This window comes from Lactuca serriola, chromosome 1 (assembly GCF_051521515.1).
Source record: "Lactuca serriola cultivar US96UC23 chromosome 1, Lser_US96UC23_V15, whole genome shotgun sequence".
NCBI lineage: Eukaryota > Viridiplantae > Streptophyta > Magnoliopsida > Asterales > Asteraceae > Lactuca > Lactuca serriola.
In genome coordinates this window covers 228,690,284-228,762,372 of record NC_136408.1, presented here as the reverse complement: position 1 = coordinate 228,762,372, position 72,089 = coordinate 228,690,284, and the positions used below count along the sequence as shown (strand labels likewise).

Below are 72,089 nucleotides of genomic sequence, written 5' to 3'. Positions count from 1 at the left end.
AAGGAAAGATACGACAGTTTTCTTTTATCTTATTGGCTCAAAAGAAGCATATACGCCACTTATCCCCCCCCCCCTTTTATCATACGTTTCTTTTTTACATATCATTTTTTTACAGAACCCTCTTTTTATCTTCTTTTTTCCTTTTTGTTGGTTCTAAACAACATATCTCAACATCTTCCTATCCCATTTTTTTTTATTGAGCAGTAAATTTTTGGGAAGATAGGGTAAATCTTTAAAAGGTAAAAATGCTATTTGTTTTGAAATGTACAAGTATGACAACTATGCTTACAAGCAGCTGTTAAAGTTGGTATGAAAAGATATAAATAGCCTTAACTAAAAGATGGATTTCCTTCTCAATTTGAACAAAAAGAACGGTTTATGAACTTTAAAAACCTCTTTTCTTCTCAGTTTTCTGAAGAAATCCCATGGTATAAACAAAAAACGGAAAATCTAAACTATAAACAATTTTCTGGTAATGTATAAACTAAAACTAAGATAAAAACTTCTTTTCTTCTCATACTTGCTGAACAAACCCCATATCATAAACAAAAACCGGATCTAAGAAGGTTTACTTCTAATAAAATTCTCTTTTACTTCGGTTTGTTCAATAAGACATAAGAACATGAACAAGAAACATATCTGAAATTTTTTCGTTTTCCTTCTCTAAGTTTTTGAAGAAAACAATAAGTAAACAACTTCAAAGAAGTCTTGCAAAGAAAATCACAAACTAAAGGTGATTTCTTCATAACATAAACTAAAAATGAAGTAAATATTTACCAAAAAGCTCTTCAACTCTCAAGTTGCTTCCATAAAACACCACAATATGAACAAAAATGGAGGAAAGCTCGTAAAATCCTCCATTATCCCCGAAAATATAAATAAAAAAGGTTTTGAACTGGTGTTTTTAAACTTGAGAGGTGATTAAGTGAACAAAAACATAGAGATCTGGAGATCTAAGCTAAAAACGTTGATAGCTCTAAAATGTCTTTGCAAGCTTTTTAAATGTTCAAATGAGTTAAGAACTCAACAGATCTATAGATATGAAGTTAAGAACGAAAATAGATCTACATATCTAAACGATGGTTAGACAGATCTGAAGAGATCTTGTCAAGAACCAAATTGATCTGAACAGATCTTGGCAAAAGCCAAACGGGTCTGAACCAAAAGATGTTAAACATGCACAGATCTGAGAAAACTTGAGTTGAAGCACAACATATCTGAACAGATTTAGGAGAAAACAAGCTTGAAACCAACTGAAGCTTTTGCTACTTGCTCGAATCCGAGATGACGCCAAATGATGCGACATCGGCTCCGATTCTACGCCGGAGACGGATCTGTGAGGTCACAACAGACAAGTCCGTTAGAGCCGCCCTAGGGACTGTGCGCCGGGAGCGAACTTCAACGGTCAAGTTAGATCATCTGGAAGATTTGAGACGGTTCCCTTTAGCTAAAGAGAACCATCTTGGTGCTGCTGGTGGTGTATGGCGGCTGATGGCGGAGGGTGGTGGCTGAGCCACTCGGCCGGAGTATAAGGTGGTGGTTGCGCCATAAGGAAGATCCCCCTCCATGGAGGAGACACTATTCATGATATATGGGACAATTAGGTCAAGGGGGATTAGGTCAAGCCTTGGGCCAGCCAAATTCAGGCCAAGCTAGCAAAGAGCTGGGTGAGGCCGCCTGGAGGCGCTGGGCGGGGCTGGCGAGCGCGCACCAGGAAAGGCTGGAAAGGGAGTGCCAGGCCAGGGAGCGCCAAGTCGGGCAGGCGGGGGAGCCCCAGCAAGGCTGGCAAGGGAGAGCCAGACAGGGATGGCGAGAGCGTACCGGGAAAGGCTGGCACGCTAGAGAGGTCTAGGCCATGCTAATGGACCATATATCAACAAGTCCCCCCAGTCCGATGTTATTGGTATGCAGCTAATGACATTGGACTGGACTTAGTGATATAAACCAGCAGGAGGGTCCCCAACGAGGCTGGAAAGGGGGCGCCAGGCGAGGCTGGCACGCAAGAGTTGTCTAGGCCATGCTAATGAACCATATATCAACACCCTTCACATTGAGTTCACCCGAAAGAGTTAATCACCTCGAAGCATAGCAGGAGATTCATCACAATAACTCGGAGCTTCTTCTTCTTTACCCGGAAAAGAAAAATAAAAATTTGATTGCTTAAACTTCAAGAACTAGTTAGGAAGCAAAACACAACCCACAGTGACGTGCGGTGGCGATTGAGTGAGTACTGACAACAAAGACCGTCGTCGACGGTGGTGGTGGCTCTCGGTAAGGAATCAAGAGGAAAAAAGAGATAGATTGAAAGAGAAGAGGTTTCTTACCTAAACTAAACTTCCAAGCAACAACACCCACCTTGTCCAATGCCACTCCATGTTTTCCAACGACTACATTCCTCTGACGGGACTTCGATGACGCCGATTGGCGGCTTCTGGCGACTTCCAGCGAGATTTCGACGGTGATAGCCTCCCTTCACCTTCCCCCTTTCTCTCTCAGACTCAAATCCCCCCCCCCCTCTAACTTACCAGCCGCACACAATGCACACAAACATAACAAAACTAGGGTTTGCTCTCACAGAAAATTCTATGTAGCTTCAAAGAAAATGGGAGGAGGTCCCTCTGCACACGATGTTACATATCAGGACAAGAGGATTAAGTTTCTGAAGTTAGCATGAAAGGTCCCTAAGGTTTGGTCTTTTGATATATTTTGCTCTAACCTAATTCCTTGAACATAAATGACTTAATTATTGTTGGACCTTTTATATTTAATTATTTGTAATAAATTGATTTAGTTTAATTATTATGATTATTATTGTTTAACCCCTTTACATCTATATTGCCTTTTAATTAATTAAATCATTCGTCAAACCTTCAAAATTTAGTCTTTAATTATATAAATATTCGTTATTATTCATTAACCTCATTTCGAAATAAGTAAACGAAAATGGGTGTTACATATCCTTTTCTTCCCTTTCTACTGTTGTAGGATATTGGTCATCGAATTCCCAAATGTTGGGTTGTTGATCGGGTTATCCTTAGTGTTGGTGCAGATGACGATGTGGTTGCATTATATGTTAGTAGCCTCTTCTAAGGGTGAGACTGTGTTGTTTGTTCCCTAGGGTTTTCATACGAAGTACATCTCCAATAGTTCTCAACCGGATTTCTCCAGATCAAGATTTGTGCAGAGTTGTTCGATCTTCTGATTATCACATCGGGTTCATCGTTAGTTGTTGGATTTCTTTTAGAATCATCTTAGTTTTGGTAGTGTTAGTAATCTGTAAGGCGTCCGCGTGCTTTAGACTCTAGGGTGTTAGGAGCCTGGGTTGAGGGTTATGTGAAGGGCTTCCTTGTATGTTAGTGTTTGATTGGGGCTTGGAAGTCTGAGACCCCCAAAAGCATTGCAGGGTTAGTTAAGTGTTGTAGTTTCGGGATGCGTTCTGTTACGAGTGCAATTATTGGTTAGCAGGTTGGGGGTAAGCCCGAGTGCAATTGCTAGTTTGCGGATCGGGGGATAACCCGAGTGTTTTCAGTGGATAGCAGAGCAGTGTTGTTAGAGCCAAGTAGGAGCATGTTCTATTTTAGTATGTGATCGCTGATTTTTCTTGCGTTGGTGCATTATATGCAGGGTTAGCATGACGTAAGTCGGCCATGATTTTAGTGCTCTATCTTTCGTAGGACAACGGCTGGTCGAGAAAGTCTTAGACCGATCAAATCTGCGGATTTCGTCACATTGTATGTATGTTGCTGTCGTTGCACCAATGTACACATTATGAATTTATTGTTGCTATTAAATATTTCAACAGCTTATATTTACCAACTTTGATTTTTAAAAAAATGTTTTTAATAAAAAAATTAAAAAAAGTATTCAACTATTATTCAACTAATATAAATTAAACCACGCTCTTAACAATTTACACACACAAAATACCATATCTTTCTCATAAACTCTCTCAATTCAAGAAAAAATGTCTTCATCTCAAACAAAAAAACCCCAAGAACCAACAAAAAGAAATCTTCAAACCTTCCATCACTACCGCTCCCACCTCCAAACACTAAATCACAAACTTTCCATCCCCAAACCTTCCATCACCACCATGTTATCGACCATCATTTGATCAACCAATTCACTCACCTGCTAGCTTCTACTTTCCTATGATGGCTCCGCAAATGTTTCCATTTAATTTGTTCTCTTCTCAACCAATGGGATTACCACAACCAATCTCAACCAACACCTCGCCCGAATGTGGATCTTGATCTGTTTGAAAAGGTTCAAGAAACTCAATTCTTTTCTCAACCTCAACTGCAAACTAACTTTCAATCCCAACCACGTCGCCTACTCGACGAGTCAACCGATTCTTCCGATGAAGGCCTCGTTGAAGATCCCATTCAAGAATCATTTCAAGAGCTCGAAGTGGAACCACAAGCACGAAAAAGGAAAAAGGAGAGCACCATGTAGAGGGTGGACGGATGATGAATATAGGGCACTAACTCACTCATGACTAGATGTGTCGGAGGACCAAATCCACGGTAACGACCAAGACTCAACAACCTTCATAGAAAAAGTTTGGAATAACTTTTGCCACCGCTTGAATAAGAAGTATCGCAACCCCGAGTCACTTTACTAGAAGTGGAGGACCGCCAACCGAGCCGCAATGGAGTTCAACGACATATACATGGACGCGATGAAAACCCATTAAAGCGGTGCAACTGAGGTGGATTTCATGGCTAAAGTTCGAAATATTTACAAGACAAAAGTCGAATAAGCTTTTGTCAATGAGTCGTTTTGGGGAGTTGTGAAGGGCAATCGAAAATGGCTAGGTCTAAAAAGTATTGGCGATTACGCAGGGATGTCCAAACGAACCAAAACTTCAGAGTCACCCCACATTCAGTATTTTGATACGCGTATCGGAGGTATTGACCTCAACAACGATGATCCTTATGAAGTTCCAACTCGTCCTATGGGACGAGACAAAGCAAAAAGAAAGTTGAAAGGAGCACAAAGTTTGTCGACTGACGTGGAAGGTATAAGGAGAGACATCAAAGGGTTGGTCGATAAGCTTGAGGGTTTTTTTGGAATTAGGAAATATGAAAGAAAGGAACCGTGCGATAAAAGAAAATAATTGTTCATTAAAGCTTTTCTTAACCCCGGGAGACAACTTGTCCTAGGAAGATTTTCGGATTTTTAACAATGCAAAGAAGGATCTTGCTAAAGAATACAAATGGGATTAGCCGTAGTATTTTTATTTATTACATGCAGTATTAAGTCGTGTTTTAGTGTAGTATTTAGGAAGTAAGTAATGTTTTAAAATTTTAATCATATTTTATATTAGAAATTAATGTAACCTTTTTTTATTTAATTTTAAATGTACTTTTTAGGTAGACTTTGATTTTAATTTTAATCGTATTTTATATTAGAAATTAATATATGTCATCACATGCGTTTATGTAAAGGGAATCTTGGTAGGCAAAAAAGACCTCAATAATTGCAACCACTATATATATTATATATGACCACATTCTCAACTTTTCAAACACACAAAGTATCATTCCTTCAATTTTATTGTGTCTTTCCTTTAAAAAAGAATTTTGTATTCGTCTTCGTCATCTTCACCGAGCGATGTTTTTGATAGCGTAGTACAGTCGGTCTTCTCCATACGTAATAGGCTAGAACAACATCTTAACAACATTAAATCAAACAATGCACAACGTAAACAAAGAAGACATATCCAAAAATGGCTTGAAGCGGCCCACCAATGTCTCATGCACGATTATTTTGACGAGAATGCTTTGTTTAAAGGATATTATTTCCGTCAACGGTTCAAGATGCATGAAGATTTGTTTATGCATATTGTAGAAGGTGCGACTTCAGTGTCTGAGTATATGAGGCAACGCCCGGACGCAAGAGGTACGTTAGGCTTTGATCCAATTCAAAAATGTATTGTTGTATTTTTTATGTTAGAATATACCACCCCCTGATGCACTAGACGGGAGTTTTAGGATGTTCACACGTACCACCTGAAAAAGTCTTCATGAATTTTGCATACTTGTCATGTCTTTGTATGGTCCACGATATTTGTGTCGTCCTACTGCTAGTGACATACAAAAGTTGTATGCTTATCATGGAAATGTGCATGGTTTACCTAGAATGTTAGGAAGTTTAGATTGCATGCGTTGGAAATGGAATATGTGTCCTAACGCATATCATGGACAATACATAAAGGGCTATCATTATCCTACGGTCGTGCTTGAAGTTGTAGCCTCACAGGATTTAAGGATCTGGGATGCCTTTTTCTAAAGTGTCAGTTCGCTTAATGATATTAATATTCTCAATAACTCACCAATATTCAATAAGGTGTATGACGGTACTATCTCTGATTCGTCATTTGTACTCCGAGAAACAAAATATAATTTTGGGTACTATCTTGTGGATATCTATCCTGAGCTTTCTATTTTCATTAAAAATTTGTCATGTCCATATGACCCTTAGAGGTCCAGATTTAAGAGAGTCCAAGAAAAATCAAGAAAAGATATCGAACAAGCGTTTGGAGCACTTAAAAAGCATTGGCAGATAGTGTAACACCCACAAAATTCATGCCAATTTTAAACTTTTCCAAAAACATTTGAAACCAACAGTTCTTACAATTTCGTTTTCAAAATAGTTTATATCAGAGTTTTTCCCATAAACAATAACAGAACATGAGGAGCTGTACGACCACGCCTTCGCCTTGCCGCAATCCCCTGATGTACCTGAAACAATAAACTAAAACTGTAAGCCCGAAAGCTTAGTGAGTTCCCCCAAAATTTCCATATCCGTTAACAATATACATATAATTATAAACAACATATTATGGGTCCAGTCAACCATCGGGTTGGAATACCTTAGGCCCTCAACCAATAGGTTGGAATTCCCACATACTATGAGTCAAATCATCCTCGTGATGGAATACTCACGGCCCACAACCAACAGGTTGGAATGCCCAGGTCTATTGGCTAATAAGACTTAACCGCCAAACAAACATGTGCACATATAATAGATTATCACATAACAGTCTATAGACAACAGCCGATCTAACGGATCATACCACATAACACATAATACCATCCTATCTACCAGGATACCGATCTAACATATCATACCACATATCACATAATATTATCCTACCCTCTAGGACACCGATCTAACAGATGATACTACCATAACATAACCAAATAACAATCCAAAGGGCCGGCCTCGATGCCTTAGACCCTTGAGTATAGTGAGGAAAACTCACCTCGCAACTGTCGACTCAAAATAGTAAGATCAAACTCTCGGATCACCGCCACAAACTCCACCACCTATATCTGACACACCACAATGTTCATAAATTCCCAAAATACCCCCAGAAGTCAACTAGTCAATCCTAGGTCATAGCCAAAGTCAATGGTCAAGGTCATTAGTCCATGTTGACCTGACTCGTCGAGTGCAACCAGCCACTCGCCGAGTTCCTGCATAACTCATCAACTCGCCGACTCACTTGAGCGACTCGACGAGTTCACAGTGTTTGCGGCCGAAAACTCTTTGGCCAACTCGTCGAGTTTCCTTGCAACTCACCGAGTTCATGCATGTCCAAAGGTCGGGAAGACCCTAGCTGACTCGCCGAGCCCACGACAATCTTCATCGGACTCGCCGAGTCGACCATGCAACTCGTCGAGACCCTTCAGTCCTCTATCCATTCAGATGCTTTTTAAGCCATGAAAAGGTTCCATATTGCAGATCCAACTCCCCAAGGCATGTTTATCATGTAAAGTTGCAAACTTTACATGCATGCAAGGCGCTAAAGACTCTAAATGACAAATCCAAGCTTGCGATGGAGTTTTACACTCAATGGGCGGATCATGCTTGCTAAAGCTGAAAGCTTTATGAGCTTAGAGGTCAAAGAGAGTTTAGATCTGAAGTTACAACTTCAGATCTTAGCTCATACCCAAGAATGGCTCCTTATTATACTAGAAAAGCCTAATCTTTAACCAAATGAAATCTAGAATGAAATGAGGTCAAGGTAACGACTTGATACCTTCCAAAAGATGATTACCGAAGTAGATTTCAGATCTCCCACATGTTACTTGCTTCTAGCCTCTTGCTCTCTAAGTTCTTCTTACAAAGATCCACCTTCCAAAGCTTAAAACACACAAGGATGAAGCACACACATGGATTGGGGTTTTCTGGACTCTCAAGAGGCTACAATGGGGCTAAAGGAGGTTTATGATCCTTTAAATAGGGTGCAAAACCCCATAAACTAGGGTTTCATCCTCCAGCTCCTACTCGTCGAGTCCCTTCTTGGACTTGGCGAGTAGGTCACTTAAACTCGTGGCCCAACCCGCTGCTACTCGATGAGTCAGGGCATCCAACTCGTCGAGTAGACCTTGAAATCATGAAAACTATAACCATAATAAATACCTAAGAATCGGGGCGTTACAATTCTCCCCCACTTGAACTAGACTTCGTCCTCAAAGTCTGCCATAGTAAACAACTCTGGATAGTGCTCCCGTAACTCGGCCTCTGGCTCCCACATCCACTCGGACCCCCTTCAGTACTCCCATTGTACCTTTACCAAAGGTATCTCCTTGTTTCGTAGAACCTTCACCTTCTTCTTCAAGATGGCCACGAGCCTCTCAACATAATTCAGGCGCTCATCAACCCGAATGTCATCCAATGGTACCACCGCCTCCTGATCGACAATGCACTTCCGCAATTGTGAAACATGAAAAGTGTTGTGGATTTGACTGAGCTCCTCCGGTAGCTCTAGCATGTAAGCTACCTTGCCAACCCTAGCGATAATCCTGAACGGCCCAACATACCGGGGACCCAATTTCCTCCTCTTGCTGAAGTGGATCACACCCTTCCAAGGCGATACCTTCAGGAGTACCATGTCCCCAACCTGGAACTCTAACTCGGATGGACGTCTGTCGGCGTAACTCTTTTGTCGACTCTAAGCAGTCTGCAGTCGCTGCCTAATCTATTGAATCTTCTCGGTAGTCTACATGACTACCTCCGTCAGCCCCATCACCCTATGTCTGACCTCACCTCAACAAACCGGGGTGCGACATCTCCGCCCATACAACAGGTCGAAAGGCGGGGCGTCAATGTTGGAATGATAGTTGTTGTTGTAGGCGAACTCTGCAAGGGGTAGGTGGGAATCCCAAATCCCTCCGAAATTAATAAAACACACCCTCAACATGTCCTTGAGGGTCTGAATGGTACGCTTGCTCTGACTGTCGGTCTGCGGATGAAAAGTTGTACTAAAATGCAGTCGCATGCCCAGTTCCTCGTGGAACTTCTGCCAGAAACGGGAGGTAAATCTAACATTGCAGTCGGCAACAATGGAGACTGGAACCCCATGGCGAGCGACAATCTCACGAACATACACGTCGGCCAACTTCTCGGCCGACGAACTCTCCCGTATAGCCAAGAAATGGACATCCTTGGTCAATCGATCCACAATGACCCATATAGCATCAAACCCCTTCGACGTCCTCGACAGCTTGGTAATGAAATCCATTGTGATCTGTTCTTATTTCCACATGGGTTTCAGTAGGGACTGCAGCATACCATGCAGCCTCTGATGCTCGACCTTGACCATCCTACAGGTCAAGCACCTCTCGACGTACCAAGCGATTTTTCGCTTCATACATGGCCACCAGTAACTCAAACTCAGGTCTCAGTACATCTTGGTGGCCCCTGGTTGAATAGAGAAGCGAGACTTATGAGCCTCCTCCAGACTGTCTGTCTGACCTCACCAGACATCGGAACCCATACACGGCCGCATCAGGTCGATAATCCCAGACCATCCTGCACAAATTGGGTGTTCTCGCCCTTAGTCCTCTCCAACTTCCAGTTCTCCGATCGCATGCCCTCAACCTGAGCATCTCTGATCAAACTCACAAGTGGAGAATCCACTGCTATCCTCATACATATTGTTGGGGTAAAAGACCTAGCTGACTTGCGGCTCAAAGCATCCACCACCACATTCGCTTTACCGGGGTGGTAAAGGATCTCGCAATCGTAGCACTTGACTACATCCAGCCACCTACGTTGCCTCACGTTCAGGTTCAGCTGGTCCATGATGTGTCTCAAGCTCTTGTGATCTGTGTAGATGGTACAACGGACTCCATATAGGTAATGCATCCAACTCTTGAGAGCGAACCCCATCCCCAACTCCAGATCATGCGTAGGGTATCTCGTCTCATGCGGCTTCAGCTGCCGCGATACATAGGCTATCACTTGTCCTCTCTGCATGAGGACCGCCCCCAAACCTGTGATACAGAACACCACAAAATCCTCAACTCCCTCTGGGAGAGTTAAAACTGGAGCCTCGAACAAACGCTGACGGAGGGTCTCAAACGCCCTCTGTTGATCAGGGCCCCACCAGAAATCCACCCCCTTCCTCATCAGATGAGTGAGGGGTACTGCAATCTTGGAGAAGTCCCGAATGAATCTTTTCTAGTACCCTGCTAATCTTAGAAAACTCCTGAGGGGGATCTCGGCACCTACCACTGGATGAATGCATTGATTTTGGCCGGTTTGACCAAAATCTCATCCTTGTTAACCAGATGCCCAAGGAACTGGACCTCTCGTAACCAAAACTCACACTTCAAGAACTTGGCATACAGTCGTTCCCGCCTCAGAACTCCTAATAACTGCTTGAGGTGCTCTTCGTGCTGCTCTAGGGTCTTGTAATACACCAAGATATCATCAATAAACACTATGACAGAGCAATCAAGCATCGGTCTACATACTCGATTCATCAGGTCCATGAATTCTGTTGGTGCATTGGTGAGCCCAAACGGCATCACCACGAACTCGTAATGACAGTAACGAGTCTGAAACGCGGTCTTCTCCACATCCTCCTCTCTAACCGGACATGATGATATCCTGACCTCAAATCGATCTTGGAGAACCAAGATGCACCCTGCAACTGATCAAAGAGATCATCTATCCTTAAGAGTGGATAACGGTTCTACATCGTCAACTTGTTCAACTCCCTATAATCAATGCACATCCGGTACGAACCGTCCTTCTTCCTGACGAAGAGGATCGGTGCTCCCCATGGAGAACTGCTAGGTCAAATGAATTGCTTGCCTAACAACTCCTGCAGGTGTGATGACAGCTCCTGCATCTCGGGTGGCTCTAACCGGTACGACGCCTTGGCGATAGGAGCCGCACCCAGCACTAGGTCGATCCGGAACTCGACCTGCCTCTCCAAAGGTACTCCTGGTAACTCCTCTGGAAACACGTCGGCAAACTCTCTAACCACTGGAACCTCTGAAAGTGGATTTTGATCTCCAACTCGCGTATCCACCACATAGGCAAGATAACCCGCATATATGTGCTGAATATAATGCCAAGCCTTGGCAGCTGAACTAAACCCTGATCCCACTATGGTGCCCTCACCGTATACAATCAGTTCTCCCCCACTTGGGGTTCGAACTACCACCCGTTGGCCCTCGCAATCTATCATGACACCAAATCGACTAAGCCAATCCATCCCCACAATCACGCACACATCTCTCATGGGAATCATAATCTAATTTATCGAAAAGGATACTCCGAAGATCTCCAACTCGCATCCTCAGTAGACCGAATAAGCATAAACTTTGTGTTCGTTGGCGATAGAGACTCGCAACAGACACTCTAGCTCACTAACTAGCACACTGAACTCCCTACTAAAAATCTGAGATACGAAAGACCGACTCGCCCCCCGAGTTAAATAAAACTAATGCATGCAAGGAGTTCACCAAAAATGTACCTAACCACAGGCACAACAAATAAGCATAATACATATATAATAAATGAGATAAAGGGTAGAAACATACCAGCAACCACATCCGGTGCTGCCTTGGCCTCCTCGGTTGTAAGCTGGAAGGCACACCCCTGAGCCTTCGGAGGCTCTGCCTTAACTGGCCTCCCATCCCCAATCCTCAAAGTAGTTGGCGCTGGAGCCGGCGCCGGCTTGGCGGATAGTAGAGGACATTGGGCCTTTATATGGCCCACCTGCTCACAATGGTAGCAAAGTCTGACTCAGGAAGTCAAATTTTGTTGCCTGTAATCCCTGGCTAGATGGCCCTACTTGCCACATCGGTGGCACCCACTCCCTGATCGGCACGCCCCTGAATGAGCCTTCCTGCACTTTCCACAAGTGCAGCCTGGCTGTCCCCCAGTTCTGGTATTAGCAGTCTTAGGCCGCTTCGGCGCCGACTGCGACTGTGCCGGGGCCTGCCACTGCTCCCTCAACTGCAGCTCGATCTCTAACTCACGCCGCCTCGCGACCCCTACAGCTCCAGAAAAGTATCATATCGTTAGGTAGACACAAACTGTCGGATGTCTGTTGTGAGCGTGCTCAGATAGCATGCCATCTGAGCCTGATCAGAAGCAAACTCTGGACAAAACATTGCCCTCTCTGTGAACATGCGGGTTCTCTCCGTCACCGACTCCCCATCCCGCCTCAAACTCAAAAAACTCCTGAGCCAATCGTTTCCGCTTAACCCTTGGAACGTAATGAGCGTGGAACATGTCCCTGAACTGCTCCCAAGTAACAACAACTCTCTGATCATCAATGTACGACCCAGTCGTCAATCTCCACCAATCCTTGGCCCCAGACCTCAGCAGGTTCTGGGCACACCTAACCTTCTGGTCAGTAGGGCACAAGCAAGTAAAGTAACACCCCCTCCACATCAGAAACCCACCTCATGGCCCTGATGGGGTCCTCAGCCCCATCAAAAGTAGGGGGCTTCATGTTATCAAAGTCCCTGTACTAAAAGCCCCGATTGGCTCCCGCTCCTCCTCCTGCCGCTGATCCAGCCGATGCAGCTGCAGCGGTAGCCATCTCTACAAGGGATGCGTATCTGTCATTGAAGTACTCCATCATAGTGGACATGATAGTCCCACACAACCCCGGGATATGACCCGAACAATCTCGACCAACTCCTCGTGGATGATCTCCCTGAAACGCTCCTCTGTCAACACTGCCCCTCCTGGCCGATAACCTCGGGCGCTACCGGGGCCTCCTGATCGCCCTGTCCTGATGTCAATCTGGATCCAGTCACAAAACTCCTCGTAACCACCATACTAAAAATATAATACATTAAGATATCAGACAATCCGCATAATAATTGGGAACCAACTCCCGACTAAACCCTAGGGGTTGTGACTTCCTTGCTACGCGTATGGGTCCTGTGCTTTCAGTAGTACGGGCCCATACTATCTTCCACACCTACCCATATTTGTCTCAAATATCACCACAACACCCTAACAATACACATACACATGGTGGTCGCTCAACCTCACTCCTAGAGGAGGGCTAACTGTCTCACAACCGACCTACCGGCCTCACACAATCCACGCACTCATGAAACTTCCACCAACCCTACAGCACTAGTGTATGCTAGCTACATATAACGCTGGACCCTATAGACTTTCGAATATCCGATCCTACCCTAAGCCCCAAACAAGAACAGAACATAAGGCCAAATCAACATTCTCAGGCTATAAGATCTTAATTATATACAACTGTAATGCATACACAAAGTAACTACAGTAATGATGTTAATCTCATATAAGGAAAGCCCTAGGCTAGCAGGAATCAAGTAATCAAGTAATTTTATCATGCAGTTCCTAAAGATCCCTAGCCTAGTACTAGCATGTTATTCTAACATATCACATAATCAAATAACTGTATGGTATTTTGGGGTCTACTTATTGGCTCAGGCTGATCGTACACTCTGCATCCTCCTTTACTTATTTTGAAAATCATTTAGAAAATCTTTCCTTGATTTGAGACTGGATTCACATGAATGTTCCTCCAATTCACTCAAACCAAGGCTCTGATACCAACTTGTAACACCCACAAAATTCAAGTCAATTTTAAACTTTTCCAAAAACATTTGAAACCAACAGTTATTACAATTTCGTTTTCAAAATAGTTTGTATCAGAGTTTTTCCCAGAAACAATAACAAAACATGAGGAGTTGTGCGATCACGCCTTCGCCTTGCTGCGATCCCTTGATGTACCTGAAACAATAAACTGAAACTGTAATCCCGAAAGCTTAGTGAGTTCCCCCAAAATACCCATACCCGTCAACAATACACATATAATTATAAACATCATATTATGGGTCCAGTCAACCATCGGGTTGGAATACCCCAGGCCCTCAACCAACAGGTTGGAATGCCCACATACTATGAGTCCAATCATCCTCGGGATGGAATACTCACGGCCCACAACCAACAGGTTGGAATGCCCAGGTCTATTGGCTAATAAGCCTCAACCGCCAAACAAATATGTGCACATATAATAGATTATCACATAATAGTCTATAGACAACAGATGATCTAACGGATCATACCACATAGCACATAATACCATCCTGTCTATCAGGATACCGATCTAACAGATCATACCACATATCACATAATATTATCCTACCCTCTAGGACACCAATCTAACAGATGATACTAGCATAACATAACCAGATAACAATCCAAAGGGCCGGCCTCGATGCCTTAGACCCTTGAGTATAGTGAGGAAAACTCACCTCGCAACTGTCGACTCAAAATAGTAAGCTCAAACTCTCGGATAACCGCCACATACTCCACCACCTATATCCAACACACCACAATTTTCATAAATTCCCAAAATACCCCCAGAAGTCAAATAGTCAATCCTAGGTCATAGCCAAAGTCAATGGTCAAGGTCAACAATCCATGTTTGTCACACCCCCGAACCAAAACGACGAAAACGTTCGGGGGTGGAGGACATCATGTGTGACATCATAACAATTGCATCATAGTAATCAAAGTAAACACAACCATTACATTGAAAATATAAATATTTAGATTGCTTTGTTTACATAGTTTGAGTATATCAAAAGTATAGCAAAATGTAAAAGACGCGACATCTGAGCTCCATCTTCAAAAGCTGCGGGAGTACATGTCTAATGATTTCCTAAGAATACAAGCGGTTTGAAAAGAGTATCAGCATAAAGCTGGTGAGTTCATAAGCTTTTAGTTTTAAAAGAAACCGTCCTTTAATCCTTTTGAAAAGTGTTTCTCAAGAAAATCCATTAGTTTCTTATGAAAAGTATGAATAATTCTTTCCTTCTATGGGGTAAATTTGAATATCCGTTTTAAACTCAAAAGTACAAGTATTCACCATACTTATTTCGTTTATGCGTTATTCCTTTGGAAACCCTGATTACTATCAGTAGATAAAAGTAGTTTTAATACTTAAATTAAAACCAATGAAGAATGAAAATCTTGTAAACAATGATTAGTTTAGGCTGGGAAAATCCCTTATTTTCCCTGGTATACACGAGTTGGTTGCTTTAATGATTCCGAAACTATAGAACATAAGTATAATACTTATTTTATTAAAGCAGTAGTTCTTTGAGAAGTATATTATTACGTAAAAGGTATCGTACGATTGGCGAGTTTTATGACCATACTTAAACTTGATACGACAGGAAACAGGCGTCGATATCCTTTATGACATTTGTCACCCGTAGACCTGTTGGTCCGACTGTAGCTAGCAGCAGGTGCGGGATAGTCAGTCCCGTATAGATCTATACACAAAATTCACGCTTTGCGTCTAGGAAATTCTAGTTCATAAGGGTAGTCCTCCACTTAGTTAACGTTGTAAGCGCCCAAGGACGTGTCTCCCAATTAGGTTAACGACTTTACCGGTAATAATATATGAATGAAATATCGTTTCTTATGTACCCCTGAGGTAGGTTTAGTAGAGTAAAAATAATTATACTTAAATAATTATTTTGTATAATACTCCTGAGAAAATGTATACCATAACGTAAATCTGTCATAGTTTTAATATAATCACTCATGAATGAAATCTGAATTGGTAAAAGCTGTATATTGAGTTATCCCAAACTATACCCATTATAGTTTACTTGAAATAATACAAAATTTGTTTTGTAAAACTATTCTGAAAATTATAAGGTTATGATTTCAGAAATAACGGCGTCCTTTATGCTCAACATAGTACAAAAGGGATAAGATACGTAAACATGTTAATAAACGTGGAAATCGTTGGACTGTATCATTTAGTTTATAATTTAATAAAAACTTTTGTATTTGGCTTGTATTCCCCCCCTCCCCCCCCCCTGAAAACATTGAAAACCTTAAAAGAGTAGGGGTATGAACTCACCTTAAGTGAGTGGTTTGAATGAAGGATCGATATGGGATGCTGAGTATCAAGCGAAGCCTTGAACACGATTGGATTCTGTATAACATGTAATAACACATATATGTTTTAGATTAGGGTATTTCATGACTAAACATGATAGGAAACCACTCTAAGGGTCTGAAAACACTTGAACTAAGTGTCAAAACCATATATGATTGAGTGAGGGGGGGTGTATGGCCACTCTATTGGTGTGTATGACCCTGAGTGTGCGGCCCATGAGTGTACGTCCGTACACTCATGATGAGATGTGCTTTTGAGGCATTTCCAAGGTTCTAACTAGCATTCAACAAGTGTTCTAGGCCCCATTCTTAGTTATAATGCAAGTTTGAGGCCTAAAATGATCATTACGATGGGTTTGCGGCCCTAAGAGGTGTGTGTGGTCGTACAAAGGGGTGTGCGGACGTACACTCTCCATGTTCATGCCCAAAATGTCTATTTTGAGGTGCATCAAGGCTAATACCAAGTCCAACTGGAAGATAGGGGCCAAACTCTCACTTTGGAGAGTCTTTAAGGACCTTATGAAGGTGTGCGGCCGTACACCTTCAAAGGATGAAGAATCAAGGGATCTTTCAAGTATAACAAGCTAAGGAATGAATCACTTACGTTTTTTAGGCCTTTGGAATGCTCTTGGTTGAAGATTCTAGAGAGAAAGTAGTAGTGTGCAGCCAAATGAAAAAAAGAATGAAAGAAAGGGGTTTCCTCATATATATATAGAGGTGGGTGACCCACCACCCCGAGTGTGCGGTCATGGGGTGGGTGTGCGGCGACACACCCATGTGTACGGCCGTACACTCCTCCCAAGAGGGTATATGGCCCGATTCTACTACTTTATGACTTGATAGCTCATCCCTAATCTCAACCTTAATTGTACTTAAGCTTACAACACTTAAACGAATCCTCAAATGACGCTAGAAGGTGATGGAATTGATTTTAACATTGATAGTAGTTCCGTGTTGTCACAATGTTGACCTGACTCGTCGAGTGCAACCATCCCCTCGCCGAGTTCCTGCATAACTCGTCTACTCGCCGAGTCACTTGAGCGACTCGCAAGTTCCCAGTGTTTGCAGCCGAAAACTCTTTGGCCAACTCGCCGAGTTTCCTTGCAACTCACCGAGTTCATGCATGTCCAAAGGTCCAGAAGACCTTAGCTGACTCGCCAAGTCATTCGACTGACTCGCCTAGCCCACAACAATCTTCATTGGACTCGCCGAGTCAACCATGAAACTCGTCGAGTCCCTTCAGTCCTCTATCCATTCAGATGCTTTTTAAGCCTTGAAAAGGTTCCATATTGCAGATCCAACTCCCCAGGGCATGTTTATGCAACTTTACGTGCATGCAAGGCTCTAAAGACTCTAAATGACAAATCCAAGCTTGCAATGGAGTTTTACACTCAAGGAGAGGCTCATGCTTGCTAAAGCTGAAAGCTTTATGAGCTTAGAGGTCAAAGAGAGTTCAGATCTAAAGTTACAACTTCAGATCTTTGCTCATACCCAAGAATGGCTCTTTATTATACTAGAAAAGCCCTAATCTTTAACCAAATGAAATCTAGAATGAAATGAGGTCAAGGTAACGACTTGCTACCTTCCAAAAGATGATAATTGAAGTAGATTTCAGATCTCCCGCACGTTCCTTGCTTCTAGCCTCTTGCTCTCCAAGTTCTTCTGACAAAGTCCGAAATGCTTTATTCTTACTATTTATTTTAATCTGAGTAGGGTAAAAAAAAGTGGAACGTTTTTCGTGTATATTCATAATTTTAAAGCAAGTGATTTTGCAGTCGATTTCTGCAAAATATGTACATTCCCAATGTAGAATTTAGCTACGTTTTAATGTATGTTTTTACTCGTAGTTATAGTAAATGTCTTCTTTTGAAAGTTAAATCTCTTCAGTCAAATGATTAGCAAAAGCACCTTGAACACCAATCTATATATGATCCTCGATCCATAAACTTCATTAAAAATTCAAAATGTCAAATTGATTACATAAATATAATTAGAGTAGAAAAGGGTTGGATCCATAGTTTGGTTTTATCTCAGACTTGATAATTTTATATTTGATTAAACTGTGCATTCATTTGAGTGTTGTTTAAATGCAGGGTGCTAATTCAAATCTCTGAAGCTATCTAACTGTCCACTGTGAGTGTTGTATGTGGCATATGTTATGTATGTGCGTGTCATATGGTGCTAATGTTTCATCTATCATGATTCATGATTTAACTCTTTTTTTTCATGTCTGGTTTTAATGTAACTATGCAGATTAATAAGCTACTTTTATAACATTTATCAAGGATTTAATTTAAAATTGAATGGCAAATACATGTTCATGATTAAGGGGAATATCTTTTGGTTTCCATGAATGTCTTGTGATAATATTAGGATGAAGGTAATGTGAGTTGTAACATCTGCAATAGCATTGAAAAACTCGGAGTTAGAATGAATAATCATGCATTATACTTTGTTGCTGAATGTTTGGGACAACAAACTTTAAACTTAAAAAATAATGACATTAATGTGTGTGAAATAACGATGCTATAGTAATCACTAAAATTGTTGAAATATTTTGGCTTAATCTCGAAAATTGAAATTCTGATTTTGGTTTTCCGCCAAATTCAAATAGATAACTATATCCCATCATAATCTAACTACAATTTGTTATCCAATTTTTAAATAAAATTTTAAAAAAGAAACAAACCTTCTGTTCCAACTCTTGCATCCCAAGGTATCAAGCAAGCAAGAATCATGTCCAACACTAAAGAATTCTTTTGTGCTTTATAGACATACAAACAAAATCAAATCATTAGATAGTAATTTACATAAAACTTTAAAATGTTACTATTTAATCAACTAATGAAAAATACCAAGAGGGACAAAAGTGGACATCTTCAACTAGACATAACTGGACATCTTCAACTATATCTGTGTCACCCTACCACATTTTGAAATTTATAGCTTATAATTATCAAACAATTAGCCCAAAAATGATATAGCTTATAATTTTCTTGGTTATCAATTTCCCAGAAGTTGTAAAAAGAATTATTGTGAACTGTCACATGGAAGCTTCATTTTGGAATTCATGTATGAAGTCCAAATTGAAGGTTACCTTCGATAGAGGAAGAAATGCAATTGAAAGCAATACATTCATTTGAGATAGGGAAGAGGCAAAGGGTGCCTGATGGTTACAGCTTCTATTATTCTCCCTGCTTTAATTTTCTTTACAAACACTGACCTAAAAACCCTAGACTAGGGGATATACAAGAAAAGGGAGGCAAGATAAAGCGGGATTAGACCAACAGCATAACCAAGTCTTGATATATACTCTTTTTCTGCGGATTTATCTCTTTGCTTCATACTACTCCTTCGTTTTTGTCTGTCTTTCGGTTACTCGTATACCATTTGTCAAGAACAAAGTGATGATAAAAACAATTCTTCTAGGTAAATTAGTTTATAGCTAAAAACAACAATGTTTTGATGTACCAATATAAAGTTATTGAAACCATTTAACAAATAGGAATGACTTAAACAAAATCGAAGTCAATTACCATGATGATGATATACAAGAGGCATGGTGAACGTTTCCGAAATACAAAATTCTTTCATATATGTAAGTACCATAATATAATATATAAATACAAGCAGGTGTTGTATGTTGCATCAAACTAGGCAACGAAAAGTTCTATTGCATATAAGCTTGAAAAAGCTTACCATGGAAACATGGTATATCAAGACTTCTTTTAGAGATTGCACTATCATACTCTATCGGTTGACCATATTTCAAGCTTAATGATATTAATATTCTCAATAACTCACCAATATTTAATAAGGTGTATGACGGTACTGCCTCCGATTCGTCATTTGTACTCCGAGGAACGAAATATAAATTTGGGTACTATCTTGTGGATGGGATCTATACTGAGCTTTCTGTTTTCATTAAAAGTTTGTGATGTCCAGATGACCCTTATAGGTCCAAATTTAAGAGAGTCCAAGAAAAAGCAAGAAAAGATATCGAACGAGCGTTTGGAGCACTTAAAAAGCTTTGGCAGATATTTGCAAAAGCATCCATCTTTCATGATATTTCTACTATGACAGAAGTGGTGTATACATGTATCATATTGCATAATATGATAATAGAACATGAGGGAAACGCAATATGTGTGTATGACGAGAATGAAGTCATCCAAGAGACACAACCCCTAGAATATTGTGGTCAAGAATGGATACAAAGAATGAGGATAATTCACAGAGCAGTAATCCATACCAATCTTCGCTGCCATTTGAACGATCATCTTTGGACGATGGACAATCTTGATCTAAATATGTCACCGGAAGACGAATTGGAAGGCATGTATTCGGAGGAAGACCCGTTGCTTTAGTGTGTTTTTTTATGAAATGTGTTTTAATTAATGAAGTGTGTTTTTTATGTATTAAGTCGTGTTTTTAGGTATTAAGTCGTGCCTCTCGGTGTTAAGCCATGTTTGTAGTGGTTTGAATTATTAAATCGTGTTTTTAGGTATTTTAAGTTTTAATTTATTGTAACTTTTTTAATTTAATATGAAATGTTTATGTTTTAAAAAATATAATTGATATTATATTATTTGTTTGTGGTTTAAAAAAATAAAATTTGTTTAATATTATAATAAAATAAAGTATTTTTGTTAAAGATGTTTCGGTTCTTAAAAAGCCAAAGGCCACCTAGGAACCACTTTTTTTTTCATCTTTTACCACTTGTTGAAGCTGGTTCTAAAACTGAAACTCATATGGTCCTTTTTAACCCTAAAAACTCGCTTAAAATTTTCAATACACGCGTACAATTTAACACTAAAAACCGAAGGGCTTCTTCCCCAACGGGGTATCAGATAATGCTCTCCCTCCTTAAAGTCTAGTGCTTAGGTTTCATCGTGGACATAGGTGGAACTAGAAGTAGGTTAGGAATATATCATTCCAAAAAAAGGTTAAATATGTTATTTACTTAGAGGGTAGTTCACCATTTCTAACTCCCACCTTCCCGTTTTTGATGGAGTTGCTAATGTGGAGTTGGGTTACATGACATGACATACATTCTATCAACCTTGACCGAAATTCAACCAGCTTGACCGAAATCATGTAAATTCAACCAGCTTGACCGAAATTCAACATCTCAATGTGTTTCCAATCTTTCTTTCTTCTTTTTTTTTTGCAAAAGTGGCGCTTGTGCCCAAATGGACTTGGGTTACAATGACACGGCATACATTTTATCATATTTTTACTACAATGGATCGATTTCCCATGTTCATGTGTCCTTCAAACCTGTTTAAACTTCTGTTACATGGTTGTACACAAGATTAGTAATGTAAATAACCAAGCAAACAATTAAACAAAATCCATATATCATTTCCATGTTAGCAAGTCACCATAACATCGGTTTCTCTTCAGGTCTTGCCGGATGAAAAACCAAAACTTATTTCACTTGGGAGAAAGAGAGTTCTAGGGTATGCAAACATCAAAAATCTATGAACTTGCAAAAATGGTCAATGATTTGAGATTGACTTTTAATTGTGTGGGAGTTTCAATTCCAATGTGGATTGAACTCCATATGGGTACATCATATCAGATGTACATGATTTTCATCTCACATGATGCTTTTGGTCAATATAGGCCTGCTAGCTGGCTAGCAGGCTGTTGTGTACTAGATTTACACTGTGAGCTATGGTTGTTAGGAGAATAACCTTTTTGCAGAAATGTCAGACAACAAACTATTTTTTTATTGTTTTATAAAACAAAAACATATCTCAAAGAAAATTTTAGATGTGATGCTGCCACCCCTCAAACGTCTACGAACAAACCAATCATTGGAGATAGAAGTCAATGAAGATGATATTCAACCAATTAGAAAGAAAATAGAAAAAAACACACAAAAAATATAGATCTTGATATGGAAAGAGAAGATGAGTGGTATTTGCTTAGAGCCCTGCACCAAGATGGTCATGCCCAACTGTTGTCATGCAATGTTCATCAATTGCTTCCATGACCGGTAACTTTTATTACAAACATGTTTCACATTTCTTGTTTTCAGGCTAAATTTTTACATTTTTACAGGAATCCTGCCCTTTGTGTCATGGTAGCTTGAAGAGAGTCAACTCAGAGGACTTACGGGTTCTTCCATGTACAACAAATGTGGTTGACCAAAAAATCATGTCAAAGGAGGATAAGAAATGGTTTTATGAGTATATTAAAAAGCTGCCTAAAGATGTCCGAAATGCTTTATTCTTACTATTTATTTTAATCTAAGTAGGGTAAAAAGTGGAACGTTTTTCGTGTATATTCGCAATTTTAATGCAAGTGATTTTGCAGTCGATTTCTACAAAATATGTACATTCCCAATGTAGAATTTAGCTACGTTTTAATGTATGTTTTTACTCGTAGTTATAGTAAATGTCTTCTTTTGAAAGTTAAATCTCTTCAGTCAAATGATTAGCAAAAGCACCTTGAACACCAATCTATATATGATCCTCGATCCATAAACTTCATTAAAAATTCAAAATGTCAAATTGATTACATAAATATAATTAGAGTAGAAAAGGGTTGGATCCATAGTTTGGTTTTATCTCAGACTTGATAATTTTATATTTGATTAAACTGTGCATTCATTTGAGTGTTGTTTAAATGCAGGGTGCTAATTCAAATCCCAGAAGCTATCTAACTGTCAACTGTGAGTGTTGTATGTGTCATATGTTATGTATGTGTGTGTCATATGGTGCTAATGTTTCATCTATCATGGTTCATGATTTAACTCTTTTTTTTTCATGTCTGTTTTTAATGTAACTATGCAGATTAATAAGCTACATTTATAACATTTATCAAGGATTTAATTTAAAATTGAATGGCAAATACATGTTCGTCATTAAGGGGAATATCTTTTGGTTTCCATGAATGTCTTGTGATAATATTAGGATGAAGGTAATGTGAGTTGTAACATCTGCAATAGCATTGAAAAACTCGGAGTTAGAATGAATAATCATGCATTATACTTTGTTGCTGAATGTTTGGGACAACAAACTTTAAACTTAAAAAATAATGACATTAATGTGTGAAATAACGATGCTATAGTAATCACTAAAATTGTTGAAATATTTTGGCTTAATCTCGAAAATTGAAATTCTGATTTTGGTTTTCCGCCAAATTCAAATAGATAACTATATCCCATCATAATCTAACTACAATTTGTTATCCAATTTTTAAATAAAATTTTAAAAAAGAAACAAACCTTCTGTTCCAACTCTTGCATCCCAAGGTATCAAGCAAGCAAGAATCATGTCCAACACTAAAGAATTCTTTTGTGCTTTATAGACATACAAACAAAATCAAATCATTAGATAGTAATTTACATAAAACTTTAAAATGTTACTATTTAATCAACTAATGAAAAATACCAAGAGGGACAAAAGTGGACATCTTCAACTAGACATAACTGGACATCTTCAACTATATCTGTGTCACCCTACCACATTTTGAAATTTATAGCTTATAATTATCAAACAATTAGCCCAAAAATGATATAGCTTATAATTTTCTTGGTTATCAATTTCCCAGAAGTTGTAAAAAAATTATTGTGAACTGTCACATGGAAGCTTCATTTTGGAATTCATGTATGAAGTCAAAATTGAAGGTTACCTTCGATAGAGGAAGAAATGTAATTGAAATTAATATATTCATTTGAGATAAGGAAGACGCAAAGGGTACCTGATGGATGCAGCTAGTATTATTCTCCCTCCCTTCTTTAATTTTCTTTACAAACGATGACCTAAAAACCCTAGACTAGGGGATATACAAGGAAAGGGAGGTGAGATAAAGCAGGATTAGACCAACAGCACACCGAGTAATGTGCCCCCTTATATCCCATTAGGCAGCATAACCAAGTCTTGATATATACTCTTCTTCTGCGGATTTATCTCTTTGCTTCATGCTACTCCTTCGTTTTTGTCTGTCTTTCGGTTACTCGTATACCATTTGTCAAGAACAAAGTGATGATGAAAACAATTCTTCTAGGTAAATTAGTTTATAGCTAAAAACAACAATGTTTTGATGTACCAATATAAAGTTATTGAAACCATTTAACAAATAGAAATGAGTTAAACAAAATCGAAGTCAATTACCAAGATGATGATATACAAGAGGCATGGTGAATGTTTCCGAAATACAAAAGTCTTTCATATATGTAAGTACCATAATATAATATATAAATACAAGCAGGTGTTGTATGTTGCATCAAACTAGGCAACGAAAAGTTCTATTGCATATAAGCTTGAAAAAGCTTACCATGGAAACATGGTATATCAAGACTTCTTTTAGAGATTGCACTATCATACTCTATCGGTTGACCATATTTCATACACGATAGAAAATGTGGACCAACCGGTTAATTGAGAAACATGTAGGAGGTTTGTATTAGTTTTTATAACGATCTCACCACCCATGTTATTTGCAATCAACAATGGCCTAAGCATACCAAGACATCGGATTTAGTACTAACATATCATATATGATAGACTTAATGGCAAAAGCCAATGGTCCACATGCCTTATCATGTGTGGTACAATATTGAGATTTGCTTAATGAGTTACATTGGTATGAGTTAATGTGGGATCAAAACATACATAACTAACTTTAAAAAAAATTACTTAACTATTGTTCCAATGTTTTTATTTTATTACAATATCATTGTTATGTAAGAAATTAAAAATCAACCGTTACTTTTCATGTTCTCAAATTTCACACTTTCGGAACTTGTTTAGCCACATCTTTTCCAATTCCCACAATAACAATAAAGGTATTTCAAAACCAGCTGTCAAATTTTATAGTTTATATCCAAGTCCATACTGTTTCTTGAATATACATGCATATATTAATTTATTTAAACACTTCAAAAACTAATATAAATTATATTAATCTATCATTAAATGAAATACTTGTTGGTACTAATTGCTTTATGTACTCTTAGTTTATAAATTTTCACTACTTGTAAACTTATATTTTTATAACATTTATACAGGAATCCTGCCCTTTGTGTCATGGTTGCTATAAAATACAATTCTGCAAAAGTTTTGAAAACCACTTCTGATAAAATAACCTCCTAAATGATTTGCAAGTTACAATCATAATAAATATTACAATAATCAATAATTGTAATTGGTTATAAATATTATAAAACAGTCATTAAAAAAATATTTTCTTTTCATTTCTCCACGTACTACCACCATGCCCCTACATCTCCTATCTAAAAAACAAACAAAAAAAAAAAACAAACAAACAAACAAATGTAAATTTTCTTATTTATTAACAAACTTGGCATAATAAAAATAATTTAATTAGAAAAAATTATACTTACCCAACTTTAAACACAATCGAAATCCTACAGCTTTTTCGGTAGGTAGAGTTCAGTTAAATACTTCATCCCAAGAAATGTCACAGTCTGAATTTTTATCTTCTCCTTAGTCTCCAACATTGTACTCAACTCTTCAACCCACTTAAGCTTACTATTCACACATTCCTCTTCTAACATATTTACAGCCTCTTAATCACGCAGTATCATTTAGATTCAAACATCTTCAGAAAAATTGAACTTTCTTATATGCGAGGGTTGATTGCCTAACCATTTAACATTTGGTATGATTAGGTAACCATTTTCATAAGACAAATTCCTTGACCCTGAAGACAATATCTGAATTTCATATGAATCACAGTCTATTAAAGCCAAAACAGGTAACCCAAATTCCATTTTCAACTTTCGTAGAAAAAGTCGGGTGGCAACATCCGGTTGCCTTCTAGCGGTTAAAATTATACATGGAAAACCGTTATATAATTTTTCCGTGGCAAAAAAGAGAAAAGATTTACATCATTTTCAACAAAAAGTATGAAAGATGCCTTAAAATTCACAATTTCAACATTTTTAATGTCATTTGGGATTGTTTTCCCCCATTTACGTTTTTTTGTACAATCAAAAGTATTGATCATTTGCCTTAAAAATAAGATTTCCAATGACAACTCCTTTATCCACAGCAAATATATTCAAGAAAGTTTTTGTGCAATTGAGCATACAAGCGCAATATTTTCAATGACAGCATCGAAAATGGCCTTAAACAGTTTGGATTAATATAGAGAACATCTCTTTTAGTCATTGAAACATTTTATGATAAAGTCACCTCTATGATTGATAGTATGCAAGATGTAATTATAGTCATCCAAAATGTTTTTGGGTTATCAAAACGTTGTTGATAGACGTTCTCCTTAATAAAGATCTGATCGTACTCTTTAATATTGATTTGGTTAACTGACCTGCGAGAGAGTATGCTAAAGTAGTAGTTATGCCCATTGACATTCCCCTCATATTTGAGTGCTTTTATGACTCTTATGACGGCTTCAAGTTTTAACGCAGTAGCTTGACGAAAGTTATAATTATGACCAAGATCCGAGAGAGAACGCTTTGTTAGTTCTCTTCTTAGGGTTCTTTTAATCTTTTAGGGTTTTCCTTGGTACTATAATATACAAAAACCTACACTTTACAGACAAAGTCTAAATTTTTACAAATATGGTTACATATATTAATATCCCTTGATGTTTTTCACCAAAAAAAAAATCACATCAACGTATCCTAGCAGTAGCTTTTCTCATTGTCATGAGACTCGATATCATCATACTCTTGCATCCTCAACTTTTTTGTCCTTTGCTTCCGTCTAATATTTATTCAACTCATCCATTGCCACATGTCTATCTTTCAGCTCCCACCTCCCCCCATCATGGGGCAATACACCAACGGCGGCAGATCCCGACATCGTAGATTAAAAATCCAACTTCACAAAACCTCGAATCCCGAGCCGAAGTTACTAGGTTCGCTCTCGGATGTTGGTTATAATTACAACTTTTGTCAAGCTGCTACGTTAAAGTCGGAAGTCGTCATAAGAGTCATAAAGTGATAAAAGCACTCAACTATGAAGCATAATGTCAAGGGGCACAACTATTACTTTACTATACCCTCTCACAAATTAGTTACCAGATCTATATTAAGGAGTACGATCAGATCCTTCTTAAGGAGAACATCTATCAGCAACGCTTTGATAACCAAAAACGTCTCAAAGGGCTATAATGACATCCTGAATACTGTCAATCATCATAATGGTTTTATCACAAAATGTTTCAATAACCATAAGAGATGTTTTCTATATGAATGTCAAGTTGTTTAAGGCCATTTCCGATGCCGTCATTGAAGATAATGTTTGTATCCTCAATTGCACGAGAACCTTTTTGAATATATTTACGGGTGATAAAGGAGTTGTAATTGGAAATCTTATTTTTAAAGATGATCATACTTTTGATTATACAAAACAATGTAAATCGGAAAAAAAAAAAGCAATCTCTCACAACGTGGAAAATGTTGAAATTATGCATTTTAAAGCATCTTTCATACTTTACTTGAAAAAGATGCAATCTTTTCTTTTTTGGCCACGAAAAATTCTATAATCGTTTTCCATGCATAATTTTAACAGCTAGAAGGCAACCGAATGTTGTCACCCGGCTTTTTCTACGAAAGTTGAAAATGAAACTAAAGTTACCTATTTTGGCCTTAATTGACTGTGATCCATATAGAATTCAGATAATGTCTATTATATATATGTTTCAGGGTCAATGAATTTATCTTATGAGAATAGTCATCTAACGACACCAAATGTCAAGTGGTTAGGTATTAAATCTTCTCAAATAAACAAGTTTAATCTCCCCAAAGATGTTCGAATCCAAATGACACTGCGTGATATTATGATGGCTAAAAATTTGTTAAAATAGGAATGTGTGAATAGTACTACTAAATGAGCTGAAGAACTAAGGACGATGTTGGAGACAATGAGAAAGCAAAAAATTCAAGTTGCAACTTGTTTTAGGATTTGTTTTAGGATTAACTATTTAACTAAAGTCTTTCTACCAAAAAAAACTATACGATTTCAATTGTATTAAAGATTAGGTAAGTTTCCTATTTTCTAATTAGTTTTTTTTATTGTGTCGAGTTTGTTAACTAATAAAAAAAATTTACATTATATGTATATGTATGCTTTTTTTTGTTTAAGATGAGAGGTAGGGGCATGGTGTCGATACGTGGAGAAATGAAAAGAAAATAATTTTTTTAGTGATTTTTTTATTTGAATAGAGATAACTATTTTAATGACCGTTTTTAATTATTTTTAATCAATTATAATTGTTGATTATTATAAATATTTATGATGACTGTAACATGCAAATGACCTAAAAACTTATTTTATCATGGTGGTTTTCAAAACTTTTGCAAAATTATAATTTATATCAACCACGTTTACAAATGTTATAAAAATGTAAGTTTACAAATGATGTAGAAATGTTATGAACAAAGAATAAATGAAAGAATTAGTACCAACAAATATTGTATTCAATGATAGGTTAATATCAATTACATTAGCTTTTGAAGTGTTTAAATTAATATCTTGTGTGGATATTCAAAAAAACATTATGGAGTGATATGTTTACTATATATTTAAGTAAGGGACATGAAAAGAGTCATGTTAAGCCCAACTGAGCCCATGGAGCTTTCTCTCGGAAATTCTACCAATCGTGTAGGTCCTCTGTTATTGAAAAGGGTTATCGACTTAAATATTCCCTATAAAATTTGACATTTGGTTTTGAAATACATTATTGTTATTTTGGACTTGTTATGGGTAGAAATTGGAAAATATATGGCTAAATTGGTTTGAAAGTGTGAAATTTACCAACATAAAAAGTAACAGTTGACTTTGAATCTGCAATTGACGTTTTATTTCTTGCATAACAATGATATTGTAATAAAATAAAAACATTATGAGAGTAACAAGATAAAAAAATAAAAAAAAAAAAAATAAAAAAAATAAAAAAAAAAACTCAAAGTTATGTATGTTTTGTAAACAATATTTTGATTCCAACTTGACTCATACTAATATAACATGACATTAAGCAAATCTCAATATCATATCACACATGATAAGGCATGTGGACCATTAGCTTCTGCCAAAAAGTCCATCACACATTATATATTTATAACTAAATATGATGTCTTGATATTCTTAGGCCATGGTTGATTACATATCAACAAGATTCTAATTTATGAGAGTAGATAACTATGACGAATATTCTTAATACTCAGGAATGAAAAAATATGAATTGAAAAACGGGTGTCCTTGATATACTTAGAGCACTAAAATAGCCATTTTTAATACATGGTTGATGAAGTTATTATGAGTGTATTTTAGATATGGATTGGTTTTTACCTTTTTGCAATATATGTTGCAACCATGTTCCGCTGCAGCGCCTTTTATATATATATTCTCTCCAAATTAGTCCTCTCCTAAAGGTGCAAGACATTAGAAAGAAGCATTAAGTTATTTTTATGAGTTTAATGGTAGGCTCTTACATAGATATATGTTTAAAGGAGGAAACAGTATCATACATTACCACTAGATCATCATCTTTATATGTTAATAAATGTAACATGACAATGTTACAGACAGAAACGTTAACTACAACTTATTTATGGGGATATATATTTAATAACTAAACCTCGTCCAAACATATTGAGGATAACATCATGGGGCATTCCTTTTCAATTATCCTATATACGAATTTCAAAATGTATAATAATTTATGGGAGTAAAAGATGAAACAAATACACTAATACAAGGTTTGAAATGGAAAATATTATGTTATGTTCACACCTTACAAGTCACCTGTAAGGGACCTTTCATGGGTTTTGCAGCAGTCAGTTCTTCTACTTTCTTCCTAAGTACTGAATTTTTCTGATAAGATAATAACAAGAAAATTGATTTATGTGAAAATTTCAATAGAATTTATGGTATGACAGCTTTCAGTTGTGAAAAAGCTTATGGATTTTAGTGTTTCAAATCAGTGTATACAAACCTCAATATCCTTTAGTGTCTAAAAATCTACATCAATTATGGAATTGAACTTGCTTCTATTAAACTCCTCGCTGTAATAAAAAAAAAAAAAAAAAAAAACAATATGATAAATATACAACTATAGTGGATTAGCTATAGTGGTGCCGGTGGGTTTCCTGCCCTATATAGCGCAAACAACATCAAAAACACCTTAAAAGCATAAATATACTTGAGCATCTAACATCCAACATCCGGCCGCCTTCTATATGGCTGGCGTCGCCGGAAATGACGACCACAGCAGCCCAAAAGCCACCGGCGGCCACAATAACGTCCACAACGTCAAACAGAGAGAGAGACGACGGAGAGGAGAAGAAGCCAATCTTACCGAGTGTTTCCGGTTGTTCAAGACGCCACGCAAGGACGAACGCTGCCCAATCCTCGGTCTTCGGCGGTCTTCTCAGCTGCCCATGATAGTTACCGCTTCACCTTGACTTCGCCGGAGACATGTGCGACAGTGGTGGTGTTCGACGACAATGCGACGAGGAGATGACGATGGGTGGAGTGCGAGGGCACAGTGGTGGCGGCTGGACTTCACGCATGGCGGCTGTATCACAATGTTAGGGTTAGGGTTGTTTAAAAAAAAAAGGACGTGGCGAAGGGATACGGGTTAGTCCCGTGTCTCATTTCTAACGTGTGCCGATTTACCAAGTTTCGTCCCTCCTTCTTATACCACTTTCAATTTAAGTCCCAACAACTACCAACTAGCCCTCGCCTCTATAAATATTTACAAAGTGGCCCGAGAATTACACTTTGACCCCCGAATAATCCAATTATAACATTTGGCTCCTTAAAGCAACACCCCACTAAATATTATGGATTTTAGAGCTACTATTCATTCATCAAATTTATCTATTTATTTATTTAACAAACGGGATGTTACAACTCTCCCCACTTAAATTAGATTTCGTCCTCGAAATCATTCCTTACATGCTAGGAAACTTGAACGACATGGCCACAAGCCCAAGTATATCCCCAGCCGTTCAATCCAACAGAGTTATCTCAACTAACCACATTATACATGCAACCACTAAGCTCGCTTTACTCCAAGCAATATTACAACCGATCTGTAGTCACACATCACTTTCGACCTCTGTCGTCTAACACTCACTAACTTCATGCGTGCTACGGTCCTTCTCATGCCAAACGGACTGACCCTCCCAGGTCTAGAACATCATATGGAAACCTTAACCACTCAAAAAGAAATTCATCAAGAATCCAAAATCTCAACTCATATATCCTTTACACAGATAGGGCCAAACTCAAACTCGAGAGTCAGTGTTATAACACTCACTTACTGACTAATGAGTGCTACGGCTCCCCGTAGACTTACGACACCCTCACACTGACTCGTGAATGTTACGGCTCCCCGCAAGCTTACTTCACCCACTCACTCGCCATGGGCTCTCCCATGGTTTTTCCTTGATATTACAAAGTGATTACTCCCACTTGGATTGTCCCACTCTTTTACCACCCCACAATCTCATCACCAAGCCATCACCATATCGCATTCACTAAACTCATGCTCCGCGATCCATCACAGGTAGGTGCACCCACCCACCCATACTTAGCATCACTACTCCTGACGACAATTGTCGCAACAACGCAATTTCCCTCGATATAATTCACATTCTTGGACTATCCCCGTCTAATGACAATTAGCTGATGGGTTCCCACTGGAACAATAGTTACTCGATACTCCACTTTCCATCTTATGAACTCGAGTCTCAAAATAATCCAACAACTTAGGGTATCATACTTGGACACCCCGATACATCATCACAGAATCTCATGCTCGCTTGCCTCAACTACTGATCTCCCACCCACGACATCATACTCGGATACCGCAATGCACCCTTACAGAATCTCACAATGTCTTGCCTCCACCACTGATCTTCCACTCGCACAGTTCGTAACTTCGAAATACTCCATCCCTCAATTTGAAACACAGAGAAATTGTCAATGACTCAAAATACGTTGACGAAAATCCGAAACTCATACTCTTTTGATCAAAAACCATGCGAGAATACTCATCTCGATTCTATAGTTGGTTGCCAAAACAACTTCTGCCCTTCCCGGAATGAAGATAACCATCCATACATCAAATTGGTACTTCGATAATTGAATCCATACCTTAATAGATTTCCCTTACCAATGGCCACCTGTTGTGGATACACTCGTCCTTTTAGGAGCACGCACCCATGCATCATTTCGCTCTGTATCTGGCCTTGCCCGCCACTACCCGAGTCTCATATATCTGTATCGCGGATCCTTATAACTCAATCCTCTAAATCCTAACTCAAATAAATCGCTGATCTACCCAAAGGAACACCCAGTTCTCCCCCACTTAGGGTTTGAACCACCGCCAATTGGCATACCAACATACTACTCCACACACTATTTTACGAGGTACATCACACCCGACTCTTGGGACGTACTACGTGACACCACTACTAGAAAACAACCCTTTAATGACGCGCAAACAATGACACTCGCTGATACAGGACGCGCATTTGTGTGTGCCCTAAAATATACTGTTAGTTTTGCAAAATTTGAAGGATAAAAGACACGCGTTTGTGCGCGCCCTAAAATTAGTGTCTAATAAAAAAAAATTAAAAACACGGAGGGCACCTATCCTAAAAAGCGTGTCGTGTTACCCTGTCGCTTTATAATTTTAGTCTATGAACGCGCGTTTTCGTTTTTTAATAGCAAGGGGAAATGAAATCAAAAAAATTAAAAACCCCGCCTGTTGCGTCTCCTCCTTCCACAGGAACGCTCACCTCGATCAGACTCACCACCACCTCTCTCTCTCTCTCTCCCCCTTCATGGTACAGACCACCACTATCTTGTATATGGAATGTAATAAACCGGTCCAAGAAGAAATGGAAAGGGCGATTTCTTGGTTGACAAGCCTCCGCAAAGTGATTCCCCTCAATCTTCATCCTCTCCATCTTGTTTATCCCCATTCTTGCTTCTAATGAATCAAATATCGCCGAATAATAATGTAACGATTCAAGAAATCGCGCAAGAAAAAACGTCTCGTTGTGGTTCGCGTCTTGCTCCGCCACCGTTAGCAGCGTCGGCCCTAACTTCTTGATCGCCTGAAGTATCGTTTTCAGGTAACGTCTTCTCTCCTTCACATACGTATTCAAATGGAGTATGTTGTTTACAAACAACGATTCACCTTCTTTTATTCCTAGATTTTCTCTCGTTAGCATCGCCAGAGTGGCTGGCCCTAGAATCAGTCGGAATTGTACTTCAATTCCGACGGAGTGGCCCGGTTTATTACATTCCATATACATTTCCATTCCTTCGATTCTAACCCTAGTTCGTTTTCCCCCCCTTTTCCTTCACAAACACACATGGATTATGAGTTCCTTATCTGTTCCTATGGGGTTCACGAAGCGTGGTTTATACATCTAGGGTTTTTGAATTTCGAGTATTATGCATACAAATGTCAAAAGAAATATGGTCAACCAGCTCAAATATGGTCCGATTCCAGTTCTCAAAGCCCTCATAGATGTATATAGTGCAAAATCAAATTACAGATGAAACCCTAATAGCATTGTGCGACAACAGAAGAAGATGATGATGTTGGAGAAAAAACGTTCTTGCTTGTTCTCTTTCTCATGCTTTGCATTCTTTTTCTTCAGGGATTTGAATCATTCTTTAAAATTGTGTAGTCTGCAATCTATCGACAAGATTCAACATCCTGTGGTTCTAAACGTTCTTCCCCAAGTATAAATCAGGTAATATAAGTACTTTCAAATTGCTATTTTTTTCTATATATCCATTTTACTTCTATTAACCTCTCACTTTTCATGTTCAGAGAATTTCTTGTGCTACAGATGACCATGAAATCGTGTATCAGAATTATCTTACAGAAGAAAACAAACCTGTAACTACTCACTTCATTCCACTAACAAAAAGTTGAAAAATATGTCATTATAATTATAAGTTGTTGTCTCTTGTGTAATAGCTACTTGTTTTGTCTGGACATGATCATGATCAGTGTAGTGTTACTCATTTAGCTGAACATGGGCCTGTATTAAAGGTGTATATATATATATATATATATATATATATATATATATATATATATATATATATATCATATATGGCCCTAATCATAAAGGGTACGTGTCTTTAATCTTTATGATTTCGTGAATTAAAAAAAGAAATGTGTTGTAATTTGTATAGGAAACTCTAGGGACAATTAGCTGGCAACAAGGAAACTTGTATCCATCTTTCATGCTACTAACAACAAGTAAAGTTACAGTTTCTAATGAATGGGATTACGTGTCAACTCATCTGTGTTTTCTTCCTACACAGCTCTTCATTTACATATGGTAACCATATATAATTTTTTGTTTGTTTTTGTGATTTTCTCATGTATTAATAATTAATTAGTTTAGTTTGCTTAAAATCTCAGGTATATCGTGTTATCTGTAGTTACTCTTGTTGTGGTTCTGTTATGGCCTACAAATGGGTTGAACATTCAACTACATATTGGTGAGTTGATGAACTTGACAGGAGTTTTACCTGAAGAATTTGCAAATCTCCATTCTCTACAAGAAATGTAATTAAGTGAACCACTATTGTAACGACCCAAATTTCACGTCCAAAAATTTCGTTTTAAAACGTTACTTTAGAAAACATTAATAATTAAAACATTGTTTGATCAAACCATAACACAACGTAAACCATGTCTAAAAGCCAAATCATACAACCAATCAAACATCAGAGTATAAATCCCAGAGAATATCGTAAATGCGGAAACCAGAGAGTGTGTGTGTGTGACATGCTGCTACCGCGCCGGCTCCTTTCCCCTAGCTGAGGAGGTACCTGAAACCAAAACTGAAAACCGTAAGCACAAAGCTTAGTGAGTTCCCCCACCGTACCCCATACCACATAATCCCATATCATACATATATTGTCAGGCATATCTGGGTGCCCGACCTACCCCTTCGGCCCTCTTGACCGGACATTGCCTAGCATATCTGGGTGCTAGCCTCCCCTTCGGTCCTCTCGACCGGATACTGCCTAGCATATCTGGGTGCTGGCCTCCCCTTCGGTCCTCTCGACCGGATACTGGGGAACTATTCCTCCCCTCTACTACTACCACTTAACAAGTATCATAAAATCAGGATCTATCTAACATGGCTGGGTATAACTACCCCTTCGGCCCTACCGACCAGATACCTCGGGGACTATTTTCCCTTACTGTCACTAGCACATAGCATCATATCATATTAGCACATAAACATAACACAGATAGTAGTAATCCCGAGATGAATATCACAGAGACAATCATCTACATACAACTCCTACTGGTGGGCCGGCATTGTGGCCATAGACCCACCGCTACTGGAAGGTAACTCACCTCGAAGTAGCTGCTGCTCTGATCGGGAACTGACTGTCTACTGCTGCTGCTGCTGCTCCGGAAATCCTCCGGCTGCAATTCCCACAACATACTCAATAAAACACTGCTAACTGTCCTTTGGGTAAAATGACCATTCTACCCCTGATCATGCCCTAAGTCAAAGTCAGAGTCATCTTTCAGTTGACCCGACTCGCCGAGTTGGCTTTCCAACTCGCCGAGTCCCTACCCAAACGATTGACTTGTAACCCATTTCTACTCGTCGAGTTAGGCGACGACTCGACGAGTTCTCCTTCTAAGCTGATATTCAAGTCCTTCATCCTACTCGCCGAGTTGTATGAACAACTCGTCGAGTTCATCTTCATCCGAAGAACACTTGCTGATGCGACTCGCCGAGTTGTATGAACAACTCGCCGAGTCTGTTCTTGATCTAAGGAGATTGCCTTGAACTCGCCGAGTCAAGGCATTGACTCGCCGAGTTCCTCCATAGATGAGTTCAGCTTCCAACTCACTGAGTCACACCCCGTGACTCACTGTTCACTCGACACTACGAAAAAGGGGACAAACTCAGAGACTCGTGAACAGACTCGCCGAGTCGTTGCCATGCACCCACTAAATACATTGATTTGCTCGATTCCAGTCCATGCCATTCACAGATCTGGACTCCTAGAACACGAATCACACGTAAAGTTTCCAACTTTACGTGTAGATATTCACCAATACGGATTTTAGGGCTCAAAATGCCTCAAAAGGGGTAGATCTAGGGTGGACAAGCAACATGGGACCATAAAGCTAACAGATCTGAGCTCCTGGAGCTCAATCTTGCCTAGATCTAGAGGCCAATCAACTTATTACAAACCCTCAAGCATACACAATCTTGGAAATGGCTCAAAAAGGACTTTAATGGAGCTATAAGGGACAATAAGCTTAAAAACAGAGGGGAAACGAGCTATACCTTAGGGAAAACTTTGGAATGACACAGAGATGATTGGCCTCCTTCTCCTCTTCTTGATTCCCTCTTCTTTTTCCCTCAAAAACTTCAAGAACACCACAAAAACACTTCAAACTCACAAGGAAGCAAGGGTAGAGAGAGATACAGGGCTCTGAGGGTGAATGGGGGCGAGGTTGGGGCGGATATGTTGTTTAAATAGGGTGCAAACCCCTGAAACTTAGGGTTTCATCCAACAGTTGTGACTCGCCGAGTCTAGGATATGGACTCGTCGAGTCGACAACTTAAACGTGTCCCGGGTCCCGCATCTACTCGGCGAGTCGGACCTGTGACTTGCCGAGTCCAAGGCTAAAAGAAGAGAAATACTCAAATAAGATTTACGTACCAGGAACCAGGTGCTACAACTATAATATATTCTCATTATTATTAAATCTAATATTATGCCTTTGAAATTCATTTTGTGTAATATGATACATCTTCCTGCAGAGATTTGTCTCGCAACTATATCAGTGGCCCTATTCCTGCAAGTTATGGTCAGCTTCGTCTTAGAGTTTTGTAAGTGTTATTTTTTGTTTCAAATTTCCCATTTTGCCCTTGTGAATGTACTTTTGACACTTTATTTCCAAAGGAGTTTTTTAGGGAACCGCATCAATGGTTCTATACCTGAAGCACTAGGTGATATGTCTACACTTGAGGAGTTGTAAGTTAAAATCCTCACCTTTTATGTCTACCCTATGTGAGTGAGACCTTTATAGAGAATTTACTATTTTGACCTTTAGGGTCGTGGAAGACAATTTTCTTGGAGGACCACTTCCTCAAAATCTTGGACGCTTGTCTCGCTTGAGAAGATTGTAAGATTACTTTTTATATATTGGTTTTATAATGTTTATATTTTAGTGTTGTTAACAAGAATTTTCTTTTTCTTGCAGCCTTGCTTCTGCAAATAACTTTACTGGAAGTATAACGGATTCTTATGGCAATCTAACTAATTTAGAAGATTTGGAAGTCATAGATATCTTTTATAAATTATAGTCATTTTCATTAAATACTCTATATAAATTATTTAATCTTTTTTTTACATTTCTTGCAGTAGGATAGATGGGACTACATTATCTGGGAGAATACCCGATTTTATCGGAAACTGGAGAAATCTCACAAGACTGTGAGTATTATTTTAATTTTTGCCCTCTTTATTGTGATTAAAAATTTTGAAACTTTAATTATGTATAATTCATTTTGCAGGGATATGCTAGGAACGAACATGTCTGGACCTATTCCTTCTACAATATCTTTGTTGACAAACTTGAATTCATTGTGAGCACATTATTTTCAGGTAATAATCTAATAGACTTCAACATTGAACTTATTTTATATCAGGAGGATATCTGATTTGACTCGATCATCAAGTACGCCATTTCCTAATCTGGAGGCTATGATAAACATGGAGGATTGTGAGTTAATTAAATAAATTGTGTGAAAGAAAATAAAAAGTGTGTTATAATACTTACATATAATTAATATAATTTTGCTACAGGAGTTTGAGAAATTATTTGCTTACTCATTTAGCTAAGGAAAGAATTACCAGATGTTCCTACAATGACAGTGAATTGTTTGTTTTTGTTGTTTGATAGGACATTGAGTACCTGAAAAAACAAACTCCCATCTTTTTTGCTTTCATTATTTAAATGTAAAAAAATTGTTGTAGATATGGCAACAGAGCAGCTATTTTCACAACATCTGGTGTGGCTGCTAGAAAGTTTCAAACTAACATTGAATCAGGGCATGTAAGTAATTTTACATATCCTATGAATATTATGACTTACGAAAACATTTAAACTATTAAAATATGAAAATTCTTATTATTTTTTTTTTGTTAAATGTCCCGATTCCAGTTCCGTTACCATTTTTCCTATTTACGGGGTCGAAGGCATCATTTGCTGGTGAACTTAACTTCTATGGTGAGTGGTGAATTTACAAATATGCCCTTGTGATGTAGCTCAAAATGTGGTTTCTATGAATGAATTTTTAGGAGATACTTGGGATAAGAAACCGGTTGAGATTGAAAAGTCAATAAAAACAAGTTTTTTGTTTTTTTTTCATTTTGACTTTTTCTGATTATCTGTTGACCTTTTGACTTTTTTTGATTTGTAGATAAAAACAATGTGTATTTGAATGAGTACCATAATCCACATAGGAAGAGAACATTTCATGCAAAAGTAACAAAAAACATTACAAATTGTTAAAGCATGAAAATCCTCCTTTTCCAGGTGTTCCTTCCCCCCCCCCCCTCACTAGTAGCTAGTAGTTTTTGTATCGTTATAGCATCCTACTTTCATTTCCTTCCCTATTACGGCATTGTACTTTCATTTCTTTTTCTGTTACAGCATTGTACTCAGTTATAGCAATGTCTGTTACAAAAGGTTTGATCTCAATGTCTTGTGAAACTTGTTCATTTTGTAATGTAGATCTCAGTGTTGGAGATGGAGAAGGAGAAGGCTTCAAGTTTTCAGAATTTGGATTATGTTGTAGATTTGGAAACAGAAAAAGATAAGGATGCCATTGATAAGTATGAATAGGTTTGACTTCATGACTTTATGATGATTTCATTATATATATATATATATATATATATATATATATATATATATATATATTGCTATGACTTTATGATGATTTCTAATGTTGTTCTTTTACAATGTTCTTTTACAGTTGGTTGGAATTGGACCTAAAGTTGGTTGTTGATATAGGAATAGTGGGTGCTCCAAATGCGGGAAAAGCATGTTTTTAAGTGTTGTTAGTGTTGACATGTAGTGTTGTTTGACATGTGATATTTTTTTGAAATGAATTATCCTTCTGATGTATGGTATTTTATTTTGTATTATGATAATTTCAATCAATTGTTTAATTTAAAAATTAGTAATTCTATAAAAAATATACATATTTTTAAAACATTTAAAATTATGACATGCAAATGCGTGTCATCTTCCTTTATGACAGGGGCTTCCTTGATACGCATTGCGTGTCATAAACACGCGCGTCGTAAGGTTATGACACGCAAATGCGTGTCGTCTTCATTTATGACAGGGCCTTCCTTGATACGCATTGGGTGTCATGACTGCGCGTCGTAAAAGCGTGTCATAAATGTGCGTCGTCTATAGATGACGCACAAAAGCGTGTCGTCTCTCGTTATGACAGGGCCTTCCTTGACACGCATTTGCGCGTCGTCTGAGCGTTTTACGACGCGCATTGCACGTCGTAAAAGGTTGTTTTCTAGTAGTGCACTCGATAATCTTCCCATTAGAGGTCAAGAAACCCCAAATATACCATAACTCAGACGGAAATCTCAAAATCCTCCAAAGATGACTGTCTCTAATCATCCCAAAATCTTAGACCGACACACCGCCGGATGTCCCAACTGTCCCAAATTAGTTTTGTCTCTTAATCTGGAAACAATGCACTATCACACACCTCGTCTCTGATTCTACGACCAAACTGTAACATCCATAAAAATTCCAACCAATTCAAACTTTTAAAAAACAACCCAGTTTCGTTAAGTTATTACAAAAAGGTTTTCAATACAATTATTATCAGAGTCTTCCCATAACCATATCATAAAACATAAACATGAGGAGCGGTACGATCACGCCTTTGCCTTGCCACGGTCTCCTGAATTACCTGAAACATTTACACCACAAATGTAAGCCCGAAAGCTTAGTGACATACCCCAAATACCAACCACATATACCATACACATAACATGCCATATCATAACAGAACACAGAATAACCATTCGCTTCGGGTCTACTGTGTGACTGGTCCGCCGCACCGGGCCTTCAGTCCACCTGGTGCACCCTCCGAGTCTAGCCATATACGTCGAGTCTACGTGTGGTTGGTCCACCCGCACCGGGCCTTCAACCCACCTGGTCCACTCTCTGAGTCTACAGTATGACTGGTCCGCCCGCACCGGGCCTTCAGTCGGCCTGGTCCACTCTCCGAGCCTTGGCACGTCTAGTCCGCCCTCGTGGGGCCTACAGGCTATCCGGACCGCTCGCTAGGCCTTCGGGATAACCGGTCTGCCCTGGGTATGTTGGCCTACACCACAAAGTAGGACCCGCCTCAACCCAACCCCAGTCCAACAACCATGTGCACATAAACATACAATCATATAACAATTCACATCCAATCAAACCGATCTAGCAGATCACAAAAACATAACATCATCCTAACCAGGATATCGACCTAACCGGTCACTAGCATAGCATCATCCTATATACCAGGATACCGACCTTAACCAGGTCTCTAACATATACCATCCTAACTACTAGTATGCAAACATAGCAAAGCAATAACATAACAACGATACCCGGATTACAATCCGATAATGGGCTGGCCTTGGTGCCTTAGACCCTGTCGATATAGTGAGGATAACTCACCTCGCAACTGCCGAAACTCTGAACTGAAGAAGCAGATTCCCGAATCACCGACTCACCGAAAATCCCGAACTATCCGAAGCAGCAAAACAATCATTAGTCCAAGCACAATATCCTTCCAAAGGTAAATTGACCAATTTACCCTTAACTAAATATGGTCCACGACTAAGGCCCATAATCAAAATACGAAAGGCTCAACACTAGGTAAGCTCTCAAGCCCACTAGTGGCCCAAAGACCAAAAGTTCGAAGCAAAACCCAATATTGGCCCAATTTACTAAATTGGGCCCACCTCACCAAATGGGCCTAGATCCAAGGTCCATAATAATTAGTGAGTCCAAAATACTCCATCCATAATGTCCAGTTACGACCCAAGCTCTAATAGCCCAATAACAGCCCAATCTATTAAGGCTCAAAATGAAAACCCAACAGAGGGAGTACGTTGGGCGTACCCTCCTTGGTACGCTGGGCATACAATGATGCTTGCAGATTGGAATCGGGACACAGACCCACTACGTTGGGCGTACTCCCATTTACGCAGGGCGTAACTCCGCTGAACTACAACTTCACATAAGATCTTATTGGCTTAAGCTCTTAAGCCCAAACTTCAGATCCATAGACCAAATATGCCCAGGATCCATAAAGTCTCAAACTTTATTACTTGGGACGTCCATAAAGCTCTTAATCCATTAAGACCTATCTATATCACATATGAGACAACCAAAGCCCTTGGGACCTCAATTTTCTTACTCAAGACCTCTCCTAAGGTCAAAAAGGACAGCTAATCTGAACCATCTCGAATCATGCATCAATATGAGGTTTTTGGGACAAGAATGATGTCAAAACTTCACAACACATAGATCTATACAATATGATTGTCAAGCCAGAGACTTTTTACCTCAAAAGGGCCTCAAAAGATGATGTCTTTCCAGATCTACAAGCTCCAGCCACTCAACTCCTTCTTTGACAACTTCCTCTTTCTTCTTCTAGACTCTCCTTTTCCAAAACAAGCTTTACAAGGTCAAACACACCCAACAATGGAGGTGAGACAGCTATCTAGGGTTTCTGAGGATAAGAGAGTGTTTATGGAGGCTAGGGTGAGAACCATTATGTTCCTTATATAGTGGTTGGCCCTAAATTTAGGGTTTCTGGATGATAGATGTACGTTGGGCGTACATCCAGTACGCTGGGCGTACGTCGAGAGACCTCCGCGTTCCTTTCCTCCATTACGCTGGGCGTACATCCAGCTTACGCTGGGCGTACCCAGCCAAACATATGCATGCATGCTTGTGTGACATTCCCAATTTCACGGCCAGAAAAGACCGATTTGTTTATGCTTTGTTTTATAAATCAGAGTGATCGTTTAAAGAAAACGGTTACGGAATTTGTTCCCAAAATAAAATATGATAACCATTTATCAAAACATTTCTCAAAGTGAATGTATTTTCATTAAATAATAAAACCTCGGGATGTCATGTTCCGATACAGACCAAAAGCATAAACAATATAAAATACACCTTACAACAGTTATTTATAACTACTGATCTATAATCCAAAATCTCTCGTCAAGTCCACCAACTTATACTCTTGTGTCATTACCTGTAATGCAAATAAAACTGAGTGGGTCAGGCTTGGGAGCCTGGTGAGCATATAGGGTTTTCAACCCACAATAATACATTTATTATATTCAATTATCAAACAATCAACCCAAATACCCATCCCCATATCTACTTTATTTTCTCAAGGGTTTACCCTAAGAATCCACTCTCCTTCATTCATTCACTCCTAAGGATTAACCTAAGGAATTGGCACGAAGTCCATTGCTGCCAAAGTTTATCTATCAGGTACTAAATCCATAGTTATCAGGCGCTACCTCCATAGTCACCAAGGTTCACTCAACAATAGGCGCTAACTCTGTAGGCACCAAGGTTTATACAATAGGCACGAAGTCACATCGTCACCAAAGCTTACTCAATAGGCACGAAGTCGCATCATCACCAACTGTTCCATCTACCCATGTTCTACCCAACATTTTTGTAGATACAAATACAAGCACAATTTAAATCATTTAACACCCGTATAAAAACATCAATTCCAAGCCCATCTCAAATAGACAAATAATATATAACACATAGCACGCAATTTATAGCTAATACTTTATATTTATGTGTTAGAAGAAAGTAACCACACACTCATACATATAAACAACAATACATGTACACATAGCACGTATTTTATAAAATAGTTCATATCTATGTGTAAGATGAAAGTGACTATACACTCACTTGATCAGAAGATGATCGGACAGCACTACGGCTTGTAGAAGTAGTATTCTTCGGCAGATCTGGAAGATCTTCACAAAAACGGGACTCCTCGCGGGTAGAGCTTCGGCTCGGGAATTGCACTTCTCGGGATCTTCGGGGCCTCGGGACTTGTTTCGGGGCTCGGGAATGATAAAAACGATAAAAAGATAGGCGAAAACGGACGTTAGATGAAGAAGTTATGATTTTATAAGGGATATATACAGTAAAGTCCCAATATTTTCATCGATTTGACAAGAAAGTCCTAAACTTTATTTTTTTGACAGTAAAGTCCAAATTACCGGCAGTTTTTGACACTTTTACCCTTTTTCCCCGGTTAGCCGGTAATTAGGACTTTTTTGTCAACCAAATAAAGTTTAGGACTTTCTTGTCAAATCGTCAATTAGGACTTTACTGTCAAAAAAAATAAACTTTAGGACTTTTTTGTTAAATCGTTCAAAATATTGGGACTTTAGTGAATATATAATTTTTTTGTTAGAAATTTAATGGTATGATACTCTTTAAGTATAAGAGTTATTGAAACATTCTCTAATCAGCTAGATCCTATTGAAATCCTTTACGTTTGCTTCTTGTTAAATCGTTTTTTTAATCTCAACAAACCGACATTGAAAAAAATTGAGATAATCAAGAAAGAAAGAAAGAACCAGGGTTGTGTTGGCTTTTTGTAGTCTCAAAAATGGAGAAATTAGAAACCTAAAAAAACGAAATTACCCTAGCTTTATACAAACACAAACAACACATGCCTAGTCAAAAGGGTGTGAATGTGGAGAAGGGAAAGAAGGGCAATTTCGTTTTTTCGGTTTCTTATTTCTCCATTTTTGAGACTGCAAAAAGCCAACACAACCCTGGTTCTTTCTTTCTTTCTTGATTATCTCAATTTTTTTCAATGTCGGTTTGTTGAGATTAAAAAACGATTTAACAAGAAGCAAACGTAAAGGATTTCAATAGGATCTAGCTGATTAGAGAATGTTTCAATAACTCTTATGCTTAAAGAGTATCATACCATTAAATTTCTAACAAAAAAATTATATATTCACTAAAGTCCCAATATTTTGAACGATTTGACAAAAAAGTCCTAAAGTTTATTTTTTTTGACAGTAAAGTCCTAATTGACGATTTGACAAGAAAGTCCTAAACTTTATTTGGTTGACAAAAAAGTCCTAATTACCGGCTAACCGGGGAAAAAGGGTAAAAGTGTCAAAAACCGCCGGTAATTTGGACTTTACTGTAAAAAAATAAAGTTTAGGACTTTCTTGTCAAATCGATGAAAATATTGAGACTTTACTGTATATATCCCTTATAAAATCATAACTTCTTCATCTGACGTCCGTTTTCGCCTATCTTTTTATCGTTTTACTACAATTAATGAGATATTCGATTCTCATTTAGATTGTTTTGGCTAAAAACCGCTCGGTCTCAAATCGAGTATTCGGGCTGCATACCGCTAAGTCGAAACTTCGAAAAATCATAACTTCCTCATACGAAGTCAGATTTGGGCGTTCTTTTTATGCACGCTCATGGTTTAACGAACTCTATGACTTTCATTTAGATCGCTAAGGCTAAATATCACTCTAACGTAAATTCACTTTTTACGTCATTCAGCGTCATGCCGGTTCTGTCGCGAAACTTCGACAGGTCATAACTTCTTCGTTATAACTCGGATTTTGGCGTTCTATATATGTACGGAATCCTTGTAACATATACTACAACTTAGTTAAGATTATTCATTCTAAATAATCTTCTATCAAAATTCATTTTTGATGTTTATCGTCTCTAAATTGACTAGCCCTGATCTACGGGCGTTACAATTATCTCCCCCTTAGGATGATTACGTCCCGGGATCATCAATGAAATAGGACTTGCATAATGATTCCACACGTTATTTCTTCATCCTAGGTAATAATCGTAACTTCTATGTTTCCTCGAAAGAGTATTTAACTCTATGGCTTTCTTGACCACAGACGATGCCCAATCTTGCATCTGCTTATCGTACTATGTTGTACTTTCAATCGTAACCCTCGAGTTACCAAATAAGTCGTTATTATGGACTCCTTCTTCTTCTCAGGATAAATACTTTCCTTTATCTATTGTAACAAACCGATGGGTCGTGCTCTACTGACCTCTCATCGAATGATGCAATGCTTAGACTCAGGTCTCTTAGAGTTAAATTCCAAAATGGAATATACCTTCCTTTATATTCTAATGTGATATAATCACATTTCATCATGTAGCATTTCTACCTACAAACTTCTTTTAACAACGAGTGCGACACTATCAATCGCATTAATTTCAACTTTCTGACTTAAGTCAGATGTTACATCTAACTTGGTCCTCTAGACCACGTAACATACTCCTCGTAGTCAAACTCAAATTTAAACATGACCACTAGGGTCGGAACAAGAACCATCTTACTAGTCATTACCGAAACAATGGTAATGACATACCAGAATAAAATGGAATCAATCACTAGCTTCTTGGTAACCTTGTGACTTTCCCTGATCCAAGTGCGAGTCCTGTGCTTCCGGTAGTATATGCATCTACTACCTTTCACACCTACTCATACTCGTCCTAAATATTGTCCCGCAGTCGACTAAGTCACCATACAAGAAAAACACAAAACAATTTAACACATACGAATGTGTCCAAATAATCATAAACAATTTCCCTAGACTCTACTAGGATTTCTTCATTGCTCAATCTTCAATCATCAACTCTACTTCAACTCGATTGGTGATGGAAATACCAGACGATGAGACAACTTCAAGAATTTCACCAATCGTTCCATCATCCTGCCAATCGAAGGTGTACTTCAGACGTACCGTACTCCTCTAAACGTACTGTTATCTTATATGACTTTCAAAAGGCAAGATACCACTCTTACTATATCTTCCGATAGGTGTCATTCACTATCATAAGCCTTTTCATTTCTTCCATTTACTTAATTACCTACGTGTCTTCACCGTGACCTTTCATACACCCAAGCAGACGTTCGGTATACCAAGCGAGAATTTAAGATAAGAAAGCTTTAATCACGATAAACGTATAAATCTCCTTATCACCCCGAAACGTTTACATGCTAGTTCTAATATCGTAGTCATACACTTAGAATCCTAAACACATAAGGTTTCCAGATCCGGTCGATAACACACCATAGATCCGAACAAATAATATCATCAATATAGCTATCACACAAAACATTTAGCACATAAAAGCATTTTAGGCATCATTCCTAAAATAAACTAGTGCTTGTGTCAATTTAGGTGTACTACCTAACATATTTTAGACACACTCCTCACAATCATTAATTAGCATTCTAAGTTTAAGTCTAGAAATTTCCTAAAAATTCCTAGTTCACTTAAACTAATGCTCTGATACCAACTGTGACATCCCCAATTTCACGGCCAGAAAAGACCGATTTGTTTATGCTTTGTTTTATAAATCAGAGTGATCGTTTAAAGAAAACGGTTGCGGAATTTGTTCCCAAAATAAAATATGATAACCATTTATCAAAATATTTCTCAAAGTGAATGTATTTTCATTAAATAATAAAACCTCGGGATGTCATGTTCCGATACAGACCAAAAGCATAAACAATATAAAATAGACCTTACAACAATTATTTATAACTACTGATCTATAATCCAAAACCTCTCGTCAAGTCCACCAACTTATACTCTTGTGTCATTACCTGTAATGCAAATAAAACTGAGTGGGTCAGGCTTGGGAGCCTGGTGAGCATATAGGGTTTTCAACCCACAATAATACATTTATTATATTCATCCCCATCCCCATATCTACTTTATTTTCTCAAGGGTTTACCCTAAGAATCCACTCTCCTTCATTCATTCACTCCTAAGGATTAACCTAAGGAATTGGCACGAAGTCCATTGCTGCTAAAGTTTATCTATCAGGTACTAAATCCATAGTTATCAGGCGCTACCTCCATAGTCACCAAGGTTCACTCAACAATAGGCGCTAACTCTGTAGGCACCAAGGTTTATACAATAGGCACGAAGTCACATCGTCACCAAAGCTTACTCAATAGGCACGAAGTCGCATCGTCACCAACTGTTCCATCTACCCAGGTTCTACCCAACATTTTTGTAGATACAAATACAAGCACAATTTAAATCATTTAACACCCGTATAAAAACATCAATTCCAAGCCCATCTCAAATAGACAAATAATATATAACACATAGCACGTAATTCATAGCTAATACTTTATATTTATGTGTTAGAAGAAAGTAACCACACACTCATACATATAAACAACAATACATGTACACATAGCACGTATTTTATAAAATAGTTCATATCTATGTGTAAGATGAAAGTGACTATACACTCACTTGATCAGAAGATGATCGGACAGCACTACGGCTTGTAGAAGTAGTATTCTTCGGCAGATCTGGAAGATCTTCACAAAAACGGGACTCCTCGCGGGCAGAGCTTCAGCTTGGGAATTGCACTTCTCGGGATCTTCGGGGCCTCGGGACTTGCTTCGGGGCTTGGGAATGATACCGGGGCTTCGGGGTAATTCTTGCACGAAAAAAGATGTAAAAACACGAGAGAAAGGGAAGAAATGAGCAAAGAACTCAGCCGCCCTCGACACCCTTTTATAGGGGGCTGGAAACCCGAATTACGCTGGGCGTAATTCTAAATATTTAATAAACTTCAAAATTTCATATCTTCCTCATACGAACTCCGTTTTCGACGTTATTTATATCCCTGCATAGGTGAGATTACGCTCTACAACTTTCGTTTAGACTCCGTCGGCTAATTTTGACTTTATTTTTATTATTTATTTTTAGTAGGCCGGGACAAGAAAACTCCGTTATAAAATCATAACTTCTTTATCCGACGTCCGTTTTCGCCTATCTTTTTATCGTTTTACTACAATTAATGTGATCTTCGATTCTCATTTAGATTGTTTCGGTTAAAAACCATTCGGTCTCAAATCGAGTATTCGGGCTGCATACCGGTAAGTCGAAACTTCGAAAAATCATAACTTCCTCATACGAAGTCAGATTTGGGCTTTCTTTTTATGCGCGCTCATGGTTTAACGAACTCTACGACTTTCGTTTAGATTGCTAAGGATAAATATCACTCTAACGTAAATTCAATTTTTACGTCATTCAGCGTCGTGCCGGATCTGTCGCGAAAATTCGACAGGCCATAACTTCTTCGTTATAACTCGGATTTTGGCGTTCTTTATAAGTACGGAATCCTTGTAACATATACTACAACTTAGTTAAGATTATTCATTCTAAATAATCTTCTATCAAAAGTCATTTTTGACGCTTATCGTCTCTAAATTGACTAGCCCTGATCTACGGGCGTTACAGCTTGGCATGCATTGGACCCCTTTGCTAAAATTCCCCCTTAGGGACCATTGTTACCAATATATTTAATTTACAACATCTCCTCCATCATAAGTGCATTTCCGTCAAACTCCATATCCACATTAAGGTGGCGAGAAGACCTACGCTTCTAGCGACACACCCCAACCCGAAAACCCTTTTCGAATAAAATCCAATACCCATAAAAGATATTTCAAGGACGGGGCGTTACAATTCTCCCCCACTTAAATTAGGCTTCGTCCTCGAAGACTACTGCAGCATACACTTCAGAACATCCCATACACTGCAGACTCCGATTACTCAATCAACTCAGGTTCTTGTAACCTTAATAATGCATCTTCTCTATCATGGTCCCTAGGTCCTTGGCCTCCGACCGAAATCTTTTATACCATCCCCAACACCGGTCCAAACTACTCCCGAGTTTGTTAACCTGTTGTCTCACCTTCCTCTGTTCCAAATCTCCAATCTGGAGCCACTAACCTCCTCCTTTTCCAAGGAAACTGAAAATATGACTGAGGCACGACGGTCATCCATTTACTCCACTTCCTCCCCTAACGGAGGACCCACGCTCCTTCCGGAGCTACATACCTTTTCCTTTCCAGGAAATCCACTCAACAACTCTTACGCGCCTGCGCGTGCCACTGAGCTAAACTCCGCTCTACACTATCCATGTAGAGCAACTGTTATTCTCGAACTTTTCCTACTCTGATTCTGCTCGCAAGGACTCTCGGGCCCATGCACTGCCTTCCACTAACACGTACAGAGTCTTCAACATGGCTGGACCGCCCCTCCAGGCCTTCAGCCCATCTGGACCACTCTCAGAACCTTCAGCATGTATGGACTGCCCTCCTGGGCCTTCAGCCTGTCTGGACCGTTCTCAGAACCTTCAGCATGTCTGGACCGCCTCTCTAGGCCTTCAGCCTGTTTGGAGCGTTCTCCCGAGCCTTCGACCTGACTGGTACGCCCTCCGGCCTCCAGTCTTTCCGGTCTGCTCAACTATCATACATCAACTCGAACTCTCTTTCCCAGGAATCTCTCCCGAACGTACTGTTCTAGCCCTCCAAGGGTTCCGAACTCTAACTCCATTCCCATACTCTGATCCGGGCCTAATCCCAGGCCTCTCATTAACCAATCACCTTTCCAGGAACCCCGGTCTGTACCCCATCCCATCTGTCTGCCCCTTACTCATACCAATCCACACTCTTGGCTGACTGAATACTACTAAATCCCACACAACTAATCACTCTCAAACACTTGTCGATCCTTTATAGAATCTTCCAACTCTCACCCACTTAGAACACTGACCTCCAAATACCGGTGACTTGTCTGGCCGAGAACAATCATCTCTATCCCATACCTTCCTTATCCATAAAATGCTTTCCTCTGAATGAGTAACCTTCACAAAACTGCTCTCCCGACATTGTACATCTCGAATCCCAAGGGAGTCCGACTCCCAGCTGAACACTTCTCACATCGCGAATGCTATACTCAACAACAAGACCACATAACCAATCCTGACCACCCATCCCTTGGATACTAACCAGCTACAACTCCTAGCTATAAAACCCTCTACCAAAAGATAACCCAGACGAAAAGGCGAACAATACAACATTATAAATCATGCAAACAAGACTAGCATATGCAATACTCCACAATAACCACAAGATAACAAGTCAACAAAATGAAAACATACCCGCAGCTGCATCTGGCTCTGCCCTGACCTCCTCTGCTATAAGCTGAAAAGCACGCCCCTGAGTCCTCGGGGGCTCTGCTCCACCCTGACCTTCACCTGTAATCCTCAAAGTGGCCGGTGCTGGAGCCTGCACCGGTCCTACAGCAAGTTGTGGATAGTTGGCCCTCATGTGACCAACCTGATGGCACTGATAACAAATCCTCGTATCCTGAACTGGGGTCGACTGGCGACAATCCCTCGCATAGTGCCCCTCTCTCCCGCACTTGCGGCACGTACCATCGGACCTACAAACTCCGGTGTGACCTTTCCTGCACTTCCCACAAGTGCGGCTGCTCTGATCTACCAACCTAGAATCAACGGTCTTGGACCGTTTCGACGCCGGCTGTGACTGTACCGGGGCCTACCTCTGCTCTTGCAACTGCAACTCAATCTCCAACTCACGTCGCCGAGCGGCCTCCTGCAACTCTAGCAAGGTCTCGCACCTCTACGTAGACACAAACTGCCTGATATCCCTCTTGAGCATACTCAGATATCGGGACATCTGAGCCTGCTCTGAAGCAAACTCTGGGCAAAGCATCACCCTCTCAGTGAACATCCTGGTGATCTCCGTCACCGACTCTGAATCCTGCTTTAGCTCCAGGAACTCCTGAGCCAACTTCTCTCTCTCTCTCTCTCAACTCATGGAACATAACGAGTGCTGAACATCTCCCGAAACTCATCCCAAGAAACCGCAGCCCGCTACGCATCCGAATATGACCCCGTGGTCAATCTCCACCAATCCTTTGCCCCGAGCCTCAACAGGTTCAGAGCACACCTCACTCTCTGATCAGTAGGGCATGAACACGTGAAGAAACACCCCTCCACGTCTAACAACCATCCCATAGCGACAATTGGATCCTGAACTCCATCGAAGGTAGGGGGATTCTTATTATCGAAGTCCCGATATTGAAAACCTCTACTGGCTCCTCCCCCTACCGCTGCTACAGCCGTTGTAGCCGCCGCGGCAGCCGTCTCTGTAAGAGCTGCATAGCGCTCATCAAAATATTCGACCATAACGGTCTTGATCGACCCAAATAGTTCCGGCAACTCGGCCCGAAACATAGCAGCAACCTCATCATGCAGGATCTCACGAATCCTAGCGTCCAACTCATCCGTACTCATCTGACCGATGACCTCGGGTGGCACCGATCCACCCTGATTGCCCTCTCCTGCTCCCGATCCTGACCCGGATCCACTCCCAGCATGCCTCGTAACCACCATACTGAAAAACACCGCAAGACATGTAGAGGTTGAATTGTAAAAGTCGAATTGTTTGTTTGTTTAGTTTCGCATTTTTAGTTATTTTACTAAGTCAGTTTTATGCGAAGCGTATTGTATTAGACTTAGTATATTTTTTGTACACTCAGATGTCCTATAAATAGGGACTGAGGATAGAAGTAGAAATAACTTTTCTCTCAAGAATTCTTTCTGCTTAAATGTTTTGTAATCAGTCTTCATCAATATAAGATCTGATTAATATTTACTCTTTGTGTTCTTACTTTTCATTGATTCAATCTTAATTGCTTTCATAATCTCGATAACAATTCTCTTCAATTGGTATCAGAGCAGGATTCAAACTGCATCGATCTGATTTTCGTGTTAGAATCATTTGCTTTTTGAGTAGCAACTTTACTCAAAATTTTCCGTGCATTTTGGTTTTGAAAATCAAATTTGATCTTCAGATTTGAATTGTTTCTGCCTTTGAATTGTTCAATCGAGTGATCGATTAGTGATTTGTGATCAATTCAGTTGATCAATTCTCAAATTCATCAAGTTTTTCAAGCTTTCTGAAAATTTCTGTGTTCATCAATGGCGAACTTCAACATGAATACAATGACTTCCTTCTCTCACTAGCTTGGTTCCTCAACCAAAATTCCGATGTTAATCCCTGAATACTATGATCAGTGGGCTGATAGAATGGAGGATTACTTAAATGGAATTGATGAAGCACTTTGGAATTGTATCGATGGAAAAGTGCAAGCTCCTGCTAATGTTCAACCAATTGGACCATCTACTACTTCTGCTGAAGTTGCTGAACAACAAAAACGTTTGAAGAATAATGAAAAGAGGTGCATGAGGGAATTAAGAGGTGCTCTACCTCCTGTGGTTTACAATTACATCCGTAGTTGTAAAACAACCAAGGAGATCTGGAACACTCTAAAAGAGAAGTATCAAGGTAGCGAAAAGACGAAGATTAACTCTGTGAAGCAATGTCTAGTTGAACTGAAGGAATTCAGACAAAAGGATGCTGAAACTCTTGAAAATTACTATGATCGTCTGAATGAGCTTGTGTTTCGCTGCAATAGGTATGGAATCACAAGGTCTCTCATGGAGTTCAATTTAACTTTCATCATGGGCCTTCGCAAGGAATGGCAAAGTGTGAGTATGATGATTAAGAATCAACAGAGTTTTGATACAACTCACTTGAATGATCTCTATAATCAGCTGAAAACACATGAAAGTGAAGTTTCAGAAATGTATGAAGAATCAAAACAAAGTATAGGAGGACCTTTGGCTCTTGTTTCAAAGGTATCAGAAGTCGAATTTAATGAAGCAGATCATTCAGACAATGAAGGCTTCTTAATGAACTCAGATGATGAAGATGTGGCATTCTACTCAAACAACAGAGTTAAGAAGTTTTTCAAAAAGCCTTTTAATCCAAAAGGAAAGGCAAATGATGCGAAGAATGGAGTCGCAAATGCTGGAGGAGAGGAGAAGAAGAAAATGGAAAAAGTTGATGAAAAGCAAAAAGATGATAAAGATGCGAAGAAATTGAAAGGTGATTCTGGAATTTACTGCCACTACTGCAATGGTGCGAATCACTTCGCAGCTGATTGCATGTTGCGAAAGAAAGAGGAGAAAAAGAATAAAGTGAAAGATGAAGCTTAGTATTCAGAAAAGATTGAAGAGTTACGTGCGAAGACAAAAGGAATGTCACTTGTTGCGAAGGGTGAGTCTGATGAGGAAGAAAGTGGAACATATCAGATATGGTCTTCAGGATCCGATGACGAAGAAATGAGGCATCCAACTCATGGAGCAATGTTCGCAAGCTTTGAAGAAAATTGCGAAGAGAATGTTTCAGGAAGGTGCTTTGTATCCAAATCCACAGACAAATCACCAATGACCACCAAGGTACGTGCTATTCTTGAATCTTTCAATATTCCTTTATCTGCTTACGATACTGAAATTACTTCTTTTGATGATATTGTTGCTTATTTTGATTATGTTATTGTGTCTGCTAGTACTGAAGCTCCAAATTTAAATATGCAACTAGTTGAGACACGAAGAGAGTTAGAAATATAACATAGCAGAGTAGACAAACTTGAATTGCAAATCAAAAATGTAAATTGTGATAGGGACAATCTTGGAAATGAAGTTAGGTTGTTGCTAGCACAAAGAAATATATACTGTAATTCTGCTAAGCGTGTGTATGCAAAATTAACTGCTTTACATCATTCATCTGAAATTAGCAAAGAACAACATAGGAAACTTTTACCTTTTCTTGAATATGATCGTGAAAAAGTTGATGTTGTGTCTTATGATTGCGAAAACACAATTGCTCAATTTGACAAAATACCTGATGATAGATTCGCATATGGTATTGTCAAAATTGATGAATTTTTGAATGCTGATGAGTTGGTTAGCATTGTCAATGAAAGTTTGACAAAGAATGAACAAGTGAAAATCTTAAAGAAACTGAAACCTCAAATCTTGATTCTCAACTCAATTATGCTGATATTGATGATAATTCAGATAATGTGAGTGAAATCAGTGAGATAGAAGAGGAAGAAGAGGTTGATTGTTCTCAATTGTCAATCATTAATATCACATCTAAGATCAAAGGTAAGGAAATTATAGTTGATTCAATGGTCAAAGATGACATTGAAAAACCCTCTACTTCGCAACATTGTAATTTTGATAATGTGGAAGTTGAAAGATGGAAATATGATGACACTGATGAAAACAAAGAAGATGTGAAGGATTCACATGAAATACCTCCACGAGTTGTGGTTGATCAAGCGTTTGAAAATACAAAAGAATTTGACAAAATTTTAAATGACAAAGGTGCACATTATTTGGAAACCAACACTGTGGTATATCCAGATTTTGTATGCACTGATAAAACCATTTTTCTAAATCAAGTGTTTGTCACTACTTTGAATGCTGAGAAAATTCATCCTGAATTCAACAAAATGATTGAAAAAGATAATCAAAGGTCAACTACTGAAGGTTTTTTCGCAAATCAAAACACAGAAGAAAACAATTTAACTCAAAATCCTTATGTGTTTCAAAAACAAAAGTCATCACTAAAATGGGTTGTTAAAGGTGAAAAAGCAAACAAAGTTTTTGAAAAAGTTGAAAAACCAAAGGTTGAAGTGAAATTAAATTCTCATGAATTTAAATTGATGGTTGGAAATTATTCAACAGAAAATAATGTTTCAAAAAGAAAAGAAAGAAAAGCAATTTTTTGGCAAGTTGTGTCCAATGATAAATCAAAAGTTGAAAAAGAACAAATTTCAAAGTCAAAATTCTCAAAATTTCAAAGCATAAATAAACAAAAGGATACAAGTTTTCATAAACCAATATATTCTGTTGACAAGATTCCAATGAAAAATAATGATAAACTTGTTCGCAAATATGACAACAATCGAAAATTTGAGAATTCACAAAAATTTGTGAAAAATCAAAAGTTACAAAAAGTTGGCAAATTCACGAATGATTCATCATCTTTGAATGTAACAACACAAACAAAAATGAAGTTTTCTCCTAAACAACCAAAATTTCCAAATCCATCAGTCTCAAAACCAACCAAAGTTTCATATACAAAAGGAAAATCTGAAGTAGATATGATAAATCGTTGGCTTGAAGGGAAAGGAAAACAATATCAAAGTGGGAGGTTTTCAGAGCAACTAATAAAAAATGCATTTGATAAATTCGCAAATAACTCTTCCACCGGTAGTTCATCTTCTTATAATTCGCAAGTTCCAGTACAAAAATGGAAACCAATTATCAAAGTTGCGAATGTTGTGAAAGATGAGATGAAACTCAATGAAAATCCAAAACTATTGAACAACTATATTTCAATATCTCGATCTGATGATGTTGATATAATTGATAGTGTCACAGACAAAGTAAAAACATGGTTTTTAAATTCAAAGCATATGTTCAAAAATACTAATGGAGGACCCAATAAGTCTTGGGTTCATAAATTTTTCCAATAAATGCAGGTGATATGTGACGAGCAATATGATGCGAAATGGTATATTGATAGTGGTTGCTCTCGTCGCATGACTGGAAGGAAGGAAAACTTGCGAGGTTATCGAAGCTTGGAAAATGCAGGAGTAGTCAAATTTGGAAATAATCACAAGTGTCAAGTGAAAGGCTATGGGAAAGTCACAAATAGACAATTCACTGTTAACAGGCAACTATATTTGCAAGACATCAGATACTTCCCACTAACCCGGGAACCAACCCCCAACCCAACCCTAGGGGTTGTGACTTCCTTGATGTGCGTATGGGTCCTGTGCTTTCAGTAGTACGGGCCCATACTACCTTCCACACCTACCCATATTTACATCAAGTATCACCACAACACCCTAAAGATGAACAGGCATAACAAACACTCAACCCTCAATCCTAGAGGAACACTGGAAGTTTCATACAGAAAGAAACCCTAGGCTAGCAGGCATCATAAATCAGGCAACTCTATCATGCAATTCCTGAAGATCCCTAGCCAAGTACTAGCATGATGTTCTATCATATCTCATAAACAAATAACTTGTATGGTATTTTGGGGTTACTTACTGGCTCCGGCTAATCGTACCTCCGCGTCATCCTTTACTCATTTTGAAAACCATTTTAAATTCTCATTTTGAAAACTCTCCTTGATTTGAGACTGGATTCACACGAATGTTCCTCCAATTCACTCAAACCAAGGCTCTGATACCAAATTGTAACATCCATAAAAATTCCAACCAATTTAAACTTTTCAAAAACAACTCAGTTTCGTTAAGTTATTACAGAAAGGTTGTCAATACAATTATTATCAGAGTCTTCCCAGAACCATATCATAAAACATAAACATGAGGAGCGGTACGATCACGCCTTTGCCTTGCCACGGTCTCCTGAATTACCTGAAACATTTACACCACAAATGTAAGCCCGAAAGCTTAGTGACATACCCCAATACCAACCACATATACCATACACATAACATGCCATATCATAACAGAACACAGAATAACCATTCGCTTCGGGTCTACTGTGTGACTGGTCCGCCGCACCGGGCCTTCAGTCCACCTAGTCCACCCTCCGAGTCTATCCATATACGTCGAGTCTACAGTGTGGTTGGTCCACCCGCACCGGGCCTTCAACCCACCTGGTCCACTCTCTGAGTCTACAGTATGACTGGTCCGCCCGCACCGGGCCTTCAGTCGGCCTGGTCCACTCTCCGAGCCTTGGCACGTCTGGTCCGCCCTCGTGGGGCCTACAGGCTATCCGGACCGCTCGCTAGGCCTTTGGGATAACCGGTCTGCCCTGGGTATGCTGGCCTACACCACAAAGTAGGACCCGCCTCAACCCAACCCCAGTCCAACAACCATGTGCACATAAACATACAATCATATAACAATTCACATCCAATCAAACCGATCTAGCAGATCACAAAAACATAACATCATCCTAACCAGGATATCGACCTAACCGGTCACTAGCATAGCATCATCCTATATACCAGGATACCGACCTTAACCAGGTCTCTAACATATACCATCCTAACTACTAGTATGCAAACATAGCAAAGCAATAACATAACAACGATACCCGGATTACAATCCGATAATGGGCTGGCCTTGGTGCCTTAGACCCTGTCGATATAGTGAGGATAACTCACCTCGCAACTGCCGAAACTCTGAACTGAAGAAGCAGATTCCCGAATCACCGACTCACCGAAAATCCCGAACTATCCGAAGCAGCAAAACAATCATTAGTCCAAGCACAATATCCTTCCAAAGGTAAATTGACCAATTTACCCTTAACTAAATATGGTCCACGACTAAGGCCCATAATCAAAATACGAAAGGCTCAACACTAGGTAAGCTCTCAAGCCCACTAATGGCCCAAAGACCAAAAGTTCGAAGCAAAACCCAATATTGGCCCAATTTACTAAATTGGGCCCACCTCACCAAATGGGCCTAGATCCAACGTCCATAATAATTAGTGAGTCCAAAATACTCCATCCATAATGTCCAATCACGACCGAACCTCTAATAGCCCAATAACAGCCCAATCTATTAAGGCTCAAAATGAAAACCCAACAGAGGGAGTACGTTGGGCGTACCCTCCTTGGTACGCTGGGCATACAACGATGCTTGCGGATTGGAATCGGGACACAGACTATAACATCCCAAAATTCAAGACCAAAAATTTCTTTTTAATAAAACATTACTTTAACCAAAGACATCATTCCAAAACATAATCTGAGTATAAGTTTTCAAAACACATGTTTATTATCAGAGTAAACATTCCCAGGCTGACTAATCTATGGTGTGTGCCATGCGATCACCCCGAGCTCCTCCCTCCGCTACCGGAAGTACCTGAAAACAAAACTGAAAACCGTAAGCACGAAGCTTAGTGAGTTCCCCACCTTACCACATACCATGCAAAACCATATACCGCACATACTGGGCCACGCCCGCTACCCTGGGCCTTGCCCTCTACTTCGGGCCTTGCCCGCTACAACGGCCCCGCCGCTCCAGGCCCGGCCTGGCTTCGTGTCCCGCTCGGATACAGATCTGTTTCACTTAGGCCTCGCCTGTCACAGGGCCTCACCCACTAAAATATAATAGCACATAAACATATCACATAACATTACATGAACTAAACATATACTAACAATTCTTGCTCTAAGGCCTCGCCTATCTTTGGGCCCCGCCCGTGTCCTGCTACTGATGAGTCATGGAACCTCGTCCATACTCCTGCTGATAGTGAGATATAGGCCTAGCCCACCCTCACTCCTTTCCTAACTTGGGCCTCGCCCCTGCTCTGCTGCTACTGAGATGTGGAACACCATCCACACTCTGCTATTGGTGAGATACGGGACCTCGCCCATACTCACCTCCCTACCAGGCACATACAAGTATCACACAGACAACAAGTATAAACTATCACATAGACCGCTCCTTGGGCACCCGCCCTATATCATTGGACCTCGTCCGAATATCATACTAGCATACTGTGCCTAGGGCTAACCCCTAGGTCTTCTACTCATAACTACATGGGCCGGCATTGTGGCCGTAGACCCATTCATATAAAGGGAAACTCACCTGATACTGCTGAACTGCTGCTGCTAACCCCTTTGACCGCTACCTGACCACTGACTCCGAACTGCTGCTCCGCTAGCTCCCCGAGCTACCAATATCAACATAACACTTAGTCTAACTGACCTTCAAAGGTCAACCAAGCCAACTCTGGTCAAAGTCAACGTCCTGGTCAAAGTCAACCTTCCAAGTCAACCCTACTCGTCGAGTCACCCTACTGACTCGCCGAGTTCATAAGTCCAGAGTCCTTCCACTCGCGACTCTACTCGCCGAGTCAGCCCCTGACTTGCCGAGTCTACTAATTCCCGATTCCTGTCCTGTCCAACTCACTGAGTCCTGGCTCGACTCGCTGACTCGAGACTTAACTCGAAGGGTTTGGGACCATGCGACCTGACTCGCCGAGTCTAAGAACAGACTCGCCGAGCACACGGCAATCTTCATCCAACTCGCCGAGTTGTTCATCCAACTCACCGAGTTCATGCCTATCTTCATTCGACTCGACGAGCTATTCCTCCCACTCGTCGAGTTCCTCCTCATCTTCAAGCTACTCGCCGAGTCCACTCGAAGGACTCGCCGAGTCCATTAAGATCCACTTACATGCAGAGGACTTCCGAGTCATGCATGGACTCCAAACTGTAGATCTACCCTTCCCAAGCCTATTCCCCACGTAAAGTTGCAAACTTTACGTGTAGAGAGGGAGATCTAGGCATAATGCACCAATAACTAGGGTTTAAGACCAAGAGGCTCCAAAATCCACCCAATGGCTGATACTTTACGGGATTCTAAACCAACACAAGCATGGATCTGAGGTAGCAACCTCAGATCTGGACCTCAAGCTTGAATGTGATCTTAGGCATGGCTTAAAAGCCCCAAAACTCATAACCAAAGAAGATCTAAAGGAGGGAAACGAATTGATACCTTCCAATGCTCTGAAATGTTCCCCAAACTTCAGATCCAAAGCCACTCCTTGATGCTTCAAAGATTCCCACTTCTTCTTCTTCTTCTAAATCACTCAAAAATGGCCAAAAGCATGAATCATCACTATGGGGGCTTAGGGTGCGGCGTTCTGGGTGTGAGAGACAGTAAAGGAGCCCTAGGAAGAAGATTGAGACGTTTAAATAGGCTCCAAGCCCCGAATTTAGGGTTTTCCTCGCGCAGACCAGACTCGCCGAGTCCACTTGGCCGACTCGCCGAGTTGGTCACTTACTCCTCGACCGGGATCCCGCTCCGACTCGCCGAGTCCTTCCTTGGACTCGCCGAGTCCCTCCTAAATTTAGGGTTTCCTTTACTTTCTTGGCTTTCAAAATCTTGGGTGTTACAACTCTCCCCCACTTAAACTGAACTTCGTCCTCGAAGTTTACCATGGCCCACCGCTTGCGATCTGCCTCCAATACCCAACACCAGCCGCCTACCTGCGCTGGTCTTCCACCTGGTCATTCTGACTAACATCAACCTCGCGGGTAAACCTCGGGTCGAACCTGACTCCGAACAACTTAGAAACAGAACTTACTCAACCGATAGTCCTTCTGGTACTCACCGAGTACTGCACTGAACCCGCAGAGGTTCTCCACTTCTTTCCTTGCGCAATTTCCTTGCCTTCCCAAGGCAAAGCCTCATAACCGACTTTTCCTCTGACACGGCGAAGGTCCTATCCTTCACTAACTCCATCACCCCCCCCCCCGCTATTCCCAGAACGGGTCATCACCGTCAGTACTCACTGACACTCCTTTCTGCCAACACTTGGTGTCGAGCACCCCTCGACTCAACTAACTGAATTCCACCATACGCTACATACTCGCACTGCCACCGACTGGCAATTCTACTATTCCTCGTCTGACTCCCTGATGAACTGAGACCACCCTGGTCCCTACCAACCTATCAATGACTGGATTACCGGCTCCCACCGGTAGCTAGCCCCAACACCATCACTGGTCGCTCTCAGCGACTTCCAAAGAAACCTCGACCACCTATAACTGCTCAATCAAATCCTGCCATTCAGGCACTACAAACCTGGGATCCCCGATCCCCTAACTTGACACTAAGGTCCTTACCAGGTCCCACCTGCGCTGTTAAAACTCACGGGCCTCGCCCACGGGTCCCACCCGCCTCTATCCTTCTAGTCTCACTAGTCTAGTCACTCTCGCTCGGGCCCCGCCCACAGGTCTCACCCAACCATACTACTGAGCAACCCTGCTCCCTGGTCTCACCTGCACTACTAATCTCATATGGGCCTCGCCTACGAGTCTCACCCAACTATATCCTGGAGCGGCCTCTCCCAAGGTCTCACCTCTCTAGAGCTATACAGGCAACTCCCTACCATTCTCATCCACTACTCAATCTTGATCCCTACCTGATCACTAGGAGATAAGGGCCTCGCCCCAACTCCACTAACGGAACTACTAAGGAATGCTACGGCTTACCCATTGGCTTACATCACTATCCATTGCTAACCTCTAGTGAATGCTACAGCTGCCCTGTAGTCTTACAACACTTCCACTACTGACTGCTAATACGAAGGCACCCACGTGCCATCAGCTTCTCAAGATCCTTATTCCGACTCCCGCGAGTCCTTTAGGCGATCCACAACCTGAATTCTCAACCATAACCAACCATTACCATCACACGCACTAGCCGATGTGGAGTTTCTCAAACTCCCAACCCTGAAATCCTCACTCCATCAAACGCTGAACTATTTCTCTTCCTTCTCGGAGGTCACGTACTCATTCTGGGTCTGCGTGCTCCTCTCTGGGCACACCCGGAGGATTCTCCCCCACTTCGATCCTGCTTACCCCTTGCTGCTCAATACTCAAGGAGATCCCGATCTTTGCTACCATTCCATAACCCATCTACTGAGGAACCCAAGCCCGCCATAGCTAGGGATTTAGCCAATCCATCACAATCACTACACCACTCCGAACTAGCGAAACGTACCAAATCCCTCCCAAGTATGCTACAGTTACTGCATCCTTCGAAACCTTCTTCAATAGAGCACATCCCCTAACTACCATACAAATATCCAAGGTATGCAAATGGCATATAACTCGATCACAATCAACCAATCAAAATAAAATACTTTTACCGCTAATGATGCAGAACCATAACAATGAAATCATGCACAAATAAAAGAACTGAAAATGGGAAATTGCATACCTGCAACGTCCGGCGTTGCTCGCGTTTCCAAGGTCGTCATTTGAAAAGCCCTGCTCCCTGCCGCAGGTGCCTCTACCTGGCCCTGACGGCCATCTGCGATCCTCAAAGTTGCAGGGGCGGGTGCCATCACCCGTCCTGCCGAAGACAAACTGGGGCACTGGGCCTTCTTGTGGCCCCGCTGGTTGCAATGAAAACATATCAAGTCTGATCCCTGCGCGGCGGTAACAGTATAATCCCTGCTGAAATGACCAGTCCGACCGCACTTGAAACAGCCAGACTCACCACTACTACCACTCCTGCACGCGCCCCCGTGCGCCCTGCCACACTTTCCGCACCGACTGCGGTCCTGATGATCCCTCGATCTCGAATCCGATCCCTTGGGCCTTTTGCCCGAACCCGTAGCTACCTGAACCTCATCCGGCTTCCTCTTCCGGATCTGCTCCAAATCGATTTCCCTCTCTCTAGCCCGAGAAATCATATCTTCCAGCGTCTTACAGCTGGATCTGCTCACGAACTCCCTGATGTCATCCCTCAACATCTCATGGTATCGAGCCTTCTTCATCTCCTCATCTGCGACATACTGCGGTACAAGAAGAGCCCTCTCCCTGAACTTGGCGGTGATCTCCGCCACAGTCTCAGTAGTCTGCGTCAAATCCTGAAACTCTCGTGCCAGCTGCTGCACCTCAATAATCGGCGAAAACTCCGCCCTGAACCTGGCCGAGAAATCGCTCCAAGTCATCGCGTCCAACGCGGCATCATCCCCCAAAGCATGACCAATCTCCTCCCACCAATCCCTCGCTCTGTCCTTCAGAAGACAGGAAGCGAGTCTAACCTTGTCCCCCTCGGGACACCTGCTCGTACGAAAAGCGTTGGCTACATCCGCCAACCATCTGCTGCTAGCAATGGGGTCCCTAGCCCCATGATAATCTGGTGCCCCGCAGGCTCTGAACTCTCGAAACGTCAAGGTACGCGCTCCCATCAATGCCATCATCTCAGTACGGAAGGCTCCCAGCCTCTCATCCAAGATCTCCAGTATGCCCTCCTTGACCGTGCCAAAGATCACAGGAGTCTGAGCTAAAATAATGCGTGTAACCTCAGCTGATATCAACTCTCTCATCCGCTCCTCGAGCTGCTCGGTCCCTGAACCCGAGCCTGATCCCTCTCCGGCGCCCGATCCGCCCGCTGGTCTCTCTCGCAATGTCACAATGCTGAAAATATACCACAACCACTATCAGAATACTCATCACTGATGCGAGATCAAACATGCCCTACCAGATTCTCGGTCTTGTCTCTGCCATTCCCGAATCGAGTACGGATCCTCTGCTTTCAGTAGTACGGGCCCATACTACCTTCCACATCTATCCGTACTTTCCCCAGGAATTGCTTTGACTCCACCAGGTCCCTTATCCACTAATACTGCTCCCAACCCAATCTCATCCTAGGCTTACCCTAGGGAAACCTCTGACTCAACTCAAACCAGTCCTTAACTGCTGAAGGTCTCCCTGTGATGCCAATTAGCCATCACCTGGATACCATCACATGCGACGAGGCTCAGATAATCCTTCAAGTAAAAGATTCGTCCCTACAACGGTTGGACTCAAACAAGAGCTGCGCAATAGGACCAAATCCAGCACTCTGAGATTATTCAACCCTGATCGCATGTGACGTGTTGTATCCACCTAATGGCTAACTCCCATCACTCAGAATCCCACAATGCACAAAGCAAGCAGCATTCGAACAAGGGAAAAATCTAACCATAACATACTCAAGCAATCATATCCACATAGCAAGAATCTGAACTAGCATGCAACACAAACTCACAACTCAGGCATAACCTAAACAGGCTATCCTACTACTGTCTACTCAGCACTACTATACAGCTCAAAAGCACAAATAACAGGCACATAAGGCATCATCCCTAGATCCTTAGTCCTATTCTAGCATGTTGTTCTATCAACTGAGAATCATAACATAAACTTGTATGGGTATTTTGGGGTACTTACTTGAGCTCAGTTGATTGCATGCACCACACCTCTTTTCTCTTTTCAAACTTCTTTTCTTTCTGAATTCTTTTTGCTTTTCTAAAACTGGTTTCTTTCTCAAAACTCTCTTTTTACAAAACTATCTTTTTACTTTTGAAAACTTTTTATCCGAGCCCTCAGTTTGAGTTCAAGCACACCCGAGAGTATGCCCGAATCCCTCAAACCAAGGCTCTGATACCAACTTGTAACATCCCAAAATTCAAGACCAAAAATTTCTTTTTAATAAAACATTACTTTAACCAAAGACATCATTCCAAAACATAATCTGAGTATAAGTTTTCAAAACACATGTTTATTATCAGAGTAAACATTCCCAGGCTGACTAATCTATGGTGTGTGCCATGCGATCACCCCGAGCTCCTCCCTCCGCTACCGGAAGTACCTGAAAACAAAACTAAAAACCGTAAGCACGAAGCTTAGTGAGTTCCCCACCTTACCACATACCATGCAAAACCATATACCGCACATACTGGGCCACGCCCGCTACCCTGGGCCTTGCCCTCTACTTCGGGCCTTGCCCGCTACAACGGCCCCGCCGCTCCAGGCCCCGCCTGGCTTCGAGCCCCGCTCGGATACAGATCTGTTTCACTTAGGCCTCGCCTGTCACAGGGCCTCGCCCACTAAAATATAATAGCACATAAACATATCACATAACATTACATGAACTAAACATATACTAACAACTCTTGCTCTAAGGCCTCGCCTATCTCTGGGCCCCGCCCGTGTCCTGCTACTGATGAGTCATGGAACCTCGTCCATACTCCTGCTGATAGTGAGATACAGGCCCAGCCCACCCTCACTCCTTTCCTAACTTGGGCCTCGCCCCTGCTCTGCTGCTACTGAGATGTGGAACACCATCCACACTCTGCTATTGGTGAGATACGGGACCTCGCCCATACTCACCTCCCTACCAGGCACATACAAGTATCACACAGACAACAAGTATAAACTATCACATAGACCGCTCCTTGGGCACCCGCCCTATATCATTGGACCTCGTCTGAATATCATACTAGCATACTGTGCCTAGGGCTAACCCCCGGGTCTTCTACTCATAACTACATGGTCCGGCATTGTGGCCGTAGACCCATTCATACAAAGGGAAACTCACCTGATACTGCTGAACTGCAGCTGCTAACCCCTTTGACCGCTACCTGACCACTGACTCCGAACTGCTGCTCCGCTAGCTCCCCGAGCTACCAATATCAACATAACACTTAGTCTAACTGACCTTCAAAGGTCAACCAAGCCAACTCTGGTCAAAGTCAACGTCCTGGTCAAAGTCAACCTTCCAGGTCAACCCTACTCGTCGAGTCACCCTACTGACTCGCCGAGTTCATAAGTCCAGAGTCCTTCCACTCGCGACTCTACTCGCCGAGTCAGCCCCTGACTCGCCGAGTCTACTGATTCCCGATTCCTGTCCTGTCCAACTCACTGAGTCCTGGCTCGACTCGTTGACTCGAGACTTAACTCGAAGGGTTTGGGACCACGCGACCTGACTCGCCGAGTCTAAGAACAGACTCGCCGAGCACATGGCAATCTTCATCCAACTCGCCGAGTTGTTCATCCAACTCGCCGAGTTCATGCCTATCTTCATCCGACTCAACGAACTGTTCCTCCCACTCGTCGAGTTCCTCCTCATCTTCAAGCTACTCACCGAGTCCACTCGAAGGACTCGCCGATTCCATTAAGATCCACTTACATGCAGAGGACTTCCGAGTCATGCATGGACTCCAAACTATAGATCTACCCTTCCCAAGCCTATTCCCCACGTAAGGTTGCAAACTTTACGTGTAGAGAGGGAGATCTAGGCAAAATGCACCAATAACTAGGGTTTAAGACCAAGAGGCTCCAAAATCCACCCAATGGCTGATACTTTACGGGATTCTAAACCAACACAAGCATGGATCTGAGGTAGCAACCTCAGATCTGGACCTCAAGCTTGAATGTGATCTTAGGCATGGCTTAAAAGCCCCAAAACTCATAACCAAAGAAGATCTAAAGGAGGGAAACGAATTGATACCTTCCAATGCTCTGAAATGTTCCCCAAACTTCAGATCCAAAGCCACTCCTTGATGCTTCAAAGATTCCCACTTCTTCTTCTTCTTCTAAATCACTCAAAAATGGCCAAAAGCATGAATCATCACTATGGGGGCTTAGGGTGCGGCGTTTTGGGTGTGAGAGACAGTAAAGGAGACCTAGGAAGAAGATTGAGACGTTTAAATAGGCTCCAAGCCCCGAATTTAGGGTTTTCCTCGCGCAGACCAGACTCGCCGAGTCCACTTGGCCGACTCGCCGAGTTGGTCACTTACTCCTCGACCAGGATCCCGCTCCGACTCGCCGAGTCCTTCCTTGGACTCGTCGAGTCCCTCCTAAATTTAGGGTTTCCTTTACTTTCTTGGCTTTCAAAATCTTGGGTGTTACACAGACCCACTACGCTGGGCGTACTCCCATTTACGCAGGGCGTAACTCCGCTGAACTACAACTTCACATAAGATCTTATTGGCTTAAGCTCTTAAGCCCAAACTTCAGATCCATAGACCAAATATGCCTAGGATCCATAAAGTCTCAAACTTTATTACTTGGGACGTCCATAAAGCTCTTAATCCAAGGTCTTAATCCATTAAGACCTATCTATATCACATATGAGACAACCAAAGCCCTTGGGACCTCATTTTTCTTACTCAAGACCTCTCCTAAGGTCAAAAAGGACAGCTAATCTCAACCAACTCGAATCATGCATCAAGATGAGGTTTTTGGGACAAGAATGATGTCAAAACTTCACAACACATAGATCTATACAATATGATTGTCAAGCCAGAGACTTTTTACCTCAAAAGGGCCTCAAAAGATGATGTCTTTCCAGATCTACAAGCTCCAGCCACTCAACTCCTTCTTTGACAACTTCCTCTTTCTTCTTCTAGACTCTCCTTTGCCAAAACAAGCTTTCCAAGGTCAAACACACCCAACAATGGAGGTGGGACGCCTATCTAGGGTTTCTGAGGATAAGAGAGTGTTTGTGGAGGCTAGGGTGAGAACCATTATGTTCCTTATATAGTGGATGGCTCTAAATTTAGGGTTTATGGATGATAGACGTAGGCTGGGCGTACAAATAGTACGTTGGGCGTACGTCGAGAGACCTCCGCGTTCCTTTCCTCCATTACGCTGGGCGTACAACCAGCTTACGCTGGGCGTCCCCAACCAAACATATGCATGCATGCTTGATGTGTGTAAAATGCACTTGTTTTATCCCTACTTTTAATTAATAAATTTAACACACAAAGGCAGTGAACCTGTCTTTTAGTGGTATAGATTAGTAAGTAAGGTGTCGAACTCAGGGAACAGAAAATTAAACTAATAACTAATTTTAACTAAACAACTAATAAAAGTAAAAAGGGTTTTCTTCTAGTTTTGCAAGACTAGAAACTTAGGCACACTAAATTAACTAAATAACTAAAGCAACAACTATTCACCAAGTTTGATAAAGATGTTTCTATTTAGGTTCAACCAATTCACTCCTATGGTTATTTGTATTTATGATAGATTAATTGCTATTGGTTACCAATTATAATGGTTAGGTTCATGTTCATTACTCCTAACCCTTAGACAATTAACTAATTTAAGCGGTGATCAAGTGTTTAAACTAATTAATTCCCTAGATTAATGATTTGGATTAAATAAGATTTGTGATGGTCAATTAAGTTATTAATTCAATTAACCTCTTGTTTGATGGTTTCTCAAACAAGCTCACACATTAATCTTCCTATTGTCTTATTAATCTTAGTTTCATAATCATTACTTCTAAGCATATGGTTTAGTATTCACATAGACATATGAGGTTAACAACTAAGAGATGTTCATGCAGCCTAATTGTCTTCCAATTAACAGCAAATAGTAGTGATTAATGCATAAGGGTCTTTAACAAACTTAATTTAATAAATCACCAATAAACAATTAATCAAAATTAAGAATTAAACCATAGGAATTCCTTGGTATTCCCCAAACAGAAACAAAAACGAAATTAGTTCATAGTTGCAGTAAAAACAAACATAGAAACAATTTCAACTAGATTAGACATCATCAAATCCTAAACTTAAGTGGAATGATTAACCTAATTGCTTCAATTCTTCAAAAGGTTGAAGATTAGGGTTCCTCAACGTCTTCTGGTACTCTTAATCGCAGAAGGATCTTCAAAAATCGCCCAAGGTGTGTTCTCCTCGGATAAAGGTTCGATTTTTATAGATATCTCAAAACAGGGGGTACTCGGCGAGTAGCAGACCCAACTCGCCGAGTAGACTCGTTGTTATCCGTCTTAGATCAGGAAACGTGGCTATCTTCTGGAATATTCAGCGGTACTCGCCGAGTAGACGCGTGTACTCGCCGAGTATGTATACTTTTGTTCCTCAATCTTCACTCTTTGGTCTTTAATTGCTTTCCCTTGCTCCCTTTTACTCCCAAGCATATCTTTTGGACTGAAAACAAAATTTAAACAATATTAAGTACCTTTTGTCCATATTATTCACATAATTAGTTAAAAATGAATAAAAATATATACTAAATAATTAACTAATTATGCACATATCAAAATACCCCACACTTGACTTTTGCTTGCCCCCAAGCAAAACTAAATTTTAAACATATTAGAATCACATATGACAACTATAATCTAACCCAGCCATTATGCCAAGACCGCAACGCATGCATTTGTGTCTAAATTTTTTTCCTAAGGACCTCCCATACTCCAAATACTCACAATCCTCATAAACACTTGCCCACTCATCCCGAACTATGCTCATTTTATGCAACCCTCCGAATCCATCCGCAGAAAACCTCTTTACCCTCAAGGTATTTTTAATTGAGCAACCCAAGCATACATAATCTAGAATTACAACTTTTTGATACCATAATGGAGCTCTTTTGAATTCATCTCTTCTTTGATAATTGCTTTGATCTCTTTGAATTCACCACCTTTATTGTTTGATTTTCGGGTATCTTCAACTTTTTTGAATTTCTTGGAATTTTGATCTTTTGATCTTCACTTTGATTGCTCCAAAATTCTTACAACTTTCTTTTGTAATTCTTTTTTTTTCTCTTTTTTTTACATGTATTCCTCACTTTTTTTTTTCTCAAATCCCTACATGCTTAAGCAGGGGCGCTCAATCTCAACCTTTATTGGCTAACGATAACAATTTTCCTGGATACATTTCAGGTTTAGGCTGCTAAACATATTGCATCCCTCGGGCCGAGCAGGGTCGTGTTTTTGTCCCATGATTTCACTGGAATAAGGAAGCCACAAATGCACTAGAACGTATATAGGCTCAACTAAACATTTGGGTTTTCATGCAATTATCAACACAACTCTAATATGGAATCCTAATTTTTCTTTTACCAAACTTTTCTAAATTAAATCCTAAGTAATACTTTTGATATGCAAATGTTTTTTTTTAAATTAGCCTAAATTAAGATTCTAAATTTTCTATTTATGTGATAACCCCCTACCCCACACTTATTTTATGCAATGCCCTTATTGCATATTATGTATGATAAAAAACATAAAAAGAAAATAAAGAGGGAATTGGAACAAACTCTCCTGGGATAGCAGTTGATAGGTTGATACTCTTCATGTAAGGTTCCAACTTCAGCTGACTTTGGCATGGGAACAGCACATCCATGCCTTGGGTGTCAAATCTCGTGTGGTTGATAGCTTGAAAATTTAAAGGAACAAGCTTCTTTAGAACATCTCCAGAAACAATTCCTCCCAAAAAAATATGTAAATGTAGCAGTGAAAGTGCCCAAAGCAATTTTTGGAATTTGAAAATTGGCAGAGTACTCGGCGAGTAGATCGTAGACTCGGCGAGTAAATCTCGTCTCAGAACAATGTCGAGTAAAAAGTCAGGTACTCGCCGAGTAGGTTTTGTGCACTCGGCGAGTAGACGTGACAGTCCCAGAAAAACAATACTAATGCTCCATTCAACTCTAGTTTGGACATGCATCCTGACTTTATCTTCTAATTCATCCAGCAATAGTACACTCCATAACTCTTGCACGGACTCAATCTTAAGAACAACACGCTATAATTCTTGAAAATCTCCTAATTCCCATTTTGACCCTCAACTTAGCATGTCTCCTAATCTTCTTCCCTGAAAAAATTGAACAACCAAAAGTGACATTAATAATCAAACCACCAAAACAACCAACATCCAAGTGTTTTAACAATTGTCCAAAACATAATTAAAACATCATTATAAAAGCAAAAACAAAAGAAAACAAGTCTTCATCATTCATCCTCCATATCAGCGCCTCCCGTGCCACTTCCTCCTTCTCCGGCTCTCCTTCTCATCTGCTCCTCCCAATTCATGATATACGGGTATCCGGGACCGGGTCTCGGGGCGATATTCATTTGCTGAAAAAGATATTCAAAAGATTGGTTAGTGTAGTTCACCCCTTGCCCAATGTCATCTAGGTAGCGACGGTACTCTAATTGATTCCACCCATCATTATCCTCCTCCACCGGAATAACCGGTGGGTCTTCTCGTACCCGTTCGCTACGTTGCCTAACCCGCCTTCCCGGCTCCTCCGGAATCGCCGGCTCATCTTCATGTGGGATGGTAAAGGAGTCACCAAACTTTTCAACTATCCTCGCCCTCCGATATAATGCCGTGTTGAATGGTGGAGGGTGGATAACCGTGAGCGCCCTAGCTTGCGGTAGATCAAGTATCCCATACGACTTGGCCAGTCGAGTAATAAACATTCCTCCATTGATTTTTGAATTAACTTTCTCCTTGACCGCCCCTTCGGCAAGGAACTTGGCAATGCAGTAAGGAATGTTGCAAAAGGCCTCGGGAGTAATGATACTCCATAAATAAAAGATGTCAAGGGTTGGAACCTTGTCCCAATCCTTCCTTTGGTTGATGGTACTGGCGACAAATCGGTGAAGAAGTCGGTGGATCGGTGAACGGATGTGGCCTTCTTGAGTGGTGGACGGAATATAAACTCTGTTGGCTATTGTGTTCCACCATGTCGAGGCCACCACTGCCTCGGGAAGTTCTTTGTGGCTGTTTTCCAGGAATGCTTCAAAATCTTCTGTCATCATTACGCTTTGATCGTAAATCCCCAACCTCCACAAGAACTCAGCAATGCTGCACTGTCGCAGCTCTCCACCCAAAGAAAAAGAGATTACGTTGGGATTGTAGTAATCACTACCACCTCAGAATGAGATGGTAGCAAAAAACTCCCAGCACAACTCAGCATATACGGACTCCTGAATTTTGAACAATTGTAACCACCCGTCACAAGTAATGGTGGTGTACCCCAAACTACAATCTTTTACCAAATATGGTGTAAGCTCCTCCTCTAACCCGACATTTCCCATCCAACCCCAGTCAACCGCATTCGGGAGATGAATTTCCTTTTGTTTTAGGGCTTCCAACCTGTTTCTAGCTCGGTTTTGAGATGACTTGGAAGTTATGTGTTGAAAGGAAAGCCATGGAATATCATTTTGACTTCCTCCGCGTGAAGATTGCCCCCATCTGAACATGGTTCCTGCATACAGACACCAACAAACACACCAGCAAACAAAACCCAGTAATTAAAAACAAGAAAGTGGGTCTGAAAAGGCATCTACTCGCCGAGTACACGACCTACTCGGCGAGTAAGATGAACTGCGGGACTGGAACTGTCTCGGTCCTGTGTATAGCAGTTAATAATCCAATTTTCCTACAGGGGTTTGTTGTAATAGATTATCTAACCACAAATCATAAAGAAATTCGTCCTAATATCACATAATTCATGGCTAATTCGAAACCCTAGAATTGGAGGAAACCCCCAAATCCGAAATTAAGTCAAATCGGGGTAAATTCGTGATAAAGATCAAACCTTTAAGGAGTTTATGGTGTAAATATGTTACCTTTTTGGTTGAACGATGAGAAATGAGTAGAAATTCGGAGAAAATTGGACGAACTCGCGAAAAATCGTTTGGCTGCTCGAGGGTTGCTGTGCACGGCGAGTGTGAGGGGTAATGGGTGAAAAACCCTCTTTTTACAGACTTATTATTCACCCGTGTAAATCGGCTACTCGCCGAGTAGAACGGACCTACTCGCCGAGTACATATGCAGTTACGCGTTTTTTCGGGTTACTCGGGTAGGTACTCGCCGAGTATACGGCCCTACTCGGCGAGTAAAACTTACAGTTGAAAAAAAAATTT

General features: G+C 40.3%; 2 long non-coding RNA genes across 6 annotated transcripts; both read right to left on the bottom strand.

Annotated features, from left to right (window-relative positions):
• Positions 1 to 18,484: 18,484 nt before the first annotated feature.
• LOC145072656 (uncharacterized) lies at positions 18,485 to 19,758 on the bottom strand. The gene is made up of 3 exons (XR_013691086.1): positions 19,086 to 19,758; positions 18,920 to 18,994; positions 18,485 to 18,629 (listed from the first exon to the last, which is right to left on the bottom strand). It is a non-coding gene; the product is annotated as an uncharacterized LOC145072656 (long non-coding RNA).
• Positions 19,759 to 22,978: 3,220 nt separating this feature from the next.
• LOC145049735 (uncharacterized) lies at positions 22,979 to 30,554 on the bottom strand. 5 transcript variants are annotated; one of them, XR_013683316.1, is made up of 8 exons: positions 30,532 to 30,554; positions 30,169 to 30,238; positions 29,967 to 30,047; positions 25,589 to 29,599; positions 23,944 to 25,477; positions 23,634 to 23,701; positions 23,468 to 23,542; positions 22,979 to 23,179 (listed from the first exon to the last, which is right to left on the bottom strand). It is a non-coding gene; the product is annotated as an uncharacterized LOC145049735 (long non-coding RNA). The 5 variants fall into 5 exon arrangements; XR_013683318.1 differs by having other exon boundaries at positions 29,523 to 29,599; XR_013683315.1 differs by having other exon boundaries at positions 23,944 to 29,599.
• Between the last annotated feature and the right edge of the window lie 41,535 nt (positions 30,555 to 72,089).